This window comes from Ischnura elegans, chromosome X (genome assembly GCF_921293095.1).
Source record: "Ischnura elegans chromosome X, ioIscEleg1.1, whole genome shotgun sequence".
In the NCBI taxonomy this organism is placed as follows: domain Eukaryota; kingdom Metazoa; phylum Arthropoda; class Insecta; order Odonata; family Coenagrionidae; genus Ischnura; species Ischnura elegans.
This window is the reverse complement of record NC_060259.1, coordinates 55,053,044-55,125,132: the sequence shown is the minus strand read 5'-3', so window position 1 is coordinate 55,125,132 and position 72,089 is coordinate 55,053,044. Positions and strand designations below refer to the sequence as shown.

Below are 72,089 nucleotides of genomic sequence, written 5' to 3'. Positions count from 1 at the left end.
CTGTTCAACCACAATTAAGACCTACCAGCATCAATAGAGTGACGATAATTACTAGTAAGTCAGCTACTTGAATTTCTTAGATAAGTGGTGAAAATACGCGGCCCAATAAACCTGTGAATTACAAATAATGAATACAAATGTTCCCAAATAATTTATAAGGTCCACTAAAATGGAAATATAAACTTATTACGGAGGTATTAAAACGGTATCATTCATAAAATAATTCCAATGTAATCATTAAAAGACAAAGCCATTCACTGGACTAGCATATGAGTATTGTGAACAGGAGTTGATTTCCGGTTGGATTTCCGCAAATCTGGAATTAAAAAATTTCCACTTTAATGGATAGGATACCTTGCAACCAAAACAATCTCTATTCTCAGTTAAAATATTCGTATAATATAAAAACACAAAGGCAAAAGGCCGATGCTTTTAATTTTGTGCTAGAAGTAAATAGTGTTACAGTCTCCACGGTATGAGATTGATTCTGTAAGCTATTTTAATGACAATTAATAATATTTACCTGAACAAGCTGAAAATAACCTAGATTAATTAAAAGGCGGCAAAAATAAAAGCTTTTTGCAAGTTTACTAATAATCAAGGTTTCTAATTAGGTGACCAATTAACGGGTGGAAATAATTATCAATCCTTCTCTATGGTATCCAAATAACCGTATGCTTCCTTTTTCAACTAAATGAGACAGGAGTCACTCAAGCAAACCTCTGGGAATACTTGGTTCTACAAAAATTGCTCTCTTTTCCCAAAGCTTTACATGAGCGGTCGAAAATGTTAACCTCATTAATTCAATTCCAGCTCACAAAGGGATATTCATTTAATATAAACATTGCAAGCGCATGAAATTTAATTACAAGTAATGAACTGGCGGTAAACACTTCGGACTACAGCACAATGAAGATCGTGGAGAGATGGCAAAAGAGAGATTCACAATGAGGCTTGTATTTCGATGATGACTAATAATCATATACATCGGAGCATTAAATAGATCAATTTAAAACAGCAACCCTTCGGAATATTTTATTTATTTATGATCACGCCACACAAAACAACGGTAGTTGGCCTTTAAAATACCGTTTATGACAATCAAGAATGTAGCGTACACGAACTTCCATGCTGTGGTTGGGGCAACCTACCCAGACCGGACTATAATCTGCGACCTTCGAATTAGCAGACTTTATCTTACCGCCACCGAAGCCGACGAATTAAAAGAAATTCTGAAAAATATACGTTTCTTATCGTGGAATGCTACTAACAGAGAGAAGCACAATTAGGTTTTAGCTTCTCTTCTTGCTAGCAATCGTTCTGATTAAGGCACAAAGAAGGCTCAAACAAAGTATAACCTAGTGGAATTTCGGTAAATAGCTGACATTCAGATTAAAGCGCAAATATCAGCACCCCGAAGACTGCAATAGAGTGAAGCGTAGCCCAATTATGTACTTGAAAAGGTGATAACAGAGAGAGTTGCACAATGATGTTCGAACTTTACTAGTGTCTAATAATGATACTAAGGCATAAAATCCGGGGCATTGTACTAAAAGGGCCATTGTCTTAATTGCTTACTTTTTCGGAGTCAAGTCTGAAGTTATAATGGAAAATTCAACCTTGTTTTAAACCAAAGCTAAAAAAAGTTATCTTCTTGGAATTTCCAGAATTATTATTATTACCTAGCATTCTTCTAAAGTTATGTTTTTTCAATATTTTTTCAGTATTAGTAGATTTTTAGTGCTCAATAATGTGTTGTAACAATGGCTAAAAAACTGCTATAAATGTTTTGCTATTTGTTTCAGACATTGGCCCTTTTTACACTACATAGCTCCCAAAATTTGAAGAGCAATGGAGTACAATTACAAAAGTGTAAATTTTTGACTTGGGCCTTTTAGCACCAAGCCACGGAAATATTTTCCGGCAAAATCATAAGCAAGAGGAATTTTGAAAGAAAAATAGCATTGGCATTCGGATGAATGCGAAAATATTAGCAAGCCGAAGGCACGTCCACCACAAGCGACAGCATCCGAGCAGCCTTCCATCTCTTGCGCTTATTTAATGCAATGCAAACCTCCGACAATCCGAGTAGTCTTAATTCGCTCCCCGCTTCGACCCCATTCACAGCAAACACTCGGACAGAGAGGCATGCGTGGACCACACCAACATCCCCCTGAACTCCTCGTCTTCCCTCACGACAGAGAGGAAAAAGGCATTACGAATTTATCGAACAACAAAAGGCGGACCAAACAATGCCGCAACAGAAATTTTTGAAGAGAATGCACTGCCCATAAATATTTTTTTTTCCACGACGCGCATCCCAAGCAAGGAGGACTTGCAGTGCGTCCGCGGAGCCAGCGAAAATAAGAGAAAACGACGATGAAAAAAGAAAAACAATTGAAAAGCGTTGCCCGTTGCCTGGATGCACTGCCCTACCGACTGCACTCTCACACAAGCCACCCACTGTGTTTGTGCACCGTAGCGTCAACGCAAAATTGCATGCCATCCTTGAGCTTAAAATTGAATTTGTGCACTCATTAACGTAGAATGTACCGCGCTTTTTTCCGTCACGGCGCTCAAGCATGTATTTTTTTTAATTCTTCCCTCGCCCCTCAATCCCTGTGCAGCAATGAGGACGGCACGCCCTAGACTAATAAATATTGCCTCTTCCACCTACACCTCAACACGATACGCTTGCACGGTGGTTTTGACCATCGACATTGAGATGGTTACCTACCCTTAATGACAGTGGCATATATCGACAACGCAATTTAGATAGTCGATGGTTCACCAATCCTTGAAGGTCTAATGGCTATCATTAGTTCATCGCTATGTGATGATTTGTTGTTAACTAAGTTTTGGTCAATGAGAGAGTTTCAGTCTTTGATAACGTTTCCACATTTATGCTGACATCCTGATGGCAATTATAAAAACAAAGCCTTAAAGTAACATTCATAACAGGTCAACATTCCGAAGATTGGTTTGACGCAGCTCTCCACTCAATTTAATTATCGCCTAATATTTTCACACTAACGTATTTCTTCTCTTTCACATCTTTCTTTATCTGTTCTACATATATTTTGTTCGAGGTCTTCCTTTTCCATTCTTGCCATCCACTTCTCCCTCAAAGATTGTCTATATCATGCCAACATGTCTAAGATATGGTCTATGAGGCTGTTCCGTCTTCTTACCAAGGTCAAACAAAAAGCCATACAACATAAAAATGGCTTATTTTATGTTCAAAACATTTTTTACAATGATAACATACGTTGGAACTCAATTAGGAAACCCGACAAAACAATAATTTAATGTCTGACAAATTATGAAACAATAGCGCACCAACAAGCAAACAGGAAAGAGCTGGCAAAGAACTATATGCTATCTCATTGACCAGCCCTCTATCCCAACTCTAAACAATCCTATAAACATAGTGGTCAAGAAAGACATTCACCTGGTAGTCTATGCTTCAATGGCATCGACAGTCTACTAACTATAATCGCCAATGGCCTAATGATTGCTCATCGTCTGAAAAAAGTCGACTGAAAATTGTACACTATAAAAAACATATTATTCAACATCGACAGTCTACGAAAAATAACAAGAGTTGACCTAAGCCACCGCATTCTGATAGCCAAGATCTCTTACGGAATTTGTCCATTACATTGGTTAATACCTTGAGCTACAATTCGCGACTACAAACGTAGAAAGGAAAAGAGAATAAGAGAATTTTGTTGAGATGGGCCTGGAAGAGGGTACAACATCATGGCATTCAGGAATAGATTCGAAGGGGGAAGGAATGCCTACTATCGTGACAATGTTCCATCTCTCCAGAGGGATGCGCATGTAAAGAGGCAGTTTTCAAAAACTTAAAGATACCTAGAGATAAACCTTTTAAATAAGTCATTTTATTAAACTTATAGATGATGAGGTATAATCTAGCTCCGAGCCGTTTACCAGGGGGTCGGCTTGTTGTGGTGGCTTGAGTGTAGGCTTCCTACCCAGTGGGTCCGGGCTCAAATCCCGGCGGTAGTGGATTTTTTTCATTGACTCTTTCACGGATCCCTGCTCGATCCTTTGTGCAGGGCACATCAACCATAACACTCCGTTCGTAAGATTGGACGTAAGGCCGCGATCCCCTTGGCGCCTTTCTTTGGTAGCAGGCTAATGCCGCCGCCGGGTTTTTCTCCACCATTCCATCCTTAGCCCTCTCTAAAGCAAAAGTAACCTTATCTGTCGGTCTTCTCCATCAAATACCACATCATTTGCCAGTAAGTATTTCATGTACTCAAGTAAGGATCGTACTTAGTTCTCCATGTAATTTGTATTTTCTCAAGTACAGGTGAACAAATTTGACTCCGTACTCAGATATGAAAACACACTTAACGGCCTATTAACGCTATGATAATCAAACAGCTGATAGTGCTGGAAATCGTATCATGTAAAGAGTGTGATCACATAACATGTCGAAGTCACATTCAAGTATCGAAGTCATGGCGGGGCTATAGTGCGTAGCTGAGTACTATCGCGTATTTAATATCTAATTTACTATATTGTAAGCGAATACTGCAGCTATTTGAAATTCTGGCGTCGTAATACTGGTGTCATAAATCAATACTGTGATCCTTCATCGACTATAACACAATCTAACAACAAATACTATTACAGAAAAAATTTAAACATAATACCGCTGAAACTGAGAAGGGAAAACACTTCTAGGAATTGCGAAAGACTGAACTCGATAATGTGAAGGGAATATTTCTCTCCTACTCATTTGATAATAATCTGCAACATAAAAATTTATAACTCACCAATGGATTTTCATTCCCATACATCATCACCTCTGAATAAAGTCACACTTACCTGAAAAGAGAAAGATATTTTTAGAGGTTAGAAAGTGATATTAGGCATTGATAGTTCTTATAATTAGGAAAAACGGTCAAATCATACGGTGGAAACTGAAATTACATGAAATGTGATTCACCGAGCGTCCAAGCAAAGCCACTGCCAACTGAAATGATCATTAGGCGAATATATTATCAGAACAAGAATTCTGAGGGTTCAAGGCGAACCCTCTTAAGGGTACAACGCACCGGGGCCAGGAACCAAGCCCGAGGCTTATACGCCCGGACACCCGGGGAGGGGCTGGATGGGAAGGAAAAAGGATAGAGGCGCCGTCGCGATCGGAGCCCGCCGACGCCTCCGGGAAAAGGATAGGAATGGAAGGGAGGGGAATAGGGATAAAACTCTCCAGCGCTATAGAAGCGAAGGAGGCCCTACCTAGCGAAACCAAGCATACGCAATTATTCTTCTACCAATTCTAGTAGATTTTCCTATGAGGAAGAAAAATCTATCGATCGAATCGGTAGATACTCGAATCGGTAGATTATTATCAGAACAATCGAATAAATCATTACTCCCGAATTAAGGGCACAGAGTGAGTGATCTTCACAAACTTTAATGCAGCATTATAATCTGGCCCAGTGCCAAGCAATTCAAAAGGCAATGCATAATCCTTTACATTTTTAGACCACAAAATGACATAACTTTAACGATAGGGCCTAAAAATCTCAATATAATTGCATTCATTTCTGATTCATTTCAAACCCTCCGCGAGAGCGGCAGGGCGATTCACATCCATCACGGTTTGGAAAACTTTTCCCAGACCAGGGATCGAACCGCGGGCTTACCGGTCCGCTGCGTAGAGACAATACATCAAGGTTCCTCAGTTTGAACAATATTCCCGTAGTAATTAATTACAGAGGAGAGAGGTCTGCGCAGTAACCCCTAAAGCCAAAGAGTCCGCGGTTCGATTTTTGGTCTAGAGAATTTTTTCAAGTAGCATTTAATTTGGGCACTCAAAATAACTGTATATTCATATAAAAATTATAATCATAACAAACGCATTGCTACTTAAACAATTTCAACATTTAAATATCACTCATACAAAACCAATTTTGGAGCTTCACGTGACCCCAAAGACTATTGTCACATGAACCTTTCATTCATAAGAAATATACAATAAAGGTACACTAAGGAAAAATCAATGAGATTGAAACCAAATTAACAAAATTAAAAAAGGAATATGTTTTCAAAATAATTCTTTGAGATATCTCCTATAATATTTTCGTAGCAAAATATCCTGTTTCACATGCTCCATTATTTATGGATTTGAATTGCTACCCCGTTCATGCAGAGGTTTTAAAATTAACCAGAACTGAATGCAATTATGATGAGTTTTTGAAGCCCTTAGGTTTAATATAGAAATCCACTACCGAACATGGATATTATTTATATCATGGATATTATATACTAAGGTGTGTAAATTACTATTTGTTGGTTATATTTTATCCTGGATATTTTACGTATCATGGATATAAGGTCTTATGTAGTGGAAAGTAACATTTGTATTTTATATTTGACCATGCACCGTAGTGTCCAGTTCGATTTTCTGCAGCGGAATAAGCACCGCGTAACACGGCCTCAACGCCCACGCCCCGCATGGACCCTTGCTTTCTTGGCGAGCTCTTCGCTCTTCCCCCGGCACAACCCAACCAACGCCTCACCTGTCCCACCACCCTACACTACACTCGCCTCCTCTGTCATTCCTCCATAGAGCCCCACCTCGCCCGACCACCTCCACCTCAGCTTTCCCACCATATCAACCGGCACTCTCTCTCTCACTCTCCCTTCAGCATCGCACTACCCTGTTTATTTATTCGCCTCCTCCCCCTTCTATACACACGTCATACCGCACTTCCCATTCAGGGGGCCCGACTCAAAACCCTTCCCCCCACCACCTCCACGCCTCTTTCTCCGGCATCCGACAATTTTGACGACTCTCCCCCCCCCATCCCGCCTCTCCCCTCCCCTCCCTCCCCCTCCACTACCATTCTCATCTACGTCTCATCGAGGAACAATGTCTGCCCGGAATAATTACCGGGCCCGTTTAGATGGTGGACAAAAGCCGTCTTACTTTAAAGGTGGTGGCGTCGGCGGCGGGGCGACGGTGCTGCCGGCCAACGGAGGCCACGCAAAGCACAAAAGGCCTTCTGCCTCTCCTTCCATCTCTCACGCATTGCGAGAGGTATAGAGAGAGAGAGAGAGAAAACTCTCCTATCACACTCCGACCCCAAAAGCCTTCAAATAACCCGACCACACATGCCCACCTACCCTTAACACATGCATAACCCTCTTCCAAACCCCCCCCACCCTCTCAAAACCCCTCCCGATCTTTTTCCACCTCCCTCACAACTCCGTGCGACCCCTTAAAAAAATTAAGGGGTCGCACGGGGAAAAAAAAACTCACGTCTCGGGGCCCCACCTTCACGGAACCTTTTCCACTCCAATTCAATCGGAAACACCGATAGCGGTCCTCCTCGTTCATTCTGACGCGTGCATTAACGCTGTCGCCTAATTTCACTCGCGAGCAGCGGAGAAAGGACCCGGTAGGGGGATATACGGAGAGAGGGAAGGCTAAGACTGCGAAGCCGCGCTGGAAAAGGTTAATCGCATTTTATTCCCCGGGATTGCTTTAATTGGGCCTCAGATAATCGTCCGCGGGGCAACTTATTACGAGGCGGGGTTCTTAAGCAGTGGTATTATAGCCTCGGGCACGTCGGCGGTTCGAGGTAATTTCGTCGTAATCGCGCCTTATTTTCCCCCCACCGAGCGAACCGAATTGTTTAACCCACCTCGTCTCCGTTTCCGCGGTGAGGTCGCTGTTTTTGAAAACCTCGATGAGTGCGATGCGTAACTCGTAGCAGTTATTGTACGGCAAAAGGGACGACCCATACGCAATATGCCGAGGACAGAAGCGATGCAAAAAATCAGCCCCTCCGGGGCCTATGCACAAACATCGCATATGCATAGTAATAGATTCCATGCATGACTTGACTCTATTCATTTTTAGCATCGGGGAAAATAATTTTCGAGTGTTACACGTGTTTAACGATCCATAGTTGTTTCCAGGGATACTGTTCCGCATTTTGAAATGAAGCAGAAAGAGCTCTGTGGGTTAAGAATTAAATACAGCAGTAATTTTCAGCTCAATTTTAATGTTGACGAAGTGTCGAAATAGGGTCGTTCAGCATTAAATTTGTGGAAATATACTATTGTGTTTCATTCTTATCACCTGGAGATTGGGGAACTTCCCACGAAGTAAAATGCGAGGATTCAAGCGTGCTGGAGTGGAATTTCTCCATATTGAAATAAATACTTGCAATATTACACGATTGTAAAATCAATTACGACCTAGGTTTCAAGAAGATCATGTAGTTACATTGAAAGCTTGATGGCAATAAATTTTGTAATCGTGGAAAATTTCAAGTATTTATTCCAATATTTCCACAATTGTCAACGGATTCTCTGACAATGAGCTCATTGGAAAACGATTGAATAAAAATAACTACAGAATAATAATTTTTGTAAACTCTCTTTGCTTCAAAGAAAAGAAGAAGGCTAAAGATTTGTGAAAACACTAAAACTCAATACATAAAATTCTAACAATTACAAAAAGAATAAACCCACCCTGGCGGCTAAATAAATTATTAAATTTCAGTATTTCATGCAATTTTTTACGTCTTTTTCAGGTTTTGCAGATTTTAAAAGGGTATATAGTCCACAGTTTTCATTGATGGAATGGATAGAAATTACAGAAATGATGTTACATAGGTACTTTTTTGCATGGCGACAGTGTGCCGGAAAGACTTCCCCATCTTCGAATAGTTAAAGAAACTCAAGCGTAAAGTTTTAACTAGTCTGAATTGCACAAAATTCTTTTCTAGTCCTTTCAGCATAATCAACGATAAATATGTCAATCCATATTGATCCATCTACTTTTATTCATTTTTACAATCAAATGAAAGCTATTTACTTCAATCAACAACAGCAATGAAACTTCGGCATAGATTAACAAAAAGGAATATCTATCTATCATGAGTAGGTGCAATGCTTGCTTCGAAGAGCGCAAATTGACGTCTCCACAATGCCCGTTGAAGGGAAGGCAGAAGGAACGTTTCATGCGACAATCACTGCTTCTGTCCAATCACCATACACTCCCCTTTCCGTACTTTTCAGTAACAACATTGTTCACCAAAACGAATCCCCCACGGCGTATTGACCTATTTTCGCTTAGAAAACTTTCTGCTTGCGATTGCGGAGATGTTTAGATACGTTTCTTCAATGATGGTCTTCAATAACCCAGGGAAATATTTTGGTGGTACATTAATTTACTTGTTTCTTCAGAATGACCCGTAGCCATATACTTACACCGAGTGGTAACGAGGTCAAAATATAATATTGCTCAATTTCTATGGGTGAACTTGATAGAAAGAATGAATCTTCAGGGCTTCGAAATCTAATATTGCTCAATTTCTACGGGAGAACTTGACAGAAAGTATGTTCTTCAGGTATGGTATGGTATTTGGAGGAGACGACCGACAGCTGAGGTCATTTGCGCCATGAGGGAAGGGTAGGTGAGGAAGGGTGGAGAGAAACCCGGCGTCGGCATTAGCATGCTCTTAACGAAAGGCGCCAAGGGGACCACGGCTTAACGTCCCATCCGACGGACGAAGTGCTGCGCTTGAAATGCCCTCCACACAACACTCAAGCAGGGATCGGGCAGTCTCTGAAAATTCTCTGCCACTGCCGGGATTTGAACCCGAGCCCGCCGGGTGGGAAGCCAACACTCTAGTCACCACACCAACCCGATCCCCGGATGTTCTTCAGGGCAAGAACTTTCATGGATGAAGGAAAGTTAGAATAATCTATACAAACCCATTTCCTCTTTACTGTTACTCAATTTACAGACAGTAATTAGGCATTCATGTAGGATAACCGTTTCGCACCTAACTCTTTCCGTCAGTGGGTTTCGTCCAACCAGCTTCAAAAATAAATGAAGTGGTATAAGCAACTCATATTCGTCCAAGAAACCTTAAAATGGAATACCGAATGGTGAGTGAATTTTAGAATATCTATGAATGCACAAAACATCAGATTCTACGCTTTGATATGGATTTCAACAAATAGATATAGTTACACTGTAAATTTGACACGCGAATGGCACGCAGTAAAATAATTTGATCGAGAAAATTAGAGGACTCAGGAAAGTGATGCGTTTACATCCCTAAGATTTATATCAAAAGGTCTGGTGCATAAAAAGGTCAAAACATAAGTAAATTTGGAAGCAAGAAAACAACCTAGTCCGTATTATTCACCTCTCGTGCCATTAATTCGTGGAAAAATGAAGCAAATTAAAAAATAAAGCAATAAAATGGATTAAGCTTTTACAAGCTTCAACAAGATATTTGTGACATTTCGATAGCAAAAATGAGTGCGGGTTTCCTTTTAAAGCCTCACATGCTCAGAATGGCAGCATGTATGGCATATGGCTACGGTGGGCGGAAATGGGTTATTTAAAAAAAAACAACAAGATTTGCCTACTCTCGATTTTATTTTGCGAGTTAATGACCAAATATAGCATGATCTTTCCAGAAAAAATCTATTTTCCCATCAATTCACAGTATCGGTGAATTAAATCGCTATTTTAGGTCAGAGAAAACGACCCCGTTGGTAACATTTAGATTCCCTAATTGTTTCCGAGAAATCGACGGATTTCGTAACCGCAGATTTCTCAAGCAAATCCAAGGCATTTTAGTACTAGGAAACAGGACCGAAGAGCAAATACAGAGACTTTACGCAGAGAAAAGGCTCTTATAGGATTTTAAAATGGAATCAAATAGTATTCTCCCCGTTGACACACTTTCGGATTATTTGCAGCGGCTTAGCCTAAACACACGCTCACACAACTTCAGAAGAGTTAATTTTTGAGACTTTCGGAATATTTTCCTCCACGAGCTGTAGAAACAAATAATAATTATTTTTTTCAATGAATCCAATTACCTTTGTTAATGTGAACGGTAGAATTTTAGTGGAGAAAAGTTTCCTGGTGCGTTTCGTGAAGCCCCAATCAAGACTTTCAAAAGATTGGCAGTTTCATGAATAGAATTTATGTTTCCAGCTATTTCCTTTCATAGATCTAACGGAAAAAGAACAAGCAGACAGGCTAAGGTTTACCTCTTTTGGTTTGAGTCAAGGCACTTTTTATTGCAAATAAATTTTGCCAGATGATGAGGCCCGATCAAGTGCCACAATGTAAAATACCTAGATAAGTTCACATTTGGCTTCATTGGATAAGGATATTATAAATCTCAAGTGACAGCAAAGGAAAAGGAAAAATGAAGTATTTTTCCGCGCAAGGAAAGACCAACCGCATATACTGCGGAAATGGAATAATGAAATACAAGCATATCTTCAGCCACGCTATTCCTATTGAGCCACCTCCTGAGCATCCTTTAGATAGATATGCGGTACGATGACCACGAAGCCAAATCAAAAGCCATCAACGCAATAGCAAAATGTTGCTGCTGTAAAAGTTGGTTTACCTACGAAAGGCCAAGGATTAAGAAAAATACGCTCTAAGCTTTGAATTTCTCGGCATACGAGAAGTAGGTCATAATGATAGGGTGAGATGGAAAAAAGTTCCAAGATGTAAAGGAGTAATGCGTAGAGCGAGCACCAATTATTACTATTCCCATCATACGGTATCATTTCTGAGGGGTCGACGCTTGAACGTCGCGTGTCCATTTGGATGAATACTTCGAGTTCATCTCATAGAGTTTTCTTCTGATGATCAAATCTCAAACTGTGGATAAATTTTCCGTTTTAAATTCTAGCATATCAATGGCTAAAGTATGTAAAGCTAGCTCAATACAGATTGTTTCTCAAGGGGATATTAAAATGTTGAATCCGACAACTACGTCATTTGACAAATCGTCACCAAAGCTGTAAATATAATGACACAGAAGTGTATATAATTAGTGAAAATAAACTTTATCACCTGGAAAACTCAGGTGATGAGATAGAAAACTAATGGTGTAGCTCAAACAAACAAATTGCCATGGAGAATATAAATGGAAAAATTGCAATTGAAAATATTTTTCGCCGCACGGAGTGAAATTCCGATTAGATAATTTGCTATGTAATGGATGTAAAAATATATATCTTGTCTCCAAGTACCTATAACATGCCATTTACGCCAAACATATTTATTAATCGAATTTATACCAGCACTATCCCTTGCGGGATAATTCAGACCTTGATGTAATTCGAGAAGCTTTTAAAGTCCAATCGCAAAGGCATAGAATCAAAGAAAGTAGTTTTATATCAATTGCAAGGCTGTTTTGAAAGCAATTCAAAGAGGATGACGATTGATGGATCACAAAATTTTGGAAAAGAAGCTAATGACAAAGGCTGATAAAATTTTTGATTTGAAAAAAAAAGAATTATTATTATAGCGATTATTTGGTAATAAAAAGGTGAAACATAAGATATTTAGACAAGAATTACTTTATGTAAGGGAAATAATTGAAATGAAATTTCATAATCAAAAAAACTTGCAAGCCATTTAAACATTTCATAAAACACGACAATATTAAGGCCTCATTTTTATTTTTATTCGGAAATAAAAATTATTTCCTGTAATGAATAACGGAATTTATAGGTATAGAATGAATACACTCTATTTTTTTCGCCAAAATATTCACCAAATTTTTCTGAAACGCAGTGCATAATTTTCCATTAATAATGCTCTGATGCTAATAACACAATAGCTAATTTAACTTCTCATATAATCAAATTTCCAGAATTGGTGTATATATTATTCTTTTTTACAAATATATAAACAATCAGGAGCCTTTTCAATCACAGAGAGGAAATAAAAGTAAAAGGTACAAATATTCCTAAGCTAGTCTGTAGCATGTGTTCAATAGGTAGCGTAAAACGTATTGTGACAGGACTTTTCTTTTGGTCAAGGATGTTACCATATCGATTGAAAAAAAAGGAATGATGGCTTTAAATGTCTAAATCCATGTATTTTTTAATTCTAATTAATTTAATCAATCAGATATTTTTTCATACTTTATACAAATTTGCATTCCCGTACGTCATTAAACACATAAAATAACTATAAGTTAAAATTTTCCTCTGCTTTTATTCCAGCAAACTTAATTATTGATGTATTCACATCGAGAGTACACTCCACCACGGGAAATTTATTATATGTCGCACGATCGAGTTTTACTTCTGCAACGCCATTCATCACATTTTATGCGATTTTCGATTTTTTTCACAATTTGAGGCTCTTTTGAAGGGAAATTCCGGCGGAGAGAGGTTTAATTGAAAATATACTGTAAGCCTTCCTTTTATTTTGCGCGGATACCGGAAATAATTTTTTTTCTTTTGCACTGAGGTTGTGCCAGAGAGTGATAGGCACACTAGTGGCGGTTGAAATACTAAACTCATTTCATCTCACCTCTCCACAGGAAAAAAAATCCAATGCAAATTTGCCGTTTGCCATTGCATATTTGCTGTCACTGCAACTCAGCATTCACAAAGCAATTAGAAGTTTGAGAAGATTAAATATCTTCATGTTTGATTGGGTCGAATTTGGAGCACGCTAGCTTCAATATTAGAATGAAGCCTTCGAAGCTGACTGCTATAAACATAATTTATGCCCGCACTAAATATGTATTCCGATGCTTCGCTGAAGTGAATAATAGCTGCACGCAAATGAAGGAGTGCCCAAGATAAACATTTCCTAAATATCCACCGTGTATCTGATAATGAATCTACACTCGAGGTGGTGGTCTAAGTAAACAAGTTATAAGATGCAACACCGATATACCTTCTACGTCTTTATAAAGTATTCTTTAATTTACTGGCGATAACAAATGGTCTTTTTTATTTTAATATGATAGCGACCGTGCTTGAGATTCGAAGAGAACGGTAGCACTACCTCATTATAAATTACGTTTTTTTGGTGCATTGCAAATGTCAGGCAATTCGCTCTCTATTATATCACTCAAACAGCAACAAATAAAAAAAAGACATCCGTTTTGAAATTTTGCTGGTAGATGTTCAGGCGGTTCTAAACAATTATGAGATTCACTTAATGTTCATTATTTATCTTGTGATAAAAAATTTGCTAAAGAGAAGTTTTGACACTTTATGGACAAGATTTTTTAAATTTTCTACCGTACAACACATCCCTCTCAAACGATCAACAAATCATGCGATTACGGAAGATCATGGCTTTCACATATGATTACCTTTCGCAGGATTCTTTCCATCGCAAATGAGAATACTATCATTAGTTTAATAAGTAGGTCAATGCTTTGAGCAAGAAAAACGAAAAACAATATGCAGTAACAATTTAGGGAATAATTTTCAAATATAAAGTAAATATTTTGCTTGCACCGATTTTTACAATTTCCTCGTTACTTATCGTGAAACTAGAGCCGAATTGATACTCAACGACTTCAGCCAACTTAGAAAATGAAGTTTTGAAATAACGATAACAACAGGAATGAAAGGTGAAAAAAATTGTATTGAACGTTCCCAATCATATAACTAGTTTTCGGAGAAAAGTTTGAGCGTGGATATTGAGATTCTTTTATTCCTGAATACAAATAAGTATATATATGAGTGCATTTAGCTAAATATATTACGGACGTACAGAGGTAATCTCTAATAGCAATACAGAAATGAAAAGTCGCAATTGTAATAAAATACAAGCAGGTTGTTTTAGGGTTGAAATGCCTTTCTCGATGGTACGTGAGCTTCCTACATAGTTGGGATAATTATTATAAATTACGGCCGTAATTCACTATACCTTCATAGTTTGGAAGAAATGATTTGCAAGAGCAGCTTGGAACGCCATAATCCTACAGTTCGTCGATAATCAAGGACCATAAAAAATCCGCAGATACATATTTCTCCGCTTTCCTATTCGATTCCTCATTGTTCCCAACGTTCTTGTCCCCAATGTCTCTTAAACTTTACTTAAATTTTTTGTCTTTCGATTATTCTCCAGGTATTTCATGCCCTCTAATATCATCTCTGAAGGTCCCTCCATAACACCATGCTTTTTCCTTGAACAAAGAGCTTTGCGTTCCATTTCTAGCATATCATTTGTTACGGATAGCGAACAGGATTGCTCGAATTTCTTTTATCAATGAAAGGACGAGGAAAACAAACACAATCGTAGCTAAGATAGCACACAAAAATCCACGCTGTAATGCTATTCACTTTACGAACGCGTTGGCTACTATTTTTTTACCAGAATATTCACTCTTCTTCACGTTTCATGAGCAGTGAAGAATGTAACTTTTAAAGCTGAAGGAAATTGCCTAGCAATAATTTCATCGGTATGAAATATGAAAGTCTTATCGAATTCAGCCTTTTTCATAGCAAGCTAAGGGAATATCTTATCACGCACGAGAATTTTGAGGACTTACGAAGCGAGCAAATAGCCAATTACTTTACAAGTAGCTCGTTTCTCGAACGGAGCGTAAGGAGCTAATGAATTCACTGATAATACGGTTCTTAAACCCCCCTATGTTCTACAAAACCCATGTCTGAGTCTATGTAATTTTTAAAGCCTTTTCCTCGGCCAAAGGTATGATGATGATCTATAAATTGCCACTAGGGAGAGAATATTGAACCCATTCTGTAGCGAGCTGTCCAATGAGTGCATAGCTTCAGTAGAGCGAAAGTTTCCTGGAAATTCACCTAATGGTATTGAACTTCACACGCTTTTCCAAATAAAGTCAACACTAACTGAGGAAAAATATATCATTAAAAACCTCAAAGAAGTGCCTAAGTAAAGTAGAGTGGACTATCACTGGCTGCATAGAGTGGAAATCAAAGAAGACTCTAAACACTTCAGTTATAATGATTAAAATAAATTGACCTAACAAGGTTTTCAGAGAGCATAAAACTTTTGAATTCAACTACTTATTATTCATGAGTTTCCTTGAGTAGTTTTGATTTAATACATGAATAAATTCTTGTAAATTACTAGAATAATGATGTTTATAATAATACACCCATTTTAACTCCATATAGTGAAAATATCTCAGGAAACACTTTTGCAATTATCAGTCCTCATTCGCAATCGTTTAAATCACAAGTCAATATTTATTGAAGATGGCTTCACTATAAATCCCTACCAAAAAGAATTCTGTTATGGGTTCATTTTTTCAAGATGGATTTTGGGATAAGACTATGGGGTTCACGGGAACGCTTCATGTTACATGAATACTTCCAAAAAGTTTTCTGGCAGCAGCCACGGGGACCTAGGCGCAGATCCTTCTTAAATAGTTTTTCCGAGAATTTATCATGTCCAGCCGGCAACCCTGAAGACTCCCAGGTTTAAGTATGTAAACAGATGCGATTCTGGTCGGAGTAGAGTCCCATTTCGGAGAGGTCTGTTGCCTTGGAACTTCACCGGAGAAGAACGGTGCAGGATTCAACAAGGGAAAGTAAGAGAATATTTCTTACGATTTGTTGATTTTTTTCAAAGATAATCAAGAAAATTTTTATCCGAATGAATGAGAATATTCCTCTTCTTATGACAGAAAATGTTTGAGGCTTTTCCCAAAGAGGAATTAAATTAATTATTTTCGATATGAAATAATATTAAAAATTCGTATGGTATACTCCTACACATTTTTTTTCTTATTACTGCTTGTCATATTTGCAATGATATGCCAACCGATATTAAAAATTGCATATCCGTTAAAACTTTTAAACTAAAAAATAATGACTTTTCACTGTTTCGTAATAGTAGTTGAATGTCTCGTAGTTGCTCTTATTTTATTTCAAATTCACGTTATGATTATTATGGTTCATTTTTTTGCTGTAGCATTTTGTTTTACTTGTTCCTTAAAGAATACATAAATGGTTTTTGTTTATGTATCAAGTCCGGCTTGGTGCATACCTCCATTTGCCGTTTTTTACACTCATGTATTTGCTATGTTTGCTTATGTCATGAAATGCAATAACATTATTCATACAAATTTCAAAAATTTCATTTAATCATGAATATAATCATCTACCTTGTATTTAATGTGCTAGCAAAATGAAATTTCTTCATGTAATTTATTACTATTTTTGTTCTTACGGATTTTTTTCTGAACAACATATACTTTTCTATCAATCTATTGACCTACGTTTTTAAGCTCCAAAGGACGTCAAACCTGCATACTTTCACTTATTGCGTAAGATAATCAAATAGATAATGGGATCATTTTACATCCCGACTAAAACATAATGATATCACCTTCCTTTCCAGTTTTATCTATTTCTTGAGGGCGCATTAAACATTCGAAGGTGATGGTGGCAAAGAAATATAAGTCACTAGGATCGTCATTAGTATATATGCATCAACTATAAATGTCGCGATATTATTTTCATTCATTTACACACAGCTGCTAAATATTTTAGCTATGCTAACTGTTTTAAACAAAGACGTATTCAAAGCTCTATTAAAGTTAAATGAGTTCACACTTTCCAGTATCCCAATCACGAAACATAGAGTCGATAACGGTGACGGTCACTGAGGAAAGGTATACAATGAAGGAGATCATATTTTCCTATACGTATTACAAAAAATGATTCGCAGCACTCGTTGAATTTCACTAGGGTAGAGTAGAGAATAAACATGGTTAAATGTAGCTTAAATTGGCTCCTTTGAAGGAACCCTTACCCCTTAGAAAGTACCGTTATGACGACTAAAATAGTCGAAGCAAGCAGTAATTTACAAGTCGAATCCACATATCATCCAACCAGCCTTGATGCCACTGAATCGTAAATTCAATCAATTTATTTTGTCGGTATAATTTTATATTTTATGTTCAGTTCCGAGATCCATGAATATTCATGGATTATTAATCGGTATGATATTCAACAATGCAAAATTTTTCTCACACAAGTGATACATTTGGCAAAATGAAGATATTGCTATTGGTCCAATGGTTATCTGCGACTATTACCAATGCTTAGATGATCTAAGTATAACTATAGAGCTTAATAAAACGCAAAATGACCAGTATATCGCGTAGTTCAGCGCCGATTGAAGATACTTCTCTACCATACGACCATTGGGAGGTTAGAACTCTCAAGGAAACGCAATATGAACATATGCTGCATGGGTGAAGTGGAATTACGTCTACTTTAGGCGTATTGAACTGAAGGTAAGGAAATTATGACAGAGAACATTTACAAGAATAAATAAGGAGAAAAAATGAAGTGAGGCATTTAATGTAGTTTGAAGAGTACCCTGTAAAGACCCTGTAAAGAAGAGTACCCAAATTACAGGAAAACCAATCATTAGGAGAAACATCTTTGAAAATAAAATGACATGGAAGTGCATAATTACATGGTCATACCAATATGAAAGGAATGAGAGCTTCTTAATATGGCTATGCAAGGAGAAGGCTTCTTGACATATGCAGAACGCTTTAACCGTCAGATAGTGGGTTAGTTCCGTAAGGAGCAAAGAATTGCGTAAAAAGGCTACCCTTGAAGTAACGATAAAATCCCAAAATCTTGAACTTTGGTGATCATCAAACAAATTATTGAAGATGCAAGCATTTAGCTCACGAAAGGCAAATTTTCGACTATCTTACAATTCTTGGTCACAAGACTCTCACTTTAGTTTATCATTTTGCAGGAAATCGCAGAATAGTTTTGAATCAAATGATTCAGTCTGAGATACGTGATTTATAGAAACTAGTTGAAAATCCAGCATCAAACATTCGAATTGGGTGAAATCAATTTCAATGAATGCTCGAAGAAGTATTTAAATTCAACTACTTTGCTACTGGCCTGCGATTCTCTTGATATCTTGGGACCAAACAGTAACTACAGATGCGATAGATGTGTGAGTTACAATGCCTTAGAGATCGATATGAGAATCCTGTTTTGTTCAACAACAAGAAAAGCTCATGATAAAAATTTTGCCACAATCAAAACACCCCCAACGCACACCTAATTCTTTTATATCAATACGGTGGTACACTCTTCCAAGTTAAAGACTGGTGACCTCACGATCACGCCACACGCTCATTACATCGACTTAAGGACTAGCACGTAGGTCTTAATGCTGAAGAAAGGAATGTTCGTGTGGAGAGAGTGCTATCGTATCTAAATAATGAATGAGAGAACAAAGTGAGGCAAGATTGAAGTCGGAACAGGGTCTAGTTTGGTGGGAAGCATGATGGCTGCATAGAGGTGGCCAATGAGGTGTGCTCTGTAAGTCAAGGAGATATGGCTTAAACGTAAGGAAAGGTCATCGCGAGACGGTGTACCAGATAGACATAGTGGACAGAGGTCAGCGTGCTATCGCAACGTTGCGAAGGGTTGTAACTAAGGCAGTGGAGGAAATACGAATCGAGACACTAATTGAGATAATACGATGAGGGTATAAGTGAAATTGCCATAATTCAGTGAGTAACAATGGGAAGAGTAAAGAAAAATATGGAGTGTGTTAGCATATGGAGTACAAGACAGCATTTTTTCCATTTTATTCCAACTGTGTGGTATTCATAGCGGAAATTTGAACTCATCTACTGTCACTCTCAAATGGACGAGTAAAAGATACAGGGCGTTACACTAAAAAAAACTTAAAATCTAAAAGTAGCTAATTTGGATATTACAGTCTTAATGAGCTTATGAACTACCTACCAAGAAAAACTGGGTGCATGACGAACGTAAGTATCATTTTGCACCAGCAGTGGTTAAAGAAACACTAGAAAATAGTGAACACCCTAAAATACGTGCAGAGGATGAAGATGGCATTTTTTTCGAGTTCCTTTCAACATTTTTTGTCACATCAAACAGCCCCTGCTATATCTGTGCATTAAAACAAAGCAACGCGTGCGGGCACACGGAATAGCAGCTTCTAAGCCCCACGATTATTCATATGAAACACTCAATGCACTCCAACCTAGTCTACTTTAGAGAAGGGAAAGTGCAGGAGTGGAAAGCAAGGATGGAGGATAAGACCCAAATGACTGGGATTAGGACCAGGACTTTGGAGACACCGAAGCATATAACTACGAGTGAGATGACTTTGGCATTCTTTTACGCTTTTACTCAGCCCGCGTTTAAAACGCTCGTAAACGAGGAAGCAAGGAGTTCCACACTTTAAAACGGAACGTAAACCAGGCTCGGCACACCTGCGGCCCTCCCCCGGAGAACATCTGACTAACATTCTCTCCCAACACGCCAACCCCTCCAGAAATCTACTGCTCCTGAAACAAGGAGTCAGATTTTGACAACGAAAATAGGACGAGACGCACGTGAAAGCCAGTTAAAGAGCTCAAGACGCGGAATAAACCTTTGAACGTTGCGGGCAAGGGGACAGCATAGAGAAGGCCCAATTCCATTCCATAAAAGGCTGATTTCTGTTGCCTCTTAAGGTCGCATTTGAATCGGCTTTCAAAAATGTTCGCAGCGCGGTGATGACTGCAATGCGATCCATTTTTTCCAATATTTTACACTATTATCTATGTAATTGCGAGGAATAGCATTGGAAAATCGTGAACTTTATAGATCACATTATCATAATGTATAAAAATATCGGTTAATAGCCTTAATTATAAATTATTTCCCCGCGAAACTCGGATCAATTTGTCCGTCAGCGACGCGAGTGGCGACTTTTGTAAACCCATTTAAATGCGAGGTGGGTGATAACACATTTAGAGACAGACTTGAGGTTCGTCTTTCGTAATATTTGTGCGTCCAACATTCCGGGAAAGAGGGAATAAACAACGCTCCCGCAAAGCGCGCGGCAAAGTCTAGAAATCAGGAGAACCGGGGACCGATTCCGGGAAAAAGCTTAAAGACGTCTGCTCACCCAGCTTCGGTGTAACGTTTTAAAATCGGGGGAGGTGGGGCTAAAGTTTTGACGACGGAGAAGGAAGGGACGGTAGGGGAAGGAGACGTCGGGAGGAACGATATTGGGTGACGGGGAGTGGAAAAAGGGGTGTATGGCAGGAGGGGAGGTTGTAAGAGAAGGGTAGGCTGGTTGACGGTGGTAGAGAGGCGCTGTTTATCCGGGTGCTAGAGGGTTAGCTGGAGACACGGAGGGGAAGGTATATGGTTGGCAGAGAATTGGTGGAGTGTCTCAAGGGAGAAGGGGGGGGGGGGTTTGTGCTTCACGAAGAGGGAGCACTTTTATAAGGAGGGGGTGGTGGAGGGGCGTTGGTTCGTGACGCCAGGGGAAGGAAGTCCTTGTGTGTAGGAGGAGGAGTTAACGCCCAAGACGGGAGGGAGTTAGGCGGGGGGAATGGGATCTCTAGGGCTAGGAGGGAGAGGGGGAAGCCGACTCTGGAGCAGGGATATGGTTTGTCGTGGCTGTTGTACCAGGGAAAGGGGTGGATGATGGTGTTTCGGAAATGTTTGTTGTGCCACGGCTCCCTGAGATTTCGAAGCGCGTAGAGGAGGAGCGGCTGCTTCAGAGGGTGCGGGAACGTGAGCTCCTTCCAGGAAAGCGGCGCCACTAAGAGCGGATATGATTAAATGTGTCCCTTTCGGACGCGGTATGGAAGGATCAAGATGCCTCATCGGATGGGCTTCCGGGGGAAGGGGACACAGAAGCGCCACGGAGATTATCTCCTCTGGCTCCATACTTTATTTCCTTACCCTGGCGACCCTTTATGTGTGCACAACAGTCTTTTCGTAATGGTATCCTTTTTCGACAGGAGGACGTAAGGAAGGAAGACTTATGTCCCCCGTTGAGTGGTGTTCCTGATAGCTAGAAAAGATGAATTTCCTCGGGAAGGGGAGATCAAATTCTTTGCTCCATACCCCTCTTATCTATGCATGCCTTAAGAAATGCGTGCGTGCAAACGGGAAGTCGCATTGTGGGTAGGGACTTAATGTGGCGAGGAGGGGGTGGGGACTTCCTGGGGAAGGAAGTATTGCGTAATTTGTCCCAACGCGTGTCCGTCTTCCATTCTGGAGGCCACAGTCAAGTAGGGCGCTGACAGGGAGAGATTTTTTAGAGTAGTCCATGCACCCGTCAGGGTAAAAATTTGGGGAGTAGTTCCCGCCACGGATATTATAAAGAAGGGTCCTCAAGTCGGCCCCTAAATGTGTTGTCACCCACCGCGCATTTAAACGGGTTTAAAAAAAATCACCACTCGCGTCGCTGACGGACAAATTGATCCAAGTTTCACGGCGAAACACGGTATAATTAGTGGTTTTAACCGAAATCTACATCCACTTTGATGTTTTTTATCAAATTCGTGGCACCTTAATGATATTCCTCCCAATTACAAGCATTTTTCTGCAAAATATTGAAAAAGGTGGATCGAATTGCACTCATTACAGAGCCGCGGACATTTTTGAAAACCGGTTAAAATTAGACTGAAATGACAACAATAATCAACCTCCTGTGGGATGGAATTGGGCCTCCTCTATGCAGTCCCCATAGTTCCTTCAAAGTAATCCGCATCATCCACCAAGATATTCGATGGCTAGGTAACCCGAGCGAAGACTTCGTTCTTTCACGGAGTCCGAGAATAATAAGTTAAGGAAACGGTTTATTTGGTTTTTCAATACAGTTGAAGGGGTATCATAAAGTACTTTATTTATACTAGTTTTCTTGCTAAAATATAAAAAACATATGAAAGCAATTCAGGCAAGAAGTTTTGATACCAGTTGCAACAATCATGACGTCTGTCATTGAATAATGGTAGACAATTTACAAAACTTCTTTAAAGACAATATTAGAAGTAACAATATTGTCGTATCTTCACACTTCTTAGATTTTATTTTTAAAATATTTTTGCCTGTTAATGTTACGTTTCTTTGGTTTATTTATTGATTTAACGGGTTTATAAACCTTATTTGAATTTCAGAACAATAAAATGTCTGCGGTCGATATACCTCGATCGAGTAATCCATATGAGAAAATCGAAACTTTTAAGTAAAATGATTTGGTAAACAATGAAATTTGAGATTGAGATTTTTTTTTCGTCGGAAGCCGATGATCCACCGCTTAAAATGATGTCTTATTTATCAATGTTGGTGAAGTATCAACGGAGCATATACGGAATGATAGAAAAAGATCTTTATGTAATAATGTATTTGATACTCAGTGCGAATGCATATTCAGGGTGGAGGAAATTTTTATTTCGAGAAATTTTAACCCTAGCAAGCTGATGCCCGTAGAGAACAAAATTAGTGACGATAATTTGGTCAAAAACGCACCAATCTTTGAACTACAGAAACTTAGAGCCAAGCCCTCCGATTGGCCGCGAGTTGGCCAATGGCAAACAATGGCCGAATGCTCTGGACAAAGGCAAATGAGGGTAAACCATTCGAAGTCAAATTTGGCCTGAGCATGTGAAAACATGGAAAACTCACGGCCCATGGCAAACATGCCCAAACATGGCAAAATCGGAGCGCTTGGGCCACATTTTCTGTGATTAAAAATGGTGCGTTTTCTACCTAAACATCATTCTTAATTTTGGTTCCTACTGGCATCAGCAATCCAGGTTTAAAATTTTGTGGCATAAACTTCTCTCCACCTTAAATATATGAAGGCTAATGTCATCGGCTGATTCCTCTCCACCTTTCTTCGTTTGCTGCAATTTGTCTTTTTCGCTCGAATCATTGGATGAATTGGATTGGTTTAAGTGGATATTCAATTTTGGGCTTTGTCTCTTTTTCTTCAAGTTCGGTATCCATTACTAAGCGAAGAATTCTATCAAGAACATGGTGCTGACAGGCAATGAATTGTGGCTTTTCTAGTTTCTTTTCAGCAAACAGTAAATAACTACCCCATTCTTTCTTCCATTATTCAGATTTGTGGTGTCCGCAACAATCATCTTTACACTTTACCATAAAGTTTTCCATTTGTTTCCATTCCAATTTCCATAATTATTTAAATAAAAATTGTTCTAATTGCAGCGTTTTCTTCATTTCTTCTTTTATTGTAACGGCTTCTTTAATTGTGGACCTATGAATACCCGATTGTGAAGGCGTATCCACATTAATCCCGTCTTGAAATAGCAGTTTACGAACTGATGATGCTTTGCTGGTTGATAAATCTAAAGATGTTACTAACGTGTGGTTGTGGATATGGATACATGTACATGGATAGATTCATTACTTGCTGCCTTTTCAGTAGTATACCCTACTTTTCCTTTAATCTCAATCTGTAGATGATACAACTTTCTGTCCTCACTGCACAGCCATTCGCCATTTTCTTTTGTCATGTCAAATACTTCACTCCATGAATGGTATTTTCCTCGCTTTACACATTCGTCAAAGGTTTTAGCACATGCTCTAGTTTTGATTGTACAACGCGATTGGATAAAGTTAGGAAATGGAATTTCCTTTGCCAAAAAATTGTAACTTCTTTCATAATCTCTTTCACTCCTTCCTTCCTATGGTGGGTTAGACAGCGACCAACAATTTGGATTTTCAGAGTTACTCTGCTGTTCTTTTCCAGTGACTGTTCTACTAGTGGAACTGTTCTTCTTTTCCTATGTGAATATTGAAATTGAGTAAGATTCTTTTCCCAGATCTTCTTGTTCCTTTCAATAGTAGCTGCACTTATCTTATGAGACATTATGATTACAAATTGCAGTTGGAGACTTGGAACAAATTAATAAAAAATTAAGAATAAGAATTAATAAGAAGAGCACAAACTTACTTTTTTAACACTTTTTGGACACTTCCATTAAGTAATATAAAGTTCAATAGTGTCATAGAAGACGTCAGAGAGTCTTACAAACATCCAGACTACTCTATAGAGTTCCATCATACAGACTGAGATCTTTAAGGAACGTTTGACAATACTCGAGAAAGAACAGGGATGTAGCTAACTTGTATGTGACTACTGAAATTTTAAGTAGCAATTTCTTGTTGGGGGAGACTTTTTTAAAAAATAGAACAAAATTAAAACGTTTAACATTCTTTTTGGGAAAAAGTACATCCTTTTCTGGCACTGGAAATCAAAATCTGTACAAAAAGTCATAACCCTAATGCACGCATTAAACCCACTTTTCGGAGAGCAAAATTAAACTTTCCGAAACTTAATTATCCACCGTATTTATAAAAATTTTCCCAATACAATTACAAGAAAGGTTCAGAAATGTGAGAATGGCATTGTTTCTCGAAGTTTATTTTACATTTTTGTCATGTTTGACAGCCCTTGCTATGCTTGTGCATTACAATAAAACAAAGCGTGGATTCCCAATGACACTTGACGAGAGAAATGGAAATATCTGTCCAACATTTTTATAAATACGCTTATTCTATGCCCAAATTGGAGACACACTTTTTGGAGAAAGGAATTAAATTACCCACTCCAAAACATGATTTTCCACCATATTTACCAAAATTTTCATCCAATACAAACACTTTCTGGCATGGGAGTTAGTATGGCATGAGAGATTATATTATTATTTATCACCATAGTATCATTATTACAAGACACGTTCAGAAAGGTGAAAACGGCATTGTCTTAGGAAGTCTTTAGTCTACTTTTTCGTTATATTTTACAGCCTTTGCCAATCGTGTGTATTAAAATAAAAACGCGTGATTTCTTTGGGACACCTAGCGAGAGAATTTAAAATATAATTACCAAAACATACTTCATGACCTTATTTATAACTCTATGCCCACATGAATAGCCTTGCAAAGATAAAAATATGAATCCCCAATCAAAGACTAAATGCTCCACATTTACGAGGAAGAATAATTCTCTCCAAAATTATTACCAATACGTTAATTCTACAATCAAATTAGAGACACTCATTGCGGGGAGAAGAATTAAATTCAATCGTGTCAGGCGAAACATGATGGAACTCCTTCATGATGAATCAAAAAAGGAAAGACAATGGCAGGTTCCACAATTTAATAAATACTGCGACCGGTTTCCAATACATGGTATCATCATCAGGCACTTTTGATAGAATTGTTTCCCAATTCTATCAAAATTCAGGAAATCCATATAATTCATGGGAAATATCAGGAAAAAATTCTATCAAAAGTGCCTGATGATGATACCATGTTTTCGAACCCGGTCGCAGTATTCAAGAATTAAATTACCCATTCCAAAACATGATGTTTCACCCTGTTTATACTAGTTTTCCACTAACACAAATACTTTCTGCGCTTGTATGGCATGAGAAATGATGTGCCGTGAGGAGAAGTGCTGTTTTGGAGGGTGGTCTGAAGGTGCGATATTGGAAATTGATCTGTCCAGTTTTTTAATGGGAAGGGGCCTTGGCGTGGGAAATGGAACTGGGTGGGGGTTGACGGGGGAGGTGGTGGGGGTTGGGGGGTTGTGTGTGTGGGAATAAGAGAGGAGGGGGGGAGGTGGTTGAGGGGGCGTGGCGTCGTGGCCCTGGGGCGTGGTCCCCACACGGGAGGCGGGGCGTGCTTTTGTGTGGGGGGAAGGGGGTCGCGTGCTTTATCCTCCCGCGTGACTGTCTGTCCGTGCCATGCGACGTGACTCCCGGGAGAGAGAGGAGTCTGGCCGCCGCGCCGTGTCACGCGGACGCCCCTTTGAATGGAGTCGCATCACGCATCCGGGAGGCCGTGGGTTATTCCTGCCGGGTCGTCGGGCCGCGGGCGTCCCCGCGTGAGGCAGCCGACGTCGCCGGCGATCCCTCACGCCGTCTCCGCCGAGAAGGAAGCCGAGAAGCCGTGCTCCCAGACGTCCGATTTGAAGAACCAGGACCGATGATCGTGTTCCGGCGCGGGACGGAAGGTTGTATGTAGGATAAGAGTCGTGCCACGCAATGTTTTTAGTGGAAACGAGGACTGATTGTTGATTTCCTACGGGTTGTCACTTTCATCTTAATTTTCCTTGATTTTTTCAGCCCTAGGGTTCAGATTCTAGGGTTCCATGTATTAATCTATTAAATGCAGTCTAAAAACAGCACAGGTCCAATTAAAATGGACTCACAATAACAAAGATGGACAGTAAGAATATGCTCGAAAATTTTTTTACACCAGCAAAAAAAAAAAAAAAGAAACTTTTATTCCTGTAAAGAGCAGATTATCTACAGGGAAAAATATACCTTATTTAAGCCTGTAAACAGCTGCGAAACGAAAGGTGAAATTCGAAGACAAAGGAAATAAAACCGACTGAAAAGTATGAGATTTAAACCAGGATTACGATAAAAGGATGGAAAGAAAGGGCTCACGAGACATTGAGACGGATGGGTACAGAATTGGCGCAAAAAAATAATCGCGAAAAGGGTCTTAAGTACTCGTCGAATTAGACAGCGCAATGACAACGGGTGAAATACACTCAGGTGTTGGAGAGCATACGCAGTAAGAGAGGCAAAGTAGTAAGGCTACGCCACCACCAACCCAACCCATCATACCCGTAGACTTTTATTTTTAATCCCCTCTTAAGACTCCCAAATCCGCGTCTTTTAATTGGTCGGCCGGAAGTTAGACCGCACGGGGAATTTGCATGCGAAAGGAAAGAACGACGGTAAAGTTTTCCTCCTCAATTTCTATTCTCTTAATTCTGGATCTTGTGACTCATTAATGGGTCACTTAAATTTTTATTGCCTTTACGCTGAAATTTTAAGTGGCCCGTCTCATTGTACTCTCGCATTAAGGTCAGAGAGCCGCCACAAGGTGGAAGTCGGCTACGTTCTTTTTTATTGACTTTATTTATTGCTCACGAATAATGATGTATTTATTTTGCCTTTATTCCCATGAGAATTTACGACCGCGGATGGGAACCTTTTTTTTGACAGGATTCTTCGGGAAGCGGAGAGAAAAAAAATGGCGTCCACCGAAGGAAGTGTAATAAAAGTATGGTTTCCACCGCGGAGAATGAATAGTTCGAGATCATCGGACGTGAATATCCAGGCCAATGAAGGAGTTACGGAGCCAATATATATTTGAATGGAAGGTAGTAAGTGCTATAAGAATTTAAAAAATATTGGTCACTCTCTGAAGTGATAAAAATGATGCTTACTTCATTTTCGAGAATACATCGCGTCTCAGAACATGCGCATTAAGGCCGTTTTACTCGGGGCCAGTGGCGCCGACTCCATAGGGCCTGAGGGGGCCCGAGCCCCCTCAAAAATTCATCATGGGTGTGAGAAAAAAATGTGTCAGGCTTGTCTATTTTTCCCAGTGTGTCCAGATATCGATATTCGAGTTATCAGGGTTCTAATGCTGATCATATGACTCTTCTGAAATGCTTAAAAATCTTAAAACTCATTACTTATAAAAATTTCCTGGGGCAAGATCACCGGTTTTAGGCCCCCCCAATCTTTTTTGTAAGTCGGTACCCCTGCTCGGGGCACGTAATTGCGCACGTTAGAACTGCATAAATTTCTCATAATAGCGGGTAAATGCACGCATTTTGCCATCTCACGTTCATGCATCCTCACATGCGTTCTTGCAATTCCCTTTACACCACGGATTTTGACGCGTTATCGCATAGAAGTCAGATTGTGCAATTACGAGCCCCGGGTTAAACGGCCTTTAGATCTGCTCACAAGACAACCCCGCGACGACGAACGGAACGGAAACGACCGCAAAAACTCATATTCATTCCCCGAAACTTCAACAATATGTAAAAAAAATTCGACAGTACTTGAGAATTATGATCGTGGTATCATTAATACCTTATACCATAATAATAAACGTCGAGATGGAATTAATAAGAGAATATAACCGAACGATATGATGATAAGCCATAACACCATTGTCATCGCCATTCCAGTTAAAATATGTTGGAGTATGGCATTATAAGTTATCAGTAATACCGCGTTTGCAATACAAAGCAGCTACTATACAGTTACAAAGACGCATTTATTATTTTATGCAAAGGAAATTGCACAAATGAAAGGATCCTTATTTGATCATATGATTATGTTCGGAGAATTTCAATTTTTGTATGATAATACCAGCAATTGCATGTAATTATTTACGGAAGAGAGTCTCGATACAGGTGCTTGTACCTTTAAGACTGCCTATAGCTCCAAATTATTTGTACTACAAGAATGTAATCAGCTATGGATTAAAAACGTGCATAATTAAAAATAATTGAGAGAATGGAAATGGCATGGTACAGCGTGAGTTATAACTACTGATGCATTAGAACACATTCCTCTTCCAGCTCCCGAAGAGTTCAGGAATATTTTTCCTGTAGCTTTATTCCCAAGGTTGGGCAGGTACTACGAACTAATGGAATCGAATTGCGCTTAAAAAATTCTCATCATTTAAAGAAAGAAATACAAATGCAATCGGTGCCTGATTTAGTGAAAACACTGCGCTTAAAATGTGAAACTACGATATTTCAAACACATTAATCGGCATTGAGTGCAAATAACGAACACCAATAAAAGAGATTCAGCACATGCCTAAAAGATTGCAATACTCCTTGTATTGATTAGTGAGCTAATATAAGAGATACAGCCAGTCTTTTGAGTAAGAAACACTATAATAACTCGGATTTTGCTCAGATATTTGAAATTGAGAAAGAAAATAGCATATCTGTTCATTTATTCATTGAATGATATACGTTCTCCGAGAGGTAAAATAGGATATTTCTCTGGTAATAAGAGACTTCGCGCTAGCATTTATGAACAATGAAGAAGGGGCAGCTACAGGGAATATAAGAACTAAGTGAATGGAAATATTTCCCTCCAACACCAGAGATCGTGTGAAAAAATACTTTAAGACCGTATGAAATAAAAACAGATGTACCATAACGCCGTAGTGGGGATCGGGTTGGTGTGGTGGCTAGAGTGTTGGCTTCCCACCCGGCGGGCTCGGGTTCAAATCCCGGCAGTGGCAGAGAATTTTCAGAGACTGCCCGATCCCTGCTTGAATGTTGTGTGGAGGACATTTCAAGCGCAACACTCCGTCCGTCGGATGGGACGTTAAGCTGTGGTTCCCTTGGCGTCTTTCTTTAAGAGCAGGCTAACGCCGACGCCGGGTCTCTCTCCACCCTTCCTTCCACACCCTTTCCTCATGGCGCAAATGACCTCAGCTATCGGTCCAATACCATACCATACCCATAACGCCGTAATTTGCGGTATTCCTTCTCGCGTCACTAGCAGTGGTGCGTAATGTTGGAATGGAATTTAGGATGATATTGAGGGAAATTCAATTGATTACTGCTATCGGGCTATGCTCACGGCAAGTATTTCACGTGAAGAGTTCTAAAGCCCGCAAAGTTCTAAAGCAATTGAGTCGAGGGGAATTTCTTGGCGCAACGCCGAGTGAACTGGAATATGTGTGCGTGTTATTTGACATTATATGCGATCTGATACGCCAATTTTCATTAACTAATCCTTGGAGCTTAGAATTAGAAAGATTTTAAATGCAATTCGTGATGAAAATGAAAGAAAATACATTGCTTACCTGCGTATAACAGATGTGGGTAAAATATTCATGAAAAAGGACGATAAGTAAATTGCAGGTGAGTTCAATCGCATCAGTCAGTGATTTATGTATTAAAACGCCCCTTTCATTTCAGCAGAATAACATATACCCTACTGGACTGCAATTACAGAAATAAATACTAGTTGGTATAATTTATAAGTATTATTATTAAAGTACTTCACAGAATACGTAATTCGGCATCCTCTAAATTAATCCCGAACGAAAATGTGAAGTACAACAAGTAAGTAACATAACAGAGAAAATTTCATAAGATTTTCTGTTAACGATAGATAGCCACAAATTACTAGCCAAAATTTTAATCTCACAATATTTTTCATTGGGAAGTCATCCTGAAGTGTTTTAAAAGGTTAAAATGAATTTGAATAAATAGGGTAAGTGTTGATGATTCAAGTTTCAACTCGTCACTTGTGACGCTAGATATAACGTGGTAACGTAGAAACCTGATCAGAAATAAGTAAAAAAAAAACAATTAGATCATGAACGCACATATAGAGCGCGTGAACGTTTTTCTCGTCTTATTTCTACAGAGCCTTCGAAAAAAATTCCTACGTTTTAAATGACAGACAATAAAATTTTAAACGCATTAAAGTCATTACAGGTGAGTGAGGATAGTTTCTCACGCTGGTGAAGAATTTTCCAACTAATTTAATGAAATATAACTTCGGTATTGATAAAAACAGCTGTAAAACATTGCGCTATTCTTCCTCTAATTCATTCAACATCAATTAAAAATTAATTTTCTCAGAACAATAAAATTCATGCCATTTCGCTTGGGAGAAACAAAGTGCCACCAGGATGTATGTAATTTTTGCATACCTCTAATGATACAATCTGCGAATATCAAGTCATTATGGCATGTGCGATGCCTCATTAGAGCAATACTCAAGTTCATAATTTTTAAACAGAATGGGTGATAACTTCATCAATTATGCATGAGCTATCGTTTGTTATTCCATATGATAATCATGCTATTCAACGTAATTTTAAAATTTAACGTAAGTTTACCATTTAAAAATTACTCTTAATACCATGAGAAATCAGGAAAAATAACGCAATTATTATCTTAAACATTTTTCTAAAAATAATAAAATATACGGCTGGAATGTTATCTATTCTCAATAAAAACAAGCAAATGGAATATTTTTCGCTGCATACAAAGATTAATAACGGCGAGCAAATTATAGCAAGGATTGTACTTGAGAAATTGAGTCAATCATGGAAAAATGCACTGAATTCCATACATTGCTATGTAGACTTAATTATTATATCGGTATTCACTCGCCTAAGGAAGAGATAAAATCACTAGATATTAGTCCAAAATTTCTGAACGACTTGAATCCAAAGTAAGGCCATTTTTTGCGAAATAAAATTTCTAAATACTTCTTTTACTTTAGGTGATATTATGATATTATGATTTTCCTGATTTTCAAACTCGCAGAAATACTGTCTTGAATAAATTTGCATTCAATTATAATCAGAATTTTACTTGACCTTTGTTTATATTAGGAACTGAAGTCGGTTTACTAATTAATTAACTTGGATTTTTTCTAACTGAATACAAATAGATTTAAATCCCGCTACAGGCTATTAGCAAAAAAATTAATAAGTATGCAAAATTAGATGTAATAGATTCCTATACAGGAAGTATCAAACTAAAATCCCAATAAAATTGAAACGAGAGTTTAGCAGACAAGGAAATTTGTGAAACTCTATTGATGTGACATACCATATGATAATTATTTTATTCAATCAAAGCATTTTGGCTGCCAATTGTATTATTGATAAATAGGCATCAGGGCATTCTTTAGAAGCGTCAGAAATATCTATGTTTAGGAGACTAAAATTTCTCTTATCAATTTGAATACCTCATATAAAGAGCACATTAAGATTATTTAACCGAGTAATTTGCTATGCTGTTACCAAACCTCACTCTTAAAATTAAACTTTAAAGTGATATAATAGTTTGACCAGCTACAATTTTTATTGCGTAACTGTTACGTCTAGCTTTGATACTTATGTAGAGAGTCTCAGAATTTTCAATTCAGCGTTTTAATCTTCAATCCTTATCTTTATCAAGGAATTCATCCGGAATTAATTACTACCCGCAAACCTATCGCAAACTGACTTAGCCACGGCTAACTGTCATCAAATCAAACCACTTACACTATCCTTTTTGGCTTATCTTCCTGGATCTAACCTCAAAAATTGTCCACGCCTTTCATACAGTTTACTCGGTGAGATCGTATCATCGTATCAAATAAACGATGATATTGCCTTACTTTCAATCCAATGACAGGGCGTGAGCATAACGTCGCCGTTCGACGCCATCGATAGAGCAATCACGTTCAGGTTCTTGGATGCCTTTCTATTCCTTAATTACATGCTGCATTAGTCAACTCCGTCAAAGGCATTTGAAAAATCCACAAATCAGGCAACAATGCCACGATTATATCCCATATTCCATAAAAATGATGAACTCTCATCACCACAATTGCATCGGTTATCCCAGGAAACAGTTTGTTCTCAATAATAGCCGTGTGTTCACAATTCTCAGAAAAACCTTTTCCGCGTGCGATATTAACCATATTTCATTTTAGCATTCGCTCTATACTCCTTCTTTATGGATATGAGATAACAACTTCGCTCAAAAAGTCGATCCTCCACATAGGAACTTACGATTTCTCTTGAGAATTTATTCTCGCATATTCACTAAAACACATCATTCGTACTGCTGGAATATTGCGAACTTCTAACACCATTTCTGCCTTCATTTTTTGTAGTTATGATGCCTCTTATAACTAGGTGTTTACCAAGGCTTCCCTTCCGTATCCTTCCGTTTTCAATGCTCGGCTTGCAGGAAAATGCTTTCGGTGGTAGAGTTCTTCAGCCTTTTCCTCAAATAATTCTGGTCCTCGCACCTCTACTTTTACCCAGCCTTCTCTTCCTCTGAGACACGGTTTACCTTTTTTAACTGGCGGACAAAGAATCTCATTTTTACATCCCTATTTATCTCTTCAAGTATGTCGCACTGCCCTCTCTGCGGTTTTCTTTTATCCCCATTGGTTTTTCGATGATTTTCAAAATATTTTTTTCGCTAAGGTGGCGGCGGGGTACAAATCTCGCCTCCCGAACTGAAAGTCGCGGGTTAGAGTCCCGCCTGGGTAGGTAACCCCTATCCAGGGCATGGATGACAATGATCGTCCATTGTTTTATATTGTAATCCCCCAATATGGTGGTTTCCTATTGTTTTTTTATTGCCTAAATCGAAAGATTATTACTCCTGGAGTACGAATTTCACGCTTTTAGATTTTTAAATGACGATATCTATTTTTCGCGAGTAAATGAAAAGTGAAAATTTTCAAGCGCGCGAAAACGCGACGCGTAAGTATGAATGCCGGGAAATTTCTCCGTGTGACGTATTTCTGGCTCCCGCTGCCGCCCTGTGAGGTGACCTTGATCCGAGGCTTAGCGCTGATACGACGCAGGCTGCTAGCGGGTAGCTGAGTACCCTGCTGGCTGGTAGCGCTTGGCTTAAATAAGGATTATTAATACCTTATCAAACGAAGGAAACTTTCCGAACTTAGGTATTTTTAATGTGTGATTATTAAGAGACGTTTCCCTGAGCTCTGTGCCTCATGCACGCATTGGTAATCTCAGGCTATGTATAACTCCTATCTACTCGTATAGAAACTAGGTCCCTGTGACGTCACGTGGAGTGGCATCGCATGGGCGCCAATCTGGCCGTTTTCAAATGAGGATAAAAATGGACCATTGCCATTCGTCTCAACCGGTATTTGTAAAACGAAATAATTTGTATATTATGAATATAGTAATTGTGGGTAACAAATCGCAATCAATGCCTTTCGTTTTCTTTGATGAAGGAAACTACCCTATTTAAAGGCCAAATAGTGAAGTTTTCCGGGGTGACAAATATGAATAATAAATCAACATTATCCTCACTGTTCAACGCAATCCTCCTATCAGCTAATCTTCTCACACTTTTCGTATTTCTTCTCTTTCATAGCCTTCTTTACTTTTTCCATACATTTCAGTCGAGGTCTTCCTTTTCCGTTCTTGCCATCTACTTGTCCCTCGACTATTGTCTTCATCAGGCCATCATCCTTCAAGATATGGTCTCTAAGGTTGTTCCGTCTTTTTATCATGGTTTCCATGGGGTTCCTCTAACTTTTCTTAGGAAATCCAAAAAAATAAATATACTATGAGAAATAATACTTTTATTCCTTAAAATTCCCTATTCTACCTTCATCCCTACATCCATCTAATCCTCTTCTATTTTCCTACTAATTTATTCTCTGAAGCACGCTTTCTTTCGTCTTCTCTGTTCCCATTGTTTTATCTGATTCTTTGGCTATTCCCACCCCACCTCTCCCTGCCATTGTCCCCATTTCCTTTTCTTCTCCAGCGCTTGAATCCAATAGGCCATGAATGTCTCGCTCTCCTCTTGACCGTGAGTAAAGCTGCCATGCTCCACACCTTCAACTCTCTTCTCTTACTGATCCATCTGAATCAAGTCTCACTTTCCTTGAAGGATATTATTACGACCTTAATCTAACGCCATACCCTGGTAAGCTGAACGAGCTTTTGGCACTCGCTATTCCTCTGATTGTAAATTAAGTAACCTAATCAGTACCTCTACATGTAAGTCGAAATATTTCATGCCCACCTTCGTCCGACGTAGTTCCTTCACCTAATGGAGCTTTCAAAATGGAGTAAGAAATTGGTCACAATAATGCAATATTTCAAGTGAAATGAGTCTAATGAATTTGTTGAATTGAACAAGAATTTAAGTAAGTGGTTAAAGTATGCGGAAATACGCTAGTGCACTTTTGCTTGCATACATTGTGTTGCGACATTAAATTTGCATCCCTAAGCTTAGAATTTTTGAATCCGCAATACGAAGAAATTTAATAACAAAAAGGCACATTGACGCAGTAATAGAATAAAGGCTATCCGGTTCCAAACATCAAGTAAGCAAAGAAGGGATCGCCAACACCTGGAAGGATGTGAGAAGAGAGACCTTAGTTTGACTCTACGAGTATAATATTTTAAAACAGGAAAACAAGTGTCCTCTATCCTTGATTTTAAAAAATGGCCTAAATTCCATCGACAGGAAATGGTTGCGCTAAGGAAGGTTTTGGCGACGCATTGGAGTCACTCTTTACATGCCGGAGTCTATAAATGCGACTGATGATGTATTTGAAGGAAATATTACGTAGCAAAATTACAAGTTCATTTCGGCACCTAACTATCAGAATCACAGTATCTGAGATTCCGCAAACACTAGCACAGAAAATTTAACTTAATAATGATAACTGTTCAACTATACTTTTGCGGCATTTCATATCATATATTGGAAATAAAAATACGATGAAAGTTGATATTAAAGCGTTAACTTGATACCATAATTTGAAAGCGTAAATATCCACTTAATAATTTCCCTTACTGAGCCCACCCAAACATTAGGACGAGTTCATCAAATCCTTGCTCTCATTAACAGCAAAAGAAATAAGTTATAGACATGGTATTTTTTATTCCTTTCGTACACTTTCCAAATAAAATTTGCCAGGTGAGATTGAGAACTGCATTGTGTACTAACAGTAAACAACCTTATGAGTGGTCAATAACTAAAAAGATTTTGACAATTCCCGTAAATGTCCTCCTCATGCTCTCCTAAAATGGCATCCGTCGAACATTAGTATTATTCAGTAATTTTTTAAAAGTATAATGAAGATCATTGATTACATCATAACAATTTTTTCATTGATAATGGTTTCTGGCAGAATGCCATTTGGACCCAATCGAGCTAGAAAGAATAACTAACCGGCAAGGAAAATGTCGACGTTATCCAAATTCCATTCATTGGTATTATACAAAATCAGATTAATTTAATCCGTGAAATTTTCCTATAAGGAGTCAAAAGATTCATTGTGATAGCTCCGCAGTTACCTCCGCAAATACGGTAAATACTCGAGTCATTTTGTCAAAATTATGAGTGAAATGAGAGGTTTACAAAGTATTAAAGAAAAAAGAGCATGCTCTTACCAATAAAACGTATATAAGCATCATATCTAGTAATTTAAATGTTGATTGTAGATAATTGGATATAGTTAGAATAATATATGAAGTGAATCAGAGAATTCTCTGCATTCCTCCTTGAATAGATAGGAATAAATCCAAATATTTCGGCCACATTGCTTCCAGATAATTGCGTTACGAATTGCATGTATGGTAAATAAAATTGATAAATACGTACGTAATATGTGGTACATTCCGATAGCGTTGGCAATCGTTTAACACTAAAGCGATTTTTCATGCCCATGATATAATTCTGTGAACCACATTATTGGAATAAATCCACATTTCCATCCACATAAACACATTTCCTAAGATAAGTATTAACAGTACTTTAAAACACACACATTGGAAAAGAGATGTGCGAGTGTTTCCAAGGAGTAGACTAAACATTCAGATTTAATCCAGATGCTATAATTTAAAATGGTCAATTAGGGCCCGCACAAGGAGGGCCAAATTTTAAGCAATGTCCATTGAACTCAAAAATGAGGGTATTTACTACATTACCTGCATGGTTATGAAACAATATGCTATCAAATTGTCTGGTACATAAATGCCTACTGGTATAGGAAAGCATGCATTGCATTTTTACCACAACGAAATAATCCTTTGATAATACAAGAATACGGGACAATACGAAACTCTCGCCCAACAAGGACATAAAGGGCAGAAAAAGAACAATAAAATTCTAAATAGGAGTTTAAAAAAAATATGACAGGGACGATGGAGGAATAACAATGGAAAATTATCGAACCAAAAAATCGATCACAAAAATGGCGGAGAAAAAACCACTCCGCGTAAACTTGTGTACAAATATGATAGAAAATCAATCGGGTATTCGAAATATTTAAGCTGGATAAGATAAGATAAATTTAATCTTTTCATGGACGGAATGCGAGGTTTATGATGAAGAAAACTATGAAAATGGAAGCACATCGAATAAAATCTCGGCAAGATTCCTTTCCTGATTGAAAACAATTTCAACTTCATAAGCTTAAACCATTTCTGTCCGAAAAACTTTCTACTTGTGATTGGGAAGATATTTGAGTTCGTTGCTCCTATGTTCGTCTTTTTAAATCCAGTAAAATATATTAGGGATACAATGTCTTGTTCCTTCAGATTGACCCGTAGCCGTATAGCTACATTGAGTGGTAACGAGGTCAGAATCTAATGCTGTGCAATTTCAACGAGTGGCCTTGATGGAAGGGATATATCTTACGGGCAAGCATATTTTTGGATTAAGGAAAGTTAAAATAATCTATCGACCGAATTAAAAAAACATGAGAATACAAAGATTGTAAACTTATAATTGTAAACTTCAACGGCATATTTGTGTCAAATCGACAGTAGAAAAATGGTGTATGGGTATTTACAAGTTTCTTGTGCTCATAATGGCAAGGTGGGAGGAAATTGGTTAATGTTAGGGAAAATTCTATTTCCTGCTTTATACATCATGAATCTATTTACGATAATTTTTGAAAATAATTGTTTTCCCTGGTAGTGCCTTGAAATTAAAATCTTATCGCACCCCTTCCTGATCTATTGTCCCCGGAACGATGGAATTAATGTGATTCATTTTCTTTCCTGATATGGCGTCCGGGAGCTGTGACGGGTCGCCAAACACGGCAGCTCTCGGCCCGAGGTTCGGGCGCGCTGCGATGCGAGCCAGCCACCGGCACCGGCTGCCGTATGAACAAACAGCTGCTGCGATATTGAAGGCTCTCTTCTGAGGAGATATGTCAAAAGGTGAGCTCTGTTCCCGCTTCACATGCACGCTTCATCGCGCGGCTGTCACAGGGAGCAGCCCAAGTTGAAAGCGTAAAAATGGAACTTTTTGATTCCACCAACAGCTTTCCCTGAATATCTTGACTTATATCCTTGAATATTAAAATGTGTGTACCCATCTACCTTGGGATATCATTGAATCAGGAATGATTTCACCAACTTCTTGGCAGTTGCTGAAAAGAGGACGGTACGATTTGCTCAATGCTTCCGATATGAAAGAAAATCTATGATTTAATAAACGCCTAGTACAGTAATTCATTATTATCAACCCAGTTTATATTTTGCCAAGTTGTCACATTTAATCTTCGCTATAATTTCTATTTTGTTTGTTTCCTATTTCCACATCATCGTTCTTTTCTCTAAGGCTATACCTTGGAATTGGCTACATTAATTTGAAACCTGCGTCAACGGGTAAAATCTTCAGTACCGAAAATGTCACGTCATTATTTAATTAATCATTCGAATATACTCATAGATGGTATATATAATTCCGATTAGCATTCCTGCAAGTTTAATTAAACAATATAAATTTACGACAAATAATCATGTACCATCACGATGGAAAAAATATAAAATCGCAGCATAACTTTTCTGGTACTACCATGCTGAGATTATATGGTATATCTTAGTTATTGAACATTAGAAATACCGTAAGGTATGTCAACTCATAGCAATGCAAACACGAGGCATATGCAAGAATAAACAGGTGTACCGTAGGCTTGAGTCACTGGCCTAAATTATTCCCTGCCCTCTGTGTTCTCTCGATGCCCAGGTATCAAAAGAAATGGTAGCTACGCGCCATAGAACCTGGATTATGAATAATGAAAAAGTACCTACATATCCGAGTTGTTTGTGGACACCGCGGGAAGTTCGAGTCATTACAGAGATAAAAATAACTTGTATTCTTTTAGATCCTTCAAAGAATACACACCGGCTTTATTTGTATGGTTTTCTTTAACATGCATAGAGATAATATTTTAAACTAAGGCCTTGCAAAATTCAAAAGCAGCTTCTTTCGCGTGTGAATTTAAGGATTCAATGCTTTCCAAGCGGAACACTTCGCTTTATCCACGCAAAAATGTAAAAGAAAAATAAGTCTTTCAAAACAATATGCCGACTATATCAGCACACACGAAGAGCTTCAAAATACAATTTATAAACAATACCCAAATGATGGTACTCAAATACTGTACTCGTCATCAATTATACTCGAGCACACAAAACTATCTCATACGACAGGGGGACATAAATTGCAAAGGTACAGGTTGTGGCAACATAATTCCCTTTTTCAAAATGCGCGCCATTCAGTCAATTAATGTCGTAACGGAGCGCTAATGGTCTCGTTCGAGAGGCGTGACTATAAAATCTTGCTCCCATAAAGTTCAGCAGCCATAATGCGTTGCAACAGTGAGGAGAGTGCATTTGCCGTTGAGGTCTATTTTTTGAGCGGTTGTACTTTGATCGCGCCTTAGGCCTCCAGCCCCTCCCTATATGGTACCTTGTTCATTTATTTATTTATTTAAGTAAAATTTCACATACAGCCGTGACGCCAATTTACAGTGAAATTATTATTATATTGTGATTTGTTTCTATGGGATTTTTTGAAATCCCATGATTTTATGAACCGCTCAAGGACCTTACAAGCTTTGAATACCAACATCCAGGAAGAAATTGCCAACACAATCCCTGCTATGCGGACAATAGTCATGATAAACGCTAGGAATCTATTTACTATGTGTATGGGGAGTAGGAGGCATCGCCATCCTGATATGGTCTTAAAAACTGTGATAAAAAGAACTTGACATATGTCCTTACATTTTAAAAAAGAAATAAAAATTTCTGATTTAAAGAATGGTTTTTATTAAGTTTTGAAAAAAAAAGGAAGTTGCGTTGCCGTACCGTGTAATAATGACACTTGTGTCGGAGACTAGATTAGACAGATATTCTCCAGTTTGTTACTTCCATGGGAGGTTTTTTTTCAGCTGTCGCCCACGCATTTTGATCAATAGAATTCCGGCCTGTAACCCAAAGGACCCTCCGGAGAGTCTTAAAGTCGCCTTACCATGACGTGATCTGTCGGAATTCCCAGAACGCCCTGGGACGCGTGCATCGTATCCGTCCACTCATCTAACAAGCAAGATGGAATCCCTGAACATTGAACCCAAAAAAAACGAGATAAACAACTCCCGGAGTTTTTTATAAACACACCCTAAAAGAGCTTCAAAAGTATGCCTGTGGGTGGAAGAAGTGACGGGAGTTCAACAGTGTTTATGCCTCTTATTTTTCGTTTATTTTTCCTCTATATATATTTTTTTAACAAAAAATATATGTATATATATTTTGCGGAGCTGCTTAGGGTAGCCCCTTCTCATCATTACTGGGGTTGAACCCTGGAACGGGAATGGTATTGGCCCAGCATTTACGCAAGGGACGTCAGGAAAACCGTAAAACTCACCGTCAGGCCACTACGGTACAATAAAATATATGAAATATCTACATTCCAAATATGAACTACGGTGATAAGAACAATAACAAGGTATATAAATAAATACAGTAGAGCTCGCTTTTAACGATCAACCATGGAACGAAATCCTCCCTATAACTAGGTGAGTTTCCGGTCCCTTGGGCTATCCTATTGTCACCTATGTTAATTTCCCCGCATGTGCGAATGATACTAAATTCTCGCTAATACAAACTAATATTTTGTCACTTTGGTAATTGTTTGCCTGAAAAAGACGATTTACGGAATATTAGCCACAAATCCCGTGGTGTATATAGTGAAATCCTTTCGATTGTGTCCAACGCATCCTTTGTATTGTTTTCTCGTTACATTTTTTTTACGTCTCGTCACACAACTTCTGCGGTCCAACGTCATAAGCACACCTCTGTATACGCTCAAAGAGTAATTATAATAAAACCTGCCATGCGTCCATAAATTCCAAGGTCCTAATTTCCCACTTCTCTGTGTACTATCCTTTCCGAGCAACGCCGGGTGGCCTGCTAGTTATGGTAATGAAATCCCGAAATAGAACGAAGGACCCCTGAAATTCGCTATAAGAGAGTTTTACGGTAGTTAAAGCAATAAATGAATAAGCGATGGGTGACTTCTTATTCTCCGCACTCGAACACGTCCCGGCAACGCTACAGAGCGATAGATCCACTAACGAATGCCGTCAAGCGTACAGCCGGGACTCCGGCCCCTTACACGCACCACGGCAACGGACGCGAGCGAGCCTTGGCTACCACGGCAAACCTGTCCGGAGCGCAGTCCTTCTCCCTCTGCCGGACACTCGGAGAACTTCCAAGCCGCCACACGCACCAACACAGCCACACGCATGGCAGCGAGGCTTGCGCGACGGGCGATTTATGACATCGACACCACGATGGCTACAACTGATGGATGGATGCATAGGCGTGCCTATACTGGATACCGTGGCACCCACGCGTGATCTCCAAGGGGCGCAAAAGTAGCCTTTAAAACCCAATAATACGAGTATATAGAGTATGAAAACAAACGAATAAAACCCCAAACAAATCTCGTATAAAACTTTACTCATCATCAATTAAAACCAGTCACACAAAACTATCTTCTACGACAGGGAATCTTAAAGTCGGAATCAGTGGCGTAGCCAGGAATTTTGTTCGGGGGGGGGGGGGGGTCCAAAACCAGGAGGGAAAATTTTTGAAAAACTAGGTACTAAGTAATGAGTTTTAAACTAATTTTAACGCTTTTCGTAATCGAAAAAACTTCATTTTTTTTAAAGAAATGTTTCATAAGTTCATGATTTTTCATCATTTTGTTTTCTTTTATGAAGGAAAAAAATTGTGTTTTTATATTTCGGGGGGGGGGGGGGGGGGGGGGAATCCGGACCCTGGCTACGCCACTGGTCGGAATCTACAACGTGACAATGGCATGGTCGGATGGCAAAGGAACCCACGCGTGATCTCCAAGGGGCGCAAAAGTAGCTTAAACCCAAAAAATCTAGAATAAACCGTATGAAAACAAAGGAGTAAAACCCAAAAAATTTCATAAATTATACTTTTCTCATTATCAATTGTAATCGAGCACATAAAAATCTCCTATGGCAGAGAGACGTAAATGGCGAAGGCATGAATGCCACCACTACATTGGACTAAATTAGATTGATATTCTCGAGTTTGTTTTTTCCGTGGGATTTTTTACATTAGTTGTCGCCCACACTACCATCCTATAAACCTAAGATGAGAACATTTCAAAATCTGTAAATTCTACACAACGTTTTTAACTTCATATTAACTGGGACAGTCGCTTCATAACCATTTGCGTTAAGGTATAAATATGTATGGGGGTGGTCATGAGCATTCATGTAAACCATGCGAAAAAATTCTAAACATATATTAGGATGGATGACGATGATGATGAGCACCGAAATCAGATATACTATCGAGGAAAGACTTCACACGTAGAAAAGCGCGCAGACGCTAATTGTCCCCACTAAGAATGAATACGTTAAACAAAATTCTACTTAACTTCGTAGAAACATCTAATTTGAAATGTACTGACTCATGGGCGTACCCAGCGAGGGGCAAGGGCAGTTGCCCCTCCCCCTCCCCCCCCCCCCCAGAGGCAAAAACCGCAAAAGTCTTTAAGCAAAATTAGTACTGAATTGAAACGAAAGTATTCAATAAATTTTCTTTTAACCCACGAAAAATGGTATGCATTAATATAAGATCTGTAACTAAAATAAAACTATTTTTCAAGGAAATTATCTCATAGACTAATAAAACGCTGTAAAAATTTTCTTAAAATGTTGGTTTCATTCACCTTTTCCATGCTAAAATGTCACAACTTGGCTTGCTTCCCCCCCAGACCATCGTTTGCCCCCTTCTAGTTATGATCCTGGGTACGTCCTTGTACTGACTATATTTTTCGACTAGTATTCGACTAGCATTTCCTAAATTTTACCTAAAGGCCGCTATACAAGGCGAATGATCATGCGAATTATCATGCTGAATGATCCTGAGAAAGAAACCATTCACCGCCTACAACAGAAAAATTCGCGAATGAATGGTCATGCGCTACGATCATTCAGTGAAAATTTGAACATGTTCAATTTTGCTCGCATGATCCTGCGAATTATCACGTGATCTTTCAAATGATCATTCGCATGTTCATTCACCGCGTATAGCGACCTTGACACTTACCGTGCTGACCTTAGTACAGTAGATCTATACCCCAGTCCTGGAAATTTTCAATACTTATGTGCTATTTCTTATCAACCAACCTTTGGTGTGAGGAATAGGAGTTTGGTATAGTTTTAAAGAATGCATTTATTTTTTTCGTTTCTTTATTTAAAGGTTATTCACACTTACTATTACTCTCCGATTTTTCAAAAGACAGATGGCGTAACATTACACGCATAGCACGCAAAATGTTGAGGGTTCTTTTAAGACTGAACAAGTCTTACATCTCAATAAATGTTTTTATAAAAGCACAAAACAATAACACGATGATATTTTTTCTTACTTCTTCGCTTTCGGAATTTCGTCCATCGCCAAAAGTCAACGAATCCAAGTAGAAATAATCGTTCGAAGATCGTCAATCGTCGATGCGCGTAGTCCCTTTCAAACGCAAAAAGTGAATGCCCATCGAAAATCAGATAATCGATGCTCATTATCGAGACCGACAATTTCCATCTCATACAGACCAAACTATCAATAATGGTCGTGATATTGTCTGATCGAGTATCACTGACAATATAGTAATTCATCGATGGGTAAATTTGGAATCGTTTTTAGAGGCAAAAAGTTGGATAATAGATACCAATGTTAATATGGCTATCGTAAAATTGAATAATAACACGTAAGTCGGTGTTTTTTATTAATTTAATGGTTCGTAAATTTTCAATTGCCGTTATTTTCTAAAGTCATGGTTTATTGTTATTTTCTAATAATTAACAAACTGAAGTTAATCTTTATGTCCAGACTAACTATAGCAGAAACCTCAGATTATAACTGTAGCAGAGGAATACTTGCCAATTTGATCGGTTTTCAAACCATCCAATCCACACCAATGTAGACAATGGACAACCCACATTTATCCAGAAATCTAGAAGAAATCTGAACGACCATTAAACCTGCGATGTGTCCCATTAACGTCGAAGGACACCATAACATTTGGACTAAAATCAGCAACGATCCAGTCGCTCAACCGTGTCGTTGAAAAAAGCTTAGTGCGTATATTTTATGCCTGCATTGTGCCCCACTGTTGGAATTACCATTATTGACTATTTGGCATTGAAGGCATGTGCAACCCTTGTGCCTGTCCTATAATCAGTTCTTCTTGGCCTTCAAAGGCGACCCACACATAATCCGCGAAAGGACTCCTTCCCCCTCTTCGCTTCTCGGGACAGTTTCAGTGACCTTTGCGGTCCGGCATACCGTTAAAAGTCTTATCCCAGCAACTATAGTAAAAGGTCTGCAAAAGGGATACATAAAATGTTCAATTTTGTCGATCATAACTTCACTGTAGCAACTGCATTAGTTTTATTTTACTTTTATCTTGTTTTGTACCTTATTTTTATCTACCGGTAAGAGTTTCAGTCCCTTACCTAATTAAATAAAAAAGATATAAGGGAAATATCGAATTCCAGGATTTTCGAATCGATTTTTCTTGCAGGGAAATGAATCAAGCGGAATGTCCATCATTGCTAAATAAGACCTCTATGGTAAGGATTATGTCCCTATATTTTTATTAAAATCGCAAAAGAGGGAACTTGAATAAAGCGATTTTAGTATATTCCCATTTACTTTACATTGGAATAATATTTCGGCATAAAGTTAAAACTATGGTTGCCATGGAGACCAAAAGATGACAGAAATCTAACGAGTGCATTCTTACCCCGCTAAGTGAGAAGTTTCGTCACCCGCAGTTCCACTGAGGCTCCCCGACTGTTCTTCCACATCGTAAAAAGTTGACGCGTCACGTGCGCTAAGTTGCGGCCCTAGCTGACCACAAGCCGTGAAGGATGAATTTTCGTCACTACTGGCAAGGGGCGCGTTAAATTTGCACTTCACTGAGACAATGTTCATTTTTCTCTTCCGGACTTACGAAGGATGTAGGAAGGATGCTGTGTCACGCAATCGGAAGTTAAGTCCCTGAATATACTTTCACAGTACAGTATTGCATGATCTATAAGGAAGTCTGTTGACGGAATTAAACACATTCATAGACGATTTCGCTAATTTTTATACCAACACGCACTACATGTAAAAACTGCATTATATGGGATTTATGCTAGTTAGTAAATAAATAATAATTAAAATTTCTAATTATTTATTAAATTTCTAATAATCATTAACGCAAGCAAACAGTTTGTTCATGGGGGCATTGAGGGTGTGCGGGTTGAGAACTAAAATGAATTAATAATTCACTAATTTTTTTTCTTAATAACAAAAACAATGTACATTTTTGAACAAATGAAAGATAACAATAAACAATTTGGAACAATAACGCAGGGGAATATTAAATATAAATTAATAAAATTTTCAAAATTAAAATGCTGAGTGCAAAGCATTTAGGAAATTTTACAACAAATTCATCCGCATATTTTTTCTCTCAGTTAAAATAGAAGAACTGCACTAAAACACTATTATTAAATGAGCAAACGTAACTATAAGAATCAATCACTAGAATATGCATCATAATACAAACACTTAGTGGCCAGAAAGTAACATCTTATAAAGGCCGTTTCACAGGGGCACGGAATTGCGCAGGTTTGAGCTGCATTAATTTCTAAAATGGCGCGGAATTGCGCGAATGCATGAACGAAATTAGAACAGGGGCTATTTTGCCGTCTCGCATCTACGCATTCTCGCATGAGTTCTAGCAATTCACCGCTTTACACGACGCAATTTTGATTGCGCCTTCGCACGTACGTCAGATTGCGCAATTCCATGTACCGTGTAAAACGGCCTTAATATTTCATATTGAAACTCGGAACAGAAGAAATTATTTAAAATGTTTTTGGACAAGGTGTTCAAGAGATGACACGTAGTGATCAAGAAAGAATTTTGGAAGTTCGTGAAGTGATGATTAGTAAGGAAAATGTAATTAGAATTACATTGACTGCACATTTCCCTTATAGAAGGCTTCACGGAAAACATGTCGAAGTAACACTTTGCTCGAATAGTTTCAGTACAACTTGTTGGTGATGTTCAACTCTTGATTGATATAAAAGTGACAATAGTAATGCGCCACGTTTACCAATTTTGTAGTGAAATTGAAACGCTAATAATGAATTGAGCTTGATGTATTTCTTAAAAAATTAGGCAACGACTATCCTCACAATTCCCACGCTCAGATTCATCTGAGGAAGACTTAGACTCCCATTTACCTCAGCAGCCTTTTTACTCTCCCTCTTCCACAACAATGAAATTAGAGGGATAATAGACAGAAAATGTGCTACCGAAATCATACTTATGATATTTTAAAGTTTTTTAAAGCACAGATTTAAAAATTTCTAGCATTTAATAAATATTCTTTAACAATGATCTGTTTGATATCACCCGTTTTTTCTGTCCACGCCAGCCAAAATACTAATTTCGATACAAAACATAGAAAGGCTCAAAGAAACTATGTTTACTCTATAAACTGCTAAACTGCGCCAATTTGAGGCGATTCCAGGCGTCGAATTCCCAGCATACATCCCTCCCAACGCCATCAATATTTCGTATCTACGAGAATATTCAGCATAAATCATCCAGGAATCCCTTAATCACTATTATAATAGTTCGTTCCAGTGTCGCCTGTAAATCTACTGAAGCAGCCTTTGCTCAATAAGCGGGAATATACGAGATGACTCAGACGTGGGCTCGGGCATTTATTCGGGTATTCCAGACGGTAACATCCATCAAACCGGGCACAATACAGCCCCAAGTGGGTGTTCCACCATTGGCATATGCTATGCGCCAGTGAAGGGTTCTCAAGCGACAGCCAAAACCCCTTCCACAATGCATTGCCCTCCGCATCAGATTTTTCTGTTAGTCATGACGGCGTTAAGACTCCGACAGTTAAGATTTTATAAATCGATTTCTCCCACTCGAACGATGGCATACGAACGTGGAATTACGGGGGGGGGGGGCGAAAAAAAATATCTCGGAAAGATACGGATATATTTCCCCGAGTCACGTTTTCACACTTATTTGTGTTGTATGGCCATTATCTTAGGCGAGTTCCGTTAATTTTGGCCACCATCAATAGTTCATGCGTGTAAGGCTTGAAAATGAAAGTGTTATCTCAATTGCAGTCGACACACAGAGCATAAAAGGGAAAGCAACCCAGAGATTATGAAATAACTCCTTTTTAGCTTTGCTTTCAGCCCGTTCGTTCATTGATTCTCGTGATGTGAATCGCGTTCTAAAAGGTTATCCTACAAGATAACTCAAGCCAAGAGACAATAAACGTTTTTTCACGAGAACTTGCTAACTTGCAACACTTCCCCACTCTAGATGAGCCCTCATTTTGATTTCATTCAAATATCATGTTTCTTGAGAAAGGCTTCTCGTTCCTTTTAATATTTTTGATGAAGCACAATAATGGAACTTGGGAAAAATAATATATTCGTGAAATTTGGATACAGGAAAAGGCTAATAATATTTAAAATCCGATAAACTTCAACGTGGACGCCGGTTGGATCTAATATGCATGCGAAGTCGAGCTAGTTCCTGTCCAAAACTTAATTTACACTGCCTTAAAAAAACAATTCTAGTCATTTTTAACGAAAAATGAGGCGCGTGACAGAGAGAAAGCTCACTCTTTTTCAACCCGAAGATTTGTTTGGGTCGGTGAGGGTAGAGCTCACCCCGGACCAAGCATAAGGAGAAAGGTATTTGATTATTAGACACTCAAGATATGAGGGCTATTTATTTCTCTGGGCCACCGCACACTTCGAGGATTTTTTGGTGGTGTCGGAAGGTTTTACCCAAGATTTAAATACGGGATCCTTCGGTTAGCAGCCAAATGTTCAACCCACGAGGCTACTACACTACCCTAAGAATAAGCAACTACACAATAAGTATTGAAATATGACCTTATCGCATAATTAAATGGACACCACCAGTACATGGAAATTCAAATACGTCTGAGAAAAGTAAAAAAGTTTTAACTGCTGAACGGATATTAACACACTTTCATCCCCCATGATTGATATTATCTAGTTATATACGTTAGTTGATCACTATGATTGTAAACATGATTCAGATGCGTATGGGAATTGGTGACCTAAAAAATCAGCGATTTCTAAACCCAGGAATATATCGAAAACTTCATACTACATAATTTATTCATAACACTGAAGCGAAAATAAGTGATAAAAAAGTATGGCGGAAGCCTCAGCAATGCACTAAGTCTTTCAATTTGTCCCCAGGAGTTTTAATTCCATGTTTAAAAAGTCGCTATCTCAATATTTAAAATAAAAGTACCAGAATAGTTCGAAAAATATTTCATTGGAATGCTCATGTCCTAACCGAATCAGTTATTAGTCACTCGCAAGCAAATAATTTTTAAGTTATTCCTTCGCATTTTTCCTTGTTAATATTTGACTTAATTAGCATTGCACAAGATATAATTCTTTGCCCTAATCTAAACTCTTCATACTTAAAAAATTATTTCGATAGAATTATATTTTCCGATGCGTATCTTATCGAAAACGGTATTAAGAAAGGACTCATAATTTTACACTTGATTATTGACAGAGGAGATATCTTTTTTCTTTTAAAATTAAATACGGCTAATAATTTTACTTCCTTAGTGATAGTGACTTGAACCATTTATATTATGTGTTACGTGCATATCATTTTTCCAAAACATTGAGTACATATTATGTATATATATTTATACACATACTCATGCAGCAGTTCACGTGGCATTACGTTAACGCGAAAGATTCATCAAAAATAAATTAACTCCCGATTCACTTAGCGGATTCCACAAGTATCATCTTCCAAAAAGCAAATTTGAAAAACCAGCTCGTTAGTCATCCCTCCAAGACACATGTTCTTTCACTTAGCTTGATGAACATCTAGGAAACAAAAAACAGGGCTTGCGAACGGAAGCTGCGGGAAGAATCTATTAAAACACGCTGATTAACTAAGCAATTAATTTAAGAGTCATGATAGCCTCCGACGAAGACTCTGCTTTGGTTGCATTTTGGCTCGACTCTGTTTACCTGCTAAACGTGCAAAACGTACGTTCTCATCAAGTCTTCTACCCTACGGAAGGAAGGCGCGTCAGTCCCTGGTTTCTGGGAGCAATGATCGACATCTTCAGGTGCTTTGCACAAACTTCAACCAAAGTATGCGCGCACAGGCTCGGCAAAGGACTAAAGACAAAAGGGGAAGGAGGGGTATCAGCAGGAGGTCTGCGGGAGCGACGCTAAGGCGGCCTCAGGGGTTTGGGGGGGGCGGGGGAACGAGGATAAGGGGCCCCCGAACCCTGGCGGGAGCAGAGGGAAAAACGGGGGGGGTTAGGGGGTCTGGGAGTGTAGAATCCCTGCGGGCACAGTTCCCGCAGCGGCACAACGTCCGAAGGGATTTCTCGAGCATTCAAATAACTCCTGCAACGCGATTAACGCGTGTAAACTTAAGCTCTAGACGTACACCGAGTTCTCATCGCCTTGCCAAAGCAATGGCAACTCTGTGGTGACGGTGGTTCAATACTCGGTGCGTACTCGGTACTCCGAAGTCGACGAGGGAGACGCAGCTTTCAAACTCTTCGACGGTCCGACGTAACTGCTACTACAAGACTCATATATGAAGCTTCCCAAATGACTAGCGACGTTTAACTAACTCAAGTCGAACTAAGTTTTCATACCCCGAATTCATTTACAAAATACAGGCATTCATCTTCGTCACTAGCTTCTGGAAAAGTTATGCCAGGGCTTACGGATGCAATCCATTTATCATCTCTATTTACAGTCTGATACATCGCTAAACTTTTCCTTAGACTTGCAATAATAATATCCTTCGATCCTAGCCCTTATATTCCGCTATATGTTCCAATATCTCCCAATGGCAAAATCAGATAGAATATATGTATAGTTCATTTTACTTGCTGTGGGAAAATATATGATCTGGACTGGGAATCGAATTAACGCTATTGATTTCCCGAGGATCCCATGTTGACTATTACGTGATAGCAATGGTCAGGATCCTCATATCTCCGGCCAATTCTCAGGGTTCCATTCCCTGAATGGATGATTTTTTCTCGATAATAATTTAAAATAATTTTCCGCATTTCATTTGCAGTCTACATAATTATCACACAAAAATAATGCTAAATCTTAATAGCAAATAAGGTTTTTTTTAAATTGTAAATTTAATGGTAAATAATAAGCAAATTCGTTCATTTCGAGAAAATTGTATAATCAATACCGTTGTTCTCACCGTATTTCAATTACTGCCGAAACTCAGAGAGGGTCACTGGCTCTCAAAACGTTTCCTTGATAAAAAAAAGAGATTCCAAACAGCTTATATCAAGCTGTATCCATTTTATTTAGGAGTTTATTGCCTTCGTTCAGCATATTATTCTCTCCCTCACGCCCCCCCCCCCACCGCAAGCATGGAATATATCTCCGGCCGAATACATCTCGCGACCAAATCTCATAAAGTCGACATTCCCTGGTGATATTTGCGTGGAAGCGTCATTCATTCTCTGGTTTAAAAATGCTTAAGTCACCCTGAGTTTCTCCCCGTCCATAAAAAGGCATAATTTTCACATTCACACACTCCATGAGACGAGAAAGCGACCAGACAAAGCTCATATCGTTGCAAATTTCTCATCGCCAGACCGTCCACCCCATCAAGCTTACGCAGGACGCATGAAAAACGTAACTCGTCTGAGAGACAGTTTTTTCCCAAGAGCAAACACCGCAAGCTGTTGCCGAACAGTGAATGAAATATGCGAATAAATGAGTAAATATTCAAACACACAAGTTTTATGGACAATCATATAAAAGAAAAACTTTCAACCATTCGCTTGCTCGTAAACATTTGGATTTGGTTTTGTCAAAAAAAGCTGGGAACTTCTGAAACGGCAGGGACGTTTGCAAATCAATAAATCCTGTCGAGTTGAGCAATTAAGTGGCAGTAATAAATCAAAAATATGCTTTAAATTTTAATGGATTAGAGGCTATTACGATTCAACTGTTTTCAATGTCGTACAGATTTGTTTATAGACTTTAATAGCGCACCCCTTAGATCCTATTTGAGTAACTGAAGAGGAAAAATCGGTCCAATTTAATCCGCAAGGCCTAATTTTTACTTGATGCGTAGTAAAATACGTTAAAATAATACTATTAATAAAATGATCCTCCTATATAATAGTAAATTATATTTTATGTAACCCTGTATTGCAATTAACCTTATAATTAAAACTATATATGCAGTCAGAAGGCCATACTTGGGACAGGAATGTAACTTGACAGCGGATAAAAGGGGACTTTTACTTTTTCAGGTTGGCTACCATGATATAAACAATGTGAGTGCTCAGAGCTGCTTCCATTATAGCGTTATCATACTGCCTTCATAGAGTAGTGCTGTATAATTACTTTTTACTTAAGTTCATGAGTTTATTCGCAGGTAAGATTTTTTTACTGTCAAAAGTAAATAAAAAACCTACTAGCGTGTCCCAAGTTATCGTATCTTAGTTTTTGAAATGGTACAGGCTTAAGAAAACAAAAGCATCACAAGTAAGTGGGAGGTATACCTAACTTTCTCATAAAAACAATCTAAAAATAAATAAAATAATGGTGGGTTAACAATTCCTAATTTTCTAAGTGCAAGGACTTATCAGATATTTGGTTAATATTTACAATTTGTTTGGCTATTTCCTACAGTATTTTTATTTGTGCTAGAACATTAAATCTCTCCTAAATATAGGTTACTGACTGTATTTATTTACTCAACCCTATATTTTGTTATTATCTCAACGTTATATCCATTTCCATTTCAAGCCCTGACGAAGAAAAATAACTTTTCCGAAACTTTGGCTAAAAAATTGCATTGCAATTTTTTCAACACGAAACCCACACGAAAAAGTTGTCACATACTACGATGATAGTATTCTGACGGAATATCTGAAGAATGAACACAATTGCTAGAAAGTAGACTCGCAATTCTCGGTGAAACACTCCCTATGTGATAGCATTTCCTTGTGATAATGTTCCTCGCTGCTCGCAACACGCGTAAAGTCTCATTCAGAAACACGGCCACCATCGATCTTTCGTTCTGCAACCATTTTTGCTCTAGTGCACTTGTATTGGGATCACGTCACAGCTGTTTGCACACTCCTTATCTCACATGTTTACCTGATGGAATCCCTTCAGTTGGCCATTAATGCTTTCGAGTCGACTTGGTTGCAAAAGGTAAACCCAAAATGTGTCTTTTGGTACGAAATTTGCGGTATTCCGGGTCGGGGTTTTTCTCACAAAAGTTCCTCCATCCGCGTGTGTGGCGCCTTTGATGTGTTTCAAAGTAAGAGTGATGGCAGGGAAATAGGCATCTTTGGTTCCGGGCTAGGAAATCCCAAATTAACTCCTTCCTCGATGGATTTTTGGTCTCCGCACTCCGAATGTTGTAGCGTCGAGTTTCGGCTCAAAACTTATACCCCGCGTAAGGTTCACTCAAAGGTCTTTGCGAAATTGACTGAAACGCCGAAAGTTATCAGGGAAAGGGACGGGAGGTGAGTTCGATCGCGTGGTGGGTCGCCATGCGTCGGTTTACGTGAAATTCCGGGAAGCTTAAGCAAATTACTTCGCGAATTTAATGCAGAAACGCACACATAACAATAAACCCGAATGATTGTTCAAAAAAAAATATTTTCGGCCGAAATTCTTTCTCAACGCCATCATTGTGAAATTTTTCCAATATTTGACCCATGAGGACTGCATAGAGGAGGCCCAATTCCATCCCATAGAAGGTATATTTCTGTGACCACTTCGGTCGCATTTTCATTGGTTTTCAAAAATGTCCGCGGCTCGGTGATGAGTGTAATGCGATACTTTTTTCCGAATATTTTGCTATATGTTTATAATTGCGAGGGATAGTAATGATAAGTTTTTCATTTGATAGATCACATCATGCTTATAAACTTCTACTGAAACCCCTGATTATACCTTATTTTACCGTGACACTCGGATCACTTTGTCTGTCAGCGACGCGAGTGGTGACTTTTGGAACCCATCTAAATGCCCGGTGGTTGACAACACATTTAGAGGCCGACTTGAGGATCCTCTTTTTTAATATTCTTGGTTACAAAAAATTATATTTTTGCCCGAAATTATTTCCCAACACCATCATTGTGAAATTTTTCCGATATCCGACCACTCATTGAATTTCCCCGGTGGTTTAATTCCATCAAAAACCAACCATTCCTGCCCATTTGTTGCCTTTAATTATCTCCGGACAACGGGGATAGGTATTAAAATATGCAAACCCTCAGATCGTTTTTTTTTTCAAACTTATCCATGCTGTAAGGTTCCTATTTCGCTAACTGAAAGCTGTTTTGAGAATCCTCCTTTTAATCACTTTATTCTTTTCCAAAATAGCAAAAGCCTCGAGGGTTTTTTTTACGGAGGTAAAATGTGGGCTGGTGGTTCTGAGGCGAAGTCATTAGGCAACCTTCCGCCTACCTTATGCGGTCAATCCCTTGCAAACTAGTCTCCGGGGAGACTGAAGAACGATTGAATGGGGAATGAATAGAGGCGATCAGTGGACGGAAGAAGAGTTCTAAAAAAAGACCTCGGCCCGGGAAAGTGAGTCAGGGAGATTGGGTGCCCAGTACCACACAGACATAGGGTTAACGGAGTGCATGCGACTGAATCCTTTGGCCGGAGAAAGGGAACTGTGATAAAAGCAAGCGGTAAAATGTATGACAGAGAGGAAGACCTACGATTTCTGACGTACAGGAGGAAATCTACATAATACCCCGAAAGCCGCCTAATAGGCGTGTGGCACGGAAGGTTAGGACAACAGCTGTTTACACATAAAAAATAAATGCGAAATTACTATTAGGATTTGTTAAAATCCTTTATGGTTCGGGGGAAAAACGAACTCTCATATCCATCAGTTTGGCAAAATATCTCTTTTAATTTATCGCTTCTATCGGACCTGGAAATATAGTGTGGCTCTAAGATGATGTTCTCCGTGTCGCCCCTAAATACATCTATTCTCAATAGGGTAGTTTCCTTCATGAAAGAAAACGAAAGGCATTGATTACGATTCGTTACCCAACATTAGTGTATTCATAATATACAAATTATTTGGTTTTATAAATCCCAGTTTAGACGAATGGCAATGGTCAATTCTAACCGCATTTGAAAAAGGCCAGATAGGCGCCCATGCGATGCCACTCGACGTGACGTCACAGGGACCTAAATGCTATACGAGTAGTCAAGACTTTTACATCGTCTGAGATTACCAATTTATGCATGAGGTACAGAGCTCGAGGAAACATTGCTTAATAATCACCCATTAAAATTGCCTATGGTCGGAAAGTTTCCTTCGTTTGAGAGGATATCAATAATCCTTATTTAAGCCAAGCACTACCAAAATAGGAAACCACCCTATCGCCACTAGTCTGCATAGTTGAGGATAAAATGCCTAACTAAGTCGTTGATTATTTGTGATGATAGGGGAATTCCTAAAGTTAAAAATATAGAGATTGTAAATTTCTCTCACGTTTAGATATTGCTGGTAGTAGCCAAATTTCAAGAGAGAAAAAGGAGGGTATGTGATAACATGCACCATAAGATAAATATTTGAACACCAGAGTAAGCAGGTAAAAATCAAGAATTATGTTATAATTGATTATTATATCTATCCATTTTTCACTTTGGATTGACGAATGATCGTAGGTTTCATTTTAGGAGGCGACCGACATCTGAGGTCATTGATACCAAAAAGTTGGGCATTTAGAAAAAGAAAATATTCAGGAGGAAAGGAGTAGTAGAGTGGTATAGAACCACAAAACCAACCTGTATAATTTTTCATTTATTATTGAATTAATTTCATTATTTCCTTTAATTCAATATTCGTTTAATTATTAGTTAACCCACGATATATCTTAGAATGTAATCGTTACAACGCATATGATCAAGTAAAAGATGAAAATATTTTACTCTGCTGGCATGTGTGCAAATCAGTAAGCTTCTGGAGCAATTATCCATTCAGAGAACGACCAATAGCACTTCATACGCTGACCACATAGAATCTTATGGCCGTTTTACACGGGGCACGGAATTGCGCAGGTTAGAGCTGCATTAATTTCTAAAATGGCGCGGAATTGCGCGAACGCATGAACGAAATTAGAACAGGGGCTATTTTGACGTCTCGGATCCACGCATTCTCGCATGTGTTCTAGCAATTCACCGCTTTACAGGACGCAATTTTGATTGCGCCTTCGCACGTACGTCAGATTGCGCAATTCCGTGTACCGTGTAAAACGGCCTTTGGGAAACCCAACAAAATCGGTTGTTAGTTATTGAAACGAGAAATCAATCAATAGCTATAACAGAAAACCCAAATTAATAATCAAACGACCACCTTGAGTGATTATATTCAATGTATATTCCAGATTTTCAGCTACATTTATCCCTCACTACATGCTTCCTAGTTTTCCTTGCCTGTTATTTTCTTTGTTCGGGAAAATTTTAGGCAAAGCATATCACACAACGTCAACATAATTGGGAGAATCGTCTTTGCATACAATCTATCGGCTCGTTACCCTACCTCATCCACAATGGTGCAAAAAGCTTATTCCCCAATTCATTAATTAATTGGCCATCAGCTCAAATAACCTCGCTGGCGATCGCAGTTACCTATGACCTACAAAGAATCTATAATGGATGAAACTCGTATTTAGGATAACCAGGGGCTAATATACCACGCGAAAGGGAATCAAGTTACACCTAACAAGCCTCACTGATTTTTTTGAGGTCTCTTCCTTTTACTAAAATGAAATTCATGATGTGTATTCGAAATTTCTCTATAAATTAGCATTAAAATGAAGGAGGAGAGGTATTATGGTATCATTTCTAATGATCGATAAAAGTATCTAAAAAATTTGCATCAACCACAGGATCACCACCAAAGTCTCATCGATTGATAACGTTCTCCACTCCAAGTGAGATCTCTGAAAACATTTAAACAAATATACCTGTTGTACCACTTCTTCAAAATAAATCCCCTGAAAATGTTTGAATAGTCAGCAAACAAGAAGTACGATTACAAAAGCTAAGTTTTTTCAATGAAAATTTTAAGAAGAAAGCAATAAATTTGTCTTTTTTAAGTTCTAAAACAGGAATTCTATTGACTCAAGAATTTAGAATCCTAAAACTCCCGATTTTCAGGTATATTTCCTCAAATTTTTCCACGATCGTACCTAAAATTAAGAGGATATGAATAATGAGTACCAGTACAAAAAATTTGTTTGGCGGAAAATTTTTCTCAGACAAAAAATCGCCAATTATCCTGCGGAGACAAGGCGTGTTTTCAGAGTAGTACACTATCTTCATCACCTTAAAAAAAACGCATTGCCAGTGATCAGGTACAGAAAATCTGATTACCTACACAAGATAATATGACGATAATGTGTTACTGATATCTACATGGATATAAAACTTGTAATAGACCCCTTTAAATTGTAATAGTACTAGTAATTCATACCTTATACCCACCCACAAGCCTGATGTATGATGATAATTCAAAATTTCATTATCTGCCATTTCATGTGTAAACTCAAGGCTTGTTTAAGTAACATAAAATAAAAACAGGAGTTTTCAGATACTCGTATCCTTCATCCTGAAGTGAAAGACGATTTATAATGTATATTATCTAATTAAAATTCAATTTTATCATACAGGTAAATTGTAATCAAGCACCTTTCCATTTAAGTTAATTCTTTGACCCCATAGAAATTATCAGTGAGGGTACCACTAGCTATTATGTATCCATAGTAACTCATAACAGCTCAGAAATCATATTCTAAATTACAGGGTGTTAGGAATTACGGGAAAAGGTTGGAAACTTGAAATAGATATCATAAACAATCTGCTGACATTTACCCAATTTTACGCATATTTCTACAATCAAAGACTTAGTTCTTTCGATTTCCTCTTTCTAAGTCAATCCTAGATTACGATTTTTAACGAACCACTCGGTAATAAATGCTTGACCTATTAAGTCATAGAAAGCTAGACAATGTGCAAGGTAAATGCTTAATCATGGCCAATTGATCTCATACATCAGAATGAAAGCATTATGCCATAGATCATAAGTTTCTCATTAACTCTTAAGTCGATCGTAATCATTCTAGCCTTTCTCATTTCCTGACATCATTTGTAATTCTTGCTGCCTAGTTAACGTTGTAGATTACCTTTTATCTCCTCCGTATGGGCCATTTATTTCTGGTCCATTTGAATGAATAAATTAGAGCATATCTTAAAGTGATATTTACCCTCATTCGATTTTCCTTAATCCAATAATTCTATTTTTCGCCTTGACCATTATCCAAAACGGATTTATTTTAAAGTGTTAGTGATATGCTTTGAAACAAATCCCAATGGGATCAGTCTTTAGAAAACTCTATTAATTTAAGGAAATCACGTTCTCCCATCTGTCTCTTCCAGAATACTGCCGCCTTATCCTGGGATGATCCTCACTGAATCCGCATTGATCATTGCAGTAATCGCCAGCATTATCCCTTAATGAGAGATCTTGGTGGTGATAACAGAAATGCGAAGAGGAATATAAAAATCTATGAAAGAGCGAAGAGGACTCTGGGTAACAGGATAAAAAAGTATTAACGTGTGATGCGGCAGAAACGTCATTTTAAACTAAAGGATTCGAATACTTTCAACTGGATACATTGTTTGAACTTTGATTAAAAATGGTAAGAAAAGATATATGGAAGATATTTTACTCTCGCCCAATCATAGAAATGAAGAAAAATGAACGGAAAATTTTTATTGTCCCAAAGATAAAAACAATTTTTTAAATCTACACCATCATTCAGTGAGGCGAGTGGATGAAGTTAAATTTGCAGCAAAAAATTAAGAAAAAGCTTTCTTATACTTATAAGATGAATATGGGTACCTATCATTTTTGGGTCATCAATATTCGATAAATAAATCAATTTAGTGAATCAGCACTCAGTTCGGAGGAGAATTTTGAAGAAAAAAGGGACAGAAATGGTGAGATAAAGAGAGTAAAGGTTGAATTTTGTCGGTAGTTTCTTTCTATGCATGCTCAATATCAAATCGCTTCCTTTCAGTATTAATACATATTACACATTCAGCACAATATTACTAATTAATTTGGGATAAAGGGCTGCATATTTACCGATTTCTTTGTATTTTATTTCAGCAAAATTAATTATCTAGTATGGAAAATGTAATTATAAAGGCTAAAACGTTTCAATAAAATTAACCACGGCTAATCAGGTCGCTACAACCTACCATGTAGTCATTTTAAGTAATACTTCTCAAAATAACTACTACGTAGTTACTGGCTTCATTCAAGGAAATGTGTGGCTAAATTTAATAGAAAATAAATCATTTCAAAGATGAAAAAAAAATTTGTCAAAACTCAAACGCTAACCATCTAACATGCTGACTACATGCAAACAAAACTATAATTGTAGCCTTCAAAATATCTTTAGAGTGACTGAAATGTGTGAGAATTCCATTAAACTTACACAACAAACGCTTGCTTAGTCCTTACCTGATAGAATGTTATGTAACTTAGGGATATACGTCCTACAGGATGTTGCTCAAATGTTGGTTTGAAAAATTACATACAAAGACAATAAATTATAAGTTTCCAGATTAAATAAAACGAAAATATAATTACAGCATTTTCATAGTTTAAGAATATATCGCCTCTTTCCTCAAAAACAGGAGAATAGTAAATTCAACACGGATTTTCATTGTGTTGAAGATAAAATTACCCGATATTAATCACGCATAGGAATACGATAATACAAATAGGAACTCTGAGTAATTGATTCGAAGCAATTATCCTAAAAAAGCGATGATTATTGCCAGGATGAGGCAATTACAAAGAACACTGCTGGGCCCAATACGCGAGAAAAAATGACGTTTGATAATAAATATCTTCCTACACCTAAACTCTTAATGATTCGCGTTTGTTAAATTTTTATGCTCCATCATTTAAATAGCCCCATAGGCAACTAAATAAACATAATCTGCGTTTCTAGTACGTCAAAATTTGTGGGGCCCTAGCATAACCACCACATAAATTCTACAGCCGTATTAATTCAACGGTCACTAGAGACTTTATCTTATACACTTTTTGCAGGGAAAAAAATAAACACAAGGGTAGTTTCGAAACCAGCTGCCCTCTTTTTCTAAAATAGTTTTCGTTTTTTGTACAACCCGAAATTCGAAGGAAGTCACCTCCATCAAGTCATTAATACAACCATTAGGTGAATTAAAGAAGATTGAGTCTTTTTTTTCGAACGGGAAATGGAGAGGCAAAGCCGTATTAATGTGCATCCCGGGCACTAAATTTGGGTAGGAATTGTTAGAAACCTTTGAAAACACACGCGTGCACAAAAAACTTTTGCCGCGGCAATAAACACGGGGGGGGGGGGATGTGTTTCATTTTTACCTGTCCGTGACTCTAGGCTCCCTGAACACCCAGCCTACCTCCCACCCTGTGGTTCGTGGGTCGTAAACTCGCACTGTACCTTCCACGGCGGCCGACCGGATGAAAAACAACCCAAAACCTAATCCAACACACATTTCTCTTGCCTCTCTCCGTCGGATTGCGAAGAGGAGGCTCAACTTGCAATGCTGTGGGCGATCGCTTCTTAAGTGTGAGACATCTGCCGGCGGATTCGGAGAACTCCTACTCGGTGTGGAGTGTGTGCATGGCAAGTCCGTTTTTTTGCAGCGCGGAGGAACATTGCCATCAGTTTCTACGGCCGTTTTTATGAGCATTACCGTGCACCCAAAATGAAAGTGAGACGTTGCCCAAAAGCCAGTACCCGTAATTTAACCCATGAAATTCATTCCCGTACGTACATACTCCCGGCTTTTTTTCCCTCGAGTAAAATCCGAACGTTCGAGAATATGGTGCTAGAGTCAAAATCGCAGGCTCGCAATAAAAATTTCATCTGCACTCCTCACACGTGCATCACAACTCAAGGTGCTTTGAAACTATTAAATGCGAATGAATTTCCGAAATTTTTGCACCGAAAAAGTGTAAAAATCGCAAAGGTAAAAAATCTTCAAGCTAAAAAATTAATTTCATGGTCTCTATGGCGGTTATAATTCTCCTATAATGTTCAATTTCACTTAGTTCTTATTACTTTATCAAATTAAATTCAGTGGAATGAGGATATTAACATTTGCATTCAGCTACAAAATGGGTAATAATAACAGCAACACAAAAAAAGCTTAACATTTAGGATTTTGACGCTATTACAAGATAAATATAGCCATAAAATCTGGTCCCAATCTTCTCGTTACTCAATTTACATTTCTACACTGACCCTTATGGGAATTCAATTACGAAAAAAAGGTAATTTAATCGATTCAAGGCTAACTAAACCATGATTCATTGATAAAATTAGCAAAAATGTATGGCTGACAACGGGACTAAATGGATAAATGTAGCAGCATAAACCAACCAAAGAAAATAATTATATAAGAAAAGGTGATGACGATCAACGAGCCAACAAAAGGATGTCCATGATATATGATTAAAAAGTTCAAATTAAAATATAAACATTTATCTCCATTTCAGGAAATAATATCTGAAAGAAATTGAGTCATAATCATTAATGATAAATATACTTAGAGGTAGACAATGAAATCAAAAATAAAATGATTTCGACAGCAAAAATGGCCGATGAGCATTTTATAATGTGCTTCAAATTCTAAGGAATTTATTTCTACTTCTCTTGAAAATATATGAATTAAAAAAAGGAATGGAGGTATTTTAATACAAAGGCACCAAAAGAATCGCGGGAGCAATATCAGAGAAGGTAATGAGCATTAGCAAATTTAGTAAGTACATTAAAATATTAGGGGTGATTATTTATGTTTTACATTTTCGGTGGCATTGTGAGTATACCTAGTTATAGACACCAAAAATCCACATACATATAATACTTATTTTTACATGTTCGCAGCTATTACATGCACTGGTATAATTTGTCAAATGTTAATTCCATGCGGCAATAATTCAAAAAACGGCTTATACTCGTGCACGTAATATTATCTTTAGTTCTCAATTCTATAGCTTTCCGCAACCGTAAGATAACGAGATTGAAGTCTAAAGAATTTACTCCTTTCCACATTACAGTTACAGAACAAGGAATGGCCAAAAATTGATTTGCACAGAAAGTGAGATTGCTTCAAAATCCAAGGTATTAATTTCTACTTCTCTTGAAAATATATGAATCTAACAAAAGAAAAGGGTGGTATTATAATAAAAAGGTGACAAAGAATCACTGTGGCTCATAACGAGACTAAAGTGATAAATTTAGCACAGCTACAGCTAAAGAAAATAGTTATAAAAATGAAGATGGTGACTCTAAAATTATCATGGAAACTTATCATTAAACTTACACAGGTCAGTTATCATGGAAAGGATTTACTTGAAATATGAATACAATTTCAAATTAAAAAATTAACATTTCTCTTCCTTTTAGGAAAGAAGTTCAAAAGGGATCTGAGATATAATCGTTGATGATAACTATTCTGAAAAGCAGATGTGAGATTCAAAATAAAGCAATGCCGATAGCCAAAATGGCAGCGGAAATCTCATACGAAGCCACAGTGGCGTATCACTTGAAGAGAGTTCTACGAAGGACTTCGATCCATCTCACTGTGGTAGTTTATATGAAATTTGAAAAGAATAACTTAACAAAACGGGTCGCAGATATTCAAGACTATCACAGTGATGCCTAACAACTACCTAGAATGCTTACAGGTCAACAAATACTCCAGAAACTCCAGTTCCGCGAGCGTCACCGGTAAAGCTGTCCAGGCGTTGTAATGGACAGAAAATAAGCGTGCCTTCTAGAGCGCGGAAAACTTTCCTCGAGTACACCTCTTCCGTTAGCAATTCTTTCTGGGTCACATCCACTACCTCATTAACATACAGAAAAACCCGCAAGGTAACGTCACAGAACTCGTCCTAAGTTCGTCTAATTCTCTGCGTGGATGCTTTTTTTATCACGAACATACATTTTAACTCGAACCGTAAAGGACTAGCTTCAGAATGACCTAGCATAGATCATACTTCAAGGAGAGGCGCGGGATTAGTACTCCATACGCAGCGGATGGTCACAAAGGGTGCATTTACAAGAGCCCTAATCCGTTCAAACTCTTAGCCCAGCGCAAATTCATGCATGGATAGTTGCGTCACAACGTCGACAGTCAGTAATTGAGCGGCGGCGAAGCTACTTGATATCATACCTTTTTCTTAGGATTTATCACAGGTAATGCTCTCAGCGATTAGCATAATCATGAAAAGATGAAAGAAAATCTAATGCGCCTTACTCTTCATTGCTCACTTACACTTCGCTAAGGGTTCAAGTGCCATCAGGATAACCGAAAATTAAAGAAGGAATCAATAAACAACAGACTAACACTAGAACTACCGATGGAGTCAATTCAACTCTTCGCAATTTTTATTCCTCCGCCCTGACTAAAATTTTCCGAATTCTGACCTGAAATTCCGTGATTTTTATTCATTTTTGACACAAAATAAGGCTTAGCGATCAAAATAGTTATAGAAAATAAAATAGTACACGCTTTCCAAAAAAATCGCGAGGAGTCAAAATGACTCCATTGGTAGTTCTAGTGCTAAATTCCATAATTTTCATCATTTATAAAGTTCATGAAATTCATGATGGACGTAATTAATAACATGGGCTGAGCTTCAACTACTTCCATTCATTTCCATTGAAAGACGTGGAAATAAGATAAAAGCCACTTGATTTACACCGTGAGGTGCAGGCATAAATGAAATCATAAGCCTGAGAAAGGTGAAGCCTATAGAAAAGGAAATAACAAATAGGAAAATTATCAACAATTAATTTCAGAAATAACGAAAATTTCATTTGATCTCAGGGTAAGAGCGTTAATCAATGAGAGGTGGAATAAGCGTTTCCAGGCCGTTACACCAGATAGATGAGGTTGCCCACAAGACAAACAACTAATTAAAACTAACACTAATAACACAACCAAAAATTCTACGGGGCCCAACGTGTACATTCAAAGGCCATCTGAAATTTAGTTACGATTCCCGGAGGCTCAAAATTAGACGACGCAAATAACAGTAAAATCCTCAGCAAACAGTGAGAAATGTGGTGCGATCGCGTAAGCTCCTCGCAACGTTATTAGTCCGCCAGACTCTCAACGTGCACACCTCGCCCACCAGGCTACCGGATACAAACGCTGACCCTTAGACCTCTCTTCCTTGCAATCAAACCCGCCTCTCCCCACGCCTCGCCATTCCCGTCAGTGGACTCCATTGGGGATCGGATTGTCGCAGTGATTAGTGCACTACTACCTCAATCCGCGGATCTCGGATGAAATTGATGCACCAGTAAACGCGCCCCGTCTGCCTCTACCATTTGTTATAACGGATACCCCGAGCCGGCTTCGCAGTGACTGCCTTCCCATTACGCCGCTGCCGACGTTTCCCACGCTACCATTCCTTCGACGACATTTCCCAGTTAGCGGCACAATTTGCGGGAGGAATTACCGGGACTTAAGGCTAGGAAGACGGCTCGAATGTCCGCTAGTATTTTGAGCGCCGCCACTACTCGAGGAAGGGTCGCGAATGTTCTAGCATTTCTAGTAAATTCTAAGTTTCATTGTTGGGTAATTCGTTGTGTCGGGCGTGACTTCATGGAATCGCATTAAAAAATAATGAAACGTAATTAAGTTTATAATTCAACATTTTATACTAATATTTTATACTGTACGATCTGATGATGACTTGCCATGTCGAAACATGGGTCTTACGGCATTCCATTTAAGTGGGATTACAAAGTTTTTTACATTTCATTATATTCATAGTTAGGCATCGAGCTGCTATTCTACAGATTATTTTCCAAAAAAGCAGGAGAATTTTTCACACCTCTAAAAATATTTCATGGATAATATCCTGTTCATTTGCACAAACTCACAGAGAGTATCAGGACCCAAGGGCATTACAACACTCCTCTGAGCGTTACAACACACCGAGGCCGGGAACTAGCAATACAACTGATACGCCCGCGCACCTGAGGAGGGGAGCGGACGGGAAGGAAAAAGGATCTACATCTACATAATACCCTGCGAGCCACCTTTAGGGTTTTTGGCAGGGGGTGACAAATCACCAACATGCAGCATGCAAGAGGAACTCCACATGCACCCCGCACGGTCATAGAAATATTACGCACACTAGCAAAATATACATGCTTATTCATAAAAAAATTCTAATGGTTAGTAATTCCTAGAGCAAATAGAGGATGAAGGCGCCACCGCGATAGGAGCCCGAAGACGACTCTAGGGTAGGGATAGGGATGGAAGGGCGGGACGGGGTGTACCCTCGCAGCTAAGAAAGCGACCAGGGCCCACTGCTTTCAAAGCCATAATTTATTGAGCCAAAAAGTTTGGAAGATTTTTACTATAAATAAGTAAAATCCAAGATCAAATCGTTCGATGCACATACTCACTGTTAATTAATACAAAAGTGTGATAGACCATGAAATACTAAATAGCCGACATTACTGTAACTAGTAAACTATTCCCTAAGAAATACGCCGCCGTATGTGCAATAAACAACATCAGCCATCGAAGAAATGGTGCATAACTTGAGAAACTTCTGCGGAAAATTATCAAGAAAAGAAAACCTTATTTCTGACGATTCGACTGGATAAACGTGCAATTCACTGACGCGATATTTAAGGCTTGACCATTGCAGTGTTCTCTAGAGCTGTACTGTCGGGAGTTCTAATTGCTCTCAGTAGGGCCACCCGTACCAGATAGGTTGAAGGGTAGTAGCCAGACGAAAAGTAGTACTCTCATAGCTAGTAGTACTCTGATAGCGTCTCATTAAAAATCATTGCTGAAATGGACGTGGGGAGGGGTGTAAACGAAAAAGGAAATTCGGATAGGAATGACAAACGACTGGGGGGGCAACGCAATAGAATTTTGCCGGAGGAACACGTTATTTTATTAAACACATGCTTCGAACAACATTATAGGCGGAAGCACACTCAGAAACCTCCCAGGGAGACCGAATGGTTACCTAATGGTGAGGCAAAGGTATAGGAATAGTGTGCAAAACTCGCGATTCACAGCGGTGAATGGGTGTTCCGAAATCTAGTCCAAAGGAGATGTAGCGTTAGGTTCAAAAGACTTGCGAGAATTAAAAGGGCCATGAAATGGAACGTAGAAGCTCTGAAGGATACTATAGTAGGCGATACAAGAAGCTAATGCGGAACAATGTGTGGAAGATTGGGGATATCTAGACTCTAGTGGAAGGGTGGGAGAGGATGGAAATGGGAACAATCAAAGCGACAGAGAGGTCGATTGGATACGCAGAGAATAGAAGCATGTATAAGCCGTGGATCACGGAGGAAAAGATAAGGAAAATGAAGGAGGGAAGGAAGTGGAGATTGTAGACACAAAGCAAGGCAAAAGAAATTTGAAAATGGAAAAATTTATCACCATGGTTAGGAATCTCTAATTGTAAGAGTATGGTAATGATAGCCTTTCTGCTCCTTTTATGATAAAATATTCCAAATTCTCAAGCCGTCTTCTCTTTTAACCCCACGTTGCTACAGCAAAAGAAGAGGCAGATCAACTATGTCATAACTCTAATTAAATTAATATGTTATAAGTTGCGGATTACCTGTTAGGCTACATAACAATAAATAAATAGGTTATGGCGGGAAACCAAAGAGGTTTGGCGGAAAAGGTATTGCGAAGAAATGGAATAATTACAGAAGGAAGGAGAAGCGCGCTGTATACCAAGGTAAATTCGTAATCGAGGAGCAAGAGAGGACCACACATGACAAAGAATGAGACTTAGAATGGAAGGTTGATAGGAAGAATGTCGAAATAAGAAGAAAAGGTTCAGGATATGTTGAAGGGATACGTAGAGGATTTGTAAGACTGCGGAAACTGACCAGAGGGATTAAATACAGAGGAGGAAAGTGCGGTGGAGGAAGACAATCTGGGGCCGGGGATTTCAGACGTGGAAATAGGGAGAGAGCCCTCGGGGATGTGAAGGCAAGAGAAGGAATGGGCGTTGACATGAGTTTCCCGTCTGAGTTTCTGAAGAATTTAGGGAAGGCTAAGAGGAAAAGGTTTTCCGAACTAGTCCGTGGGATTCGTGAGGAGGGGTCTTGGTCTGAGGATTTAGTAAAGACAGTTCTAATTCCGCTGCCGAAAAATCTGTGGTATGTGGAGAATATAGGACTTTTAGGCAAATATTTATCACTGGGTGAAAGTGGAACTGAGGTTTATAAACAGACGAATGGAGACGAGGGAAAATAATTTTTGTACGAATATCTGTTAGAATGCTTGAAGAGAAACTCAACTTACGATGTAATAGCGGTTATGAGAACCACGGTAGAGAAAACCAAGAATATAATTAGGAATTTTGTGTTTGCTTCGTAGATTTTAAAAGAGCATTCGATGGAGGGGATTGGATAAAATGTATGGGCAATCTTAAGAAAATAGGAATAGACTGGAGGTATAGGCGTCAAATTCCTAATTTAAATGGCTCAGACTGCGCAATGCGATCAGCTCGCCGTCAGGGGTGTGACGCGCTGCTGTAGCTCTCGGAAAAGTATTGTATTCCTGGAAAACTGTTGAGCGGACGTTAAAATGGAGCGAATTTTGGCCCTAAAGATCTACAAAATTGTACGTTACCCCTGTAAAATGATAAAAATCGGGAGCATTTAATGTTACTGCATTTAATGTTACTGCATTTAATGTTACTGCATTTATGCTCTTTGAGCGACCTCTAAATGTTAAACAATTGAGATGAAATTTTTAGGATATCCATTCTGCACCCCATAGCATATTTTAAGAGGTAGAAATAAAAAATCCCAGAAAAAAATAAGCAACACCCTATTGTGAGGGTAGTCAATGGAGACAACGAAAGGTGGGCAAGCATTGGTCAAGGTGTGAGATGAGGCTATCCGCTATCACTCTGAGTAACGCATATACAGGCGTAAATATGAGGGATGCATAAGACGAGATAAAAAGAGGGCGGAATGAGAGGTCCGCATATGATGAAGCACTGATTAGCCAGTCGTCGAAAGGGTAGCAGGCACTGGTTGATGCGCAAGGTAAATGGCCCAAAAGATATGGCATAAAGATTAATCAAAATAAAACATAAGTTATGCGGTTTTATAAAGTGTTGCGACTAAGGGATATGAGGCTTAACATAAAATTGGATTGACATAAATTGCCACGAAAATAGTTTTTTTTCCTTTTTTATCAACGAAATTCATGCAAATTTCACTACCGTTCACGCGGCTGGCTTGAATCCTTTTTTATAAACGAAATTCATGCAAATTTCACTACCGTTCACGCGGCTGGCTTAAGATATTACACATAAACTTAGATGCTGACAAATTTGAGCAAGATAGGCATATCAAATATTTGGGCAACGTATTAGAGGAAATAGGGATACGGTAGAAAGGGTATCAGGAAGAGAATAGCTTCAACGAATGAGGCGTTCATGAATAGGAAAGATCTGATGAGGGGATCTTTGTGAAAGAATGTAAAGAAAAGGCTAAAGATCTGATCTAAAAGGTAGCGCTGTGCTGTGCAGAAACGTGGGTGCAACGGAGAGAGGACGAGAGGAGATTGGAGGCGTTCAAAATATGGCTTAAGAGGAGAAAGTGTAATGGACTGAAGTTGAAAGGAGCTGGGAGCTGTCAGACATGGTGGGCAAAGAGAGGAAATTTCTGGGGAAGATGTGGAGGAGCTTGGTTTGAATAGATTGAGTATTTAGCGAGGAAGGGAATGAAAACCGAGTTGGAGGAAAGAATAATAGATAAGCGGGGAGGGGAAGAAAAGAATAGGGTTTGCAGATAATAAAGTTTAGGACCTTTTTATACAGGATGTTTCAGAAGGAATCCGCAAAACTTCAGGAAATGGTAGGAGAAACTATTTTAAGCATTTTTGTCCATATACATAGGGTTACATCTCCTTAGTTAATGAGCTATAGCAACGTAAACATTTTTGGATGCACTTTGCAGTTACCATGACAACGGTTTTTCTTTGTTATCCAGTCATTTCAACATTTTATTAAATAGTTTGGATTATTAAGGACATAAAAATATATAAATAAGGTTGGGAGAAATTGTTCGATTATAATTGCCTGTAAAAATTAATCTTTCAACTAATCACACCTATTTTGAGATTAATTATTTCAGACTATTACAATCGCACATTTTCATGATGATAAGTAAAAATAATTATATGAACCTAACTCAATCGGTAACATACATTTAAAAATACTGATATATCGGAGGAAATTTTTCCATGAGATATTCGACTGCTTTAGATTTTAGGTGGTCTTTTCGACACGTATTTAAAGCAATCGGAAAAAAAGGTCACTTTATTCAAACGTGCAAGCGGAGAAACTGGAGATGACCGTAGGATATGAGTCCATAATTTCGTCTGAAGAACCAATCCCGTCACACATTTCAAGTGCTCGCATATAAAATTCCCACGGGAATAAAATGCTAAAATTACTCTGGCATGCCAACAAAATATAATAAGCATGGAACGAGGCATGATGAATCCCAGCGCGAAGCAATTACACCGACCGGACTGAAGGAAGAAGACATCTCGGGCGAATGAATAGGATTGAGAGCACGCGGAATAAGGGCTGCCAACTACAGAAGCCATCGGCTTGAAGGAGGATGTCATTTTATGAGTTTGAAGCCCGAGCATAATATTGAAAACCATGCACTAGGTTTTGTCCTCCATTCCGTGGAGGACGCCATTGGGTGACGTGCTTCCGCGACTGAGTAGGGAAACACCTTTTCACTCGCGCAGTCCTGCAGCCGGGATGCACTCGACGAAGGCATGAGGAGGGCGCGTCAAGTGGCGCACTCTGTCCGTCCGATGCGACGCTAAGCCGTGTGACCCCATTGCATTCTTTGCTGAAGGCAAGCAAATGCCGGCACCGGGTTTCTCGCTCTCCCGCCAAAACCCCCTCCTCTCCTTTCCCGCCAGCCAATTTGCGCGGGACGTGCCTGCTCCGTGCACCGTGTTCACACAAAGAGTCGAGCAGGGAAAATCTGAAAGTATTCCGCGGGGCATGCAGAAAAAAACACGTGCTCGAAATTCAGAGAAAATGGCTCTACACACTCACTGAAACTGTCACAGTTTCTACAAGCTATCGGTCTAAGAACTAAGTCGCACCATTTAAAACTATGTTCATCCATGAAAAGTGGACTAGTGCTCCTTGTTGCTGGGCAAATACAAGGCAAGCTGAACTAAAATTGAAAAGAAAACTTAAAGCCGGATTCGAAAATTCAACATTTACATTATTAGTTCCAAAATAGTTGTACATAATAACTTTGTCCAAACAAACACGAGCAGAAAAATCTGAGTCTTCCATGGTGCATGCAAAAAAAAGAAAACGCGTTCGAAATGCAGAGAAAATATCTGTACACACTCAAAAAAATGTTTACAGTTTCTACAAGCCACTGGTCTAAGAACTACGTAACAGCATTTAAAACTACGCTCATCCATGTTTAATAGATGAGCGTTTTTGCTCTGTTCCTCTTTGTTGATAGGCACGTACAGAGCCAAAATCTAAAAGGAAACTTTTAGCCAGATTCGAAAATTCAAGACTAACATTAATAGTTACAAAAAAGCCATGATGACAGTTATAATATATGTAGTAGGTGCACTATGTTCACAGAAAGGTGAGCAGAAAATTTGAAAGTACGTCGCAGAGAATGAAAAAACTCGCGCTCAGTATGAACTAGGCAATGATGAACAAGATGTATTTTTTTCGCAAAAGTCACTGGTGCAAGCAACTTAAAATTATGGTCATTGAAAAAGCATGCTTCACGCGTTCCTAGTCATAATTGTGAAAAGTATTTTTCACAACAGAATAAAACCTATTTTTTTTCATTTCCAAGTACTTAAGAAAAATTAGCACTACAGTTTTAACATACAGGGAATAGAGGCTGGAGGGAAATAATGCCACCGAAAGCATGACATTTCAATCTTTCGCCGTTGGCATACTCGAGAAAATAGTAGGAAGATAAGAGTATACTCCTTATTATCCTTATTACTCCTTTTTTCGGGGTTGTAGCTTTAATTTACTATAAAGCCCTCACTCTCGGAAAAGACATACGTCAACTTAATCTACGGTAATCCCTATTAAGTGAACTCCATCATGCAGCTAAAATTTAATCACAAGCAAGGAATTAGTAAGCTCCAATGTTCCCCCTCTCTAATGAGATTGTATTTTTTTCATTAAAGAAAAGAAAACTCTGTCATAGCTTGCCTGCTATAGCATGCCCATTGCTTAAATTTTTTTTGGTAATTGATAGGACCAATTAATTAGCAAAACAAAAAAAAAAGTTTTCGGTTGGCAAAGCATTTTTCCATTCTTTTCAGAGAATAACGAAGTGCATTTTAGTATCCATGTTTAATACGACTAGGCCCATGCTAAGATATCGTGTTATCTTATTTCTCGAGGAAAATAAGCAGTAAAAGACCAACATAGAATCAATAAATGCATCTATAACTTGAAAACTTGTAATGGCCGAAGAGTCCGGCTTCATTGAGCTTACGTAATATCTGAACACAAACACCCACGAGTCCGATCAGCTTACTGCAGAACAGTAAGGTTCAACAACCTCAGAGTAAAAAAATCACTTAAAATAACTAGCATTAAGTCGATATTACAAGAGATTATAACCGTCGAAAAGATTCGTAAAAAGCAGTCCTCCTTTCACGCAGCTAAGCTGTATCCAAAGCTTAAATTTCTAAATATACCCATATTTTATCACATACGAAATTCTTTCCGTCTCGTGGTGATTGCTAAGCGGATTATTGATGATAAAAAATCATTATGGATTACAAAAAATGAAGCAAGCTGCATACGCCATCGATAGATAAGGTTTATAAAACTGAAAAACGGATATGAGAATATCAATAAATGAAATGGATATATCAAAGCATGGCAGCACAAGTACGATGTAAAGAAAAATAATCACAGCTAGCAATAGAAATACCAAATTTTTACCGAAATCTAGGATCTCTTTCAGTCCTAGATGGTTTGAAAAACCACAGTATAATTCCTACAGCCACTATGTTTAATGCATCGAGATCTACGTTACGGAATAGCATCACTGAACAAGAAACGTGATTTGGAACGCGAACACTTTATTTCTACCAACAATGATTTCAACACAGGATGGCACTACCAGTCATGAAAATATGAAATACAATTCAAAGAAAAGGTTCTGAAATTATGGCCTACAATGCCATGAAGGAAGAGGAAGGGACTTTAGATCATAGATGCCCACGAATTTGAAGTCCAATTTTAACTAATGGCAATCGGAAATGTATAAATATCACTCGTACGTAAAATTGGGACTAAATGCCAATGACAACGATGATGTTCCATTACGTAGTGCATCCATAAATATTGAAAGATTTTAAAAGGCAATATCATCATTAATATATATGTTAACACTCAAATCAGCAGACGTGAAAGTGAATTGTCGATGGCATAAATGCTCCTGAAGTCAATTACAGGCTGCGATAACTTCTTAATTAAAAGGAAAATATAAATTTCTTGTGTCTTAGTTGCTTTGGGACGACAAGGATATCCTGGAGCTCCCAGCA

At 38.5% G+C, this 72,089-nt stretch overlaps 1 long non-coding RNA gene across 1 annotated transcript; it reads left to right on the top strand.

Annotated features, from left to right (window-relative positions):
• Positions 1-34,457: 34,457 nt before the first annotated feature.
• LOC124171810 lies at positions 34,458-58,122 on the top strand. Its single transcript, XR_006867971.1, has 2 exons — positions 34,458-38,145; positions 57,849-58,122. It is a non-coding gene; the product is annotated as an uncharacterized LOC124171810 (long non-coding RNA).
• Positions 58,123-72,089: the final 13,967 nt, after the last annotated feature.